Genomic DNA, 72,089 nt, shown 5'->3' with positions numbered 1-72,089 from the left:
ATACCTGCTCGGAAAGGTGCGCCAGCTCTGCGCACATTTCCGCAAATCCCACACGCACGCTGCCACCCTGCGGACACTGCAACATAGGTTTAATCTGCCAGTGCACCGACTGCTGTGCGACGTGCCCACACAGTGGAACTCTACGCTCCACATGTTGGCCAGACTCTATGAGCAGCGTAGAGCTATAGTGGAATACCAACTCCAACTTGCGCGGCGCAGTGGGAGTCAGCCTCCTCAATTATTTACAGAAGAGTGGCCCTGGTTGGCAGCCATCTGCCAGGTCCTTGGAAAATTTGAGGAGTCTACCCAGGTGGTGAGCGGCGATGCTGCAATCATTAGCGTCACCATTCCTCTGCTATGCATCTTGAGAAGTTCCCTGCAAAGCATAAAGGCAGACGCTTTGCGCTCGGAAACAGAGCCGGGGGAAGACAGTATGTCGCTGGATAGTCAGAGCACCCGCCTGTCTATATCTCAGCGCGTTGAGGAGGAGGAGGAGCATGAGGAGGATGAGGAGGAGGGGGAAGAGACAGCTTGGCCCACTGGTGAGGGTACACATGCTGCTTGCCTGTCATCCTTTCAGCGTGTATGGCCTGAGGAGGAGGAAGAGGAGGAGGAGGAGGATCCTGAAAGTGATCTTCCTAGTGAAGACAGCCATGTGTTGCGTACAGGTACCCTGGCACACATGGCTGACTTCATGTTAGGATGCCTTTCTCGTGACCCTCGCGTTACACGCATTCTGGCCACTACGGATTACTGGGTGTACACACTGCTCGATCCACGGTATAAGGAGAGCCTTTGCACTCTCATTCCCGAAGATGAAAGGGGTTCGAGAATGATGCTATACCACAGGGCGCTGGTGGACAAACTGATGGTAAACTTCCCATCCGACAGCGCTAGTGGCAGAAGGCGCAGTTCCGAGGGCCAGGTAGCAGGGGAGGCGCAGAGATCAGGCAGCATGTACAGCGCAGGCAGGGGAACATTCTCCAAGGCCTTTGCCAGCTTTATGGCTCCCCAGCAAGACTGTGTCACAGCTCCCCCATCAAGGCTGAGTCGGCGGGAGCACTGTAAAAGGATGGTGAGGGAGTACGTAGCCGATCGCACGACCGTCCTCCGTGACGCCTCTGCCACCTACAACTACTGGGTGTCGAAGCTGGACACGTGGCCTGAACTCGCACTGTATGCCCTGGAGGTGCTTGCTTGTACTGCGGCTAGCGTCTTGTCAGAGAGTGTGTTTAGTGTGGCTGGGGGAATCATCACGGATAAGCGTACCCACCTGTCAACCGACAGTGCCGACAGACTTACACTCATAAAGATGAACAAAGCCTGGATTTCCCCAGACTTCTCTTCTCCACCAGCGGACAGCAGAGATACGTAAGCAATACGTAGGCTGCACCCGCGGATGGAAGCTACCTTCTCTCTCACCATCCAAAACGGGGACATTTCTGCTTCATCAATCTGTGTCTAATATTCCTCCTCCTCCTCCTGCTCCTCCTCCTGAAACCTCACGTAATCACGCTGAACGGGAAATTTTTCTTAGGGCCACAAGGCTCACTCATATAATTTTTCTAAACAATTTTTATATGTTTCAATGCTCTTAATAGCGTTGAAACTTTAACTTGAACAAATTTTTCGTTAAACTGGGCTGCCTCCAGGCCTAGTTACCACTTAAGCCACATTAACCAAAGCGATTAATGGGTTTCACCTGCCCTCTTGGTTGGCCATGGCCAATTTTTGGGATGTACATTAGTACTGTTGATACAGCAATTTTTGTGGGCCCTCGCCTACAGTGTAATCAAATGAATTTTTAGCCCACCTGCATTAAGCACGACATTACTACCTCAGCTGTGTTGGGCAATGCAATGGGATATTTTTATGTACCGACGGTGGGTTCCAGGGAGCCACCCATGCTGTAGGTGCACACGGAGTTTAACCTACATCTGTCCACTTGTAAAGAACCCCAGTCTGACTGGGGCATGCAGTGTGGGCCGAAGCCCACCTGTATTAAGCACAACATTACTACCTCAGCTGTGTTGGGCAATGCAATGGGATATTTCTATGTACCGCCGGTGGCTTCCTGGCACCCACCCCTGCTGTGGGTCCACAGGGAATTATAAATGCATCTGTTTCCACTTGTAAAGAACCCCAGTCATACTGGGGCATGCAGTGTGGGCCGAAGCCCACCTGCATTAAGCACGACATTACTACCTCAGCTGTGTTGGGCAATGCAATGGGATATTTTTGTGTATCGCCGGTGGGTTCCAGGGAGCCACCCATGCTGTGGGTGCACACGGAGTTTAACCTACATCTGTCCACTTGTAAAGAACCCCAGTCTGACTGGGGCATGCAGTGTGGGCCGAAGCCCACCTGTATTAAGCACAACATTACTACCTCAGCTGTGTTGGGCAATGCAATGGGATATTTCTATGTACCGCCGGTGGCTTCCTGGCACCCACCCCTGCTGTGGGTCCACAGGGAATTATAAATGCATCTGTTTCCACTTGTAAAGAACCCGAGTCATACTGGGGCATGCAGTGTGGGCCGAAGCCCACCTGCATTAAGCACGACATTACTACCTCAGCTGTGTTGGGCAATGCAATGGGATATTTTTGTGTATCGCCGGTGGGTTCCAGGGAGCCACCCATGCTGTGGGTGCACACGGAGTTTAACCTACATCTGTCCACTTGTAAAGAACCCCAGTCTGACTGGGGCATGCAGTGTGGGCCGAAGCCCACCTGTATTAAGCACAACATTACTACCTCAGCTGTGTTGGGCAATGCAATGGGATATTTCTATGTACCGCCGGTGGCTTCCTGGCACCCACCCATGCTGTGGGTCCACAGGGAATAATAAATGCATCTGTTTCCACTTGTAAAGAACCCCAGTCTGACTGGGGCATGCAGTGTGGGCCGAAGCCCACCTGCATTAAACATGACATTACTACCTCAGCTGTGATGGGCACTGCAATGGGATATTTTTATGTACCGCCGGTGGGTTCCAGGGAGCCACCCATGCTGTCGGTCCACAGGGACTTCACAATAGGGAGTTGTACCTGCCTGTGTCTATGAATTAAAAACCGCGGTCTGACTGGGGCATGCAGACACCTTGACAGAATGAATAGTGTGTGGCACATAGGTTCCCCATTGCTATGCCCACGTGTGCAGCTCCTGATGGCGGTGGCACAGGATTCTATTTCTCATTGCTTCTGTACAGCATTGTGGGCTATCGCCCCGCCCCTTGTAAAGAGGGTCGCTGCCTAGCCGTGCCAACCCTCTGCAGTGTGTGCCTGCGGTTCCTCCTCATGGCAGACGCACTTCTAAATAGACATGAGTGTGGCGTGGCATGAGGGCAGCTGAAGGCTGCGCAGGGACACTTTGGTGTGCGCTGTGGGGGGGAGGGGGGGCGGTTGGGCAGCATGTAAGCCAGGAGAAGTGGCAGTGGAGTGTCATGCAGGCAGTGATTGTGCTTTGTTGGAGGTAGTGTGGTGCTTAGCTAAGGTATGCCATGCTAATGAGGGCTTTTCAGAAGTAAAAGTTGTTGGGAGGGGGGGGGGCACCCACTCTTGCCGCTATTGTGGCTTAATAGTGGGACCTGTGAACTTGAGATGCAGCCCAACATGTAGCCCCTCGCCTGCCCTATCCGTTGCTGTGTCGTTCCCATCACTTTCTTGAATTGCCCTGATTTTCACACATGAAAACCTTAGCGAGCATCGGCGAATTACAAAAATGCTCTGGTCGCCCATTGACTTCAATGGGGTTCGTTACTCGAAACGAACCCTCGAGCATCGAGATAATTTCGTCCCGAGTAACGAGCACCCGAGCATTTTGGTGCTCGCTCATCTCTAGTTATGAGGCTTTGGTGGCTGACCCTACTTCAACATTTAAGAGAGATTTGTTTTCTTTATTGGATGATGTATTACATCAAGGCATTATTGTTACGCCATTGAAAGATTTTCTGCTACCAAAGATGTCACGTCTCAGTCAGCACATAGTCATTTACCTGTCGGTACTAGTAAGTTGTATTCTGCATAGGTACGGCGGTTCCTTCCTGTCTTGCCACTAGGCAGCGTAGGGTCAGTGTTGGCAGCCTGGACCTTTCCACCTTTGGGGCTACCTCCAGGAAGGGACATTGGCGTGGGTGAGGGTCAGGGAGTTCCACGCCGTGCGTACCTGTGCGCACTACTAGTACTGTAACATAACCCGCGCCATGCGTACATGTGCACACGACTAGTACTGTAACAAAAGAGCCCTAATGTTCCAATTATTTACACTGTCCCTAAGATTCAGAAATACCAGATAGTTAGGAAGCACTGGCCTATTGTGGCTCAGGGACATCCAGAAATCCTAGAGTTTAGAGAACCACCTTTAATGGCCTACAGGAAAGTATGTAATTTGAAAGATAAGGTTGTGTTTTTCTCAAGGGGACCATTAGAACAACGGACACAGCAGTTGTCTAATCTGGGCAAGAAGGGGTACTTGTCATGTATGGGGTGTGCCTGTTGCCACAATATGTTGAAAGGCAACAAGTTTACACACCCTAGATTGAGGAAGGAATACCGGATCAAACAGAGGTACACGTGTCATTCATCATATGTAGTCTATTTGATCAGTTGCCCATGTGGATTATTATACGTGGGCAAGACCGAGGTTAAAGTAAGGATAACAAATCACAAGAGCACAATTCGGACTAGAAAATTAGAACTACTGGTGGCCACGCACTTCATGGAAGCGAGACATACCGTCAACCAGTTGCGTTATCGGGTGATCAATGGAGTCCCAGCGGATATAAGGGGCGGAGGCAGAGAAAGGAGGTTGGGCTTTCTAGAGCTAAAGTGGATATACGAGTTAGACATGTTGCCCCCTAGGGGTTTAAACCTGGAGTACAACGTTGTCCCTTTTTTAAATAAGATGACTAGCTGATATGCCCGGCTTCGCCCGAATTACTTTGGTACTGGTGTTTATGTGGTGTTCACACAGAAAATCTTATGACGTCGTGGTTACTTTAGAGATACCGAGAAAAAAATGTTTACCATTTTGCATTGTTCTTTGCGTTATCCAGGAAACACCATGTGGAGGTAACCATACGACGTTTCCTTTAAATAAAATGACATCAGGAAGTGAGAGAATTGGATTACGTACGTAAAATTTGGATGCTAATTCTTTTGCGCTTAGAATTGAATAATCGACTTGGGACTCATTAAATTTTCGTATTTATGACATAATCAATGCTCTTGCCAAATTTCTAATTTCTATGACATCGAGAAGTGAGAGAATTAGATCCCGTACGTAAAATTTGGACGCTAATTATTTTGCACTTAGAATTGAATAATCGAGTTGGGACCCATTAACTTTTCCTATTTATGACATAATCAATGCTCATGACAAATTTCATGTTTCTATGACACCAGGAAGTGAGAGAATTAGATTACGTACGTAAAATTTGGACGCTAATTCTTTTGCGCTTAGAATTGAATAATCAAGTTGGGACCCATTAACATTTCCTATTTATGACATAATCAATGCCCGTGCCAGATTTCAAATTTTTATGACATCAAGAAGTTGGAGAATTAGATTACGTAAGTAAAATTTGGACGCTAATTCTTTTGCGCTTAGAATTGAATAATCAAGTTGGGACCCATTAACATTTCCTATTTATGACATAATCAATGCCCGTGCCAGATTTCAAATTTTTATGACATCGAGAAGTTGGAGAATTAGATTACGTAAGTAAAATTTGGACGCTAATTCTTTTGCGCTTAGAATTGAATAATCAAGTTGGGACCCATTAGCGTTTCCTATTTAGGACATAATCAATGCTCATGCCAAATTTCAAGTTTAATGACATCGGGAAGTGAGAGAATTAAATTACGTAAGTAAAATTTGGACGCCAATTATTTTGCACTTAGAATTCAATAATCTTGTTGGAATCCATTCACTTTATCTATTTATGACATAATAATTAATGCTCGTGCCAAATTTCAAGGTTCTATGACATCGGGAAGTGAGAGAATTAGATTCCGTACATAAAATTTGGATGCTAATTCTTTTGCACTAGAATAGAATTATCGAGTGGGGAACCATTAACATTTCCTATTTATGACATAATCAATGCCCGTGCCTAATTTCAAATTTTTTATGAGATCGGGAAGTGAGAGAATTAGATTGCGTACGTAAAACTTGGACGCTAAATTGTTTGCACTTAGAATTGAATAATCGAGTTGGGACCCATTAAGTTTTCCTATTTATGAGATAATAATCAATGCTCGTGCCAAATTTCAAGTGAGAGAATTAGATTGCGTACGTAAAATTTGGACGCTAATTCTTCTGCGCTAGAATTGAATAATCGAGTTGGGACCCAGTAGCTTTTTCTATTTATGACACAATCAATGCTGGTGCCAAATTTCAAGTTTCTATGAAATCGGGAATTGAGAGAATTAGATTCTGTACATAAAATTTGGACGCTAATTCTTTTGCGCTTAGAATTCAATAATCGAGTTTGGAACTATTAACTTTTCCTATTTATGACATAATAATTAGAGATGAGCGAGCACCAAAATGCTCGGGTGCTCGTTACTCGGGACGAACTTTTCGCGATGCTCGAGGGTTCGTTTCGAGTAACGAACCCCATTGAAGTCAATGGGCGACCCGAGCATTTTTGTATTTCGCCGATGCTCGCTAAAGTTTCCTTGTGTGAAAATCTGGGCAATTCAAGAAAGTGATGGGAACGACACAGCAACGGATAGGGCAGGCGAGGGGCTACATGTTGGGCTGCATCTCAAGTTCACAGGTCCCACTATTAAGCCACAATAGCGGCAAGAGTGGGCCCCCCCTCCTCCCAAAAACTTTTACTTCTGAAAAGGCCTCATTAGCATGGCATACCTTTGCTAAGCACCACACTACCTCCAACAAAGCACAATCACTGCCTGCATGATACTCCACTGCCACTTCTCCTGGGTTACATGCTGCCCAACCGCCCCCCCTCCCCCCCACAGCGCACACCAAAGTGTCCCTGCGCAGCCTTCAGCTGCCCTCATGCCACACCACCCTCATGTCTATTTAGAAGTGCGTCTGCCATGACGAGGAACTGCAGGCACACACTGCAGAGGGTTGGCACGGCTAGGCAGCGACCCTCTTTAAAAGGGGCTGGGCGATAGCCCACAATGCTGTACAGAAGCAATGAGAAATAGAATCCTGTGCCACCGCCATCAGGAGCTGCACACGTGGGCATAGCAATGGGGAACCTATGTGCCACACACTATTCATTCTGTCAAGGTGTCTGCATGCCCCAGTCAGACCGCGTTTTTTAATTTATAGACACAGGCAGGTACAACTCCCTATTGTGAAGTCCCTGTGGACCGGCAGCATGGGTGGCTGCCTGGAACCCACCGGCGGTACATAAAAATATCCCATTGCATTGCCCAACACAGCTGAGGTAGTAATGTCGTGCTTAATGCAGGTGGGCTTCGGCCCACACTGCATGCCCCAGTATGACTCGGGTTCTTTACAAGTGGAAACAGATGCATTTATAATTCCCTGTGGACCCACAGCATGGGTGGGTGCCAGGAAGCCACCGGCGGTACATAGAAATATCCCATTGCATTGCCCAACACAGCTGAGGTAGTAATGTCGTGCTTAATGCAGGTGGGCTTCGGCCCACACTGCATGCCCCAGTCAGACTGGGGTTCTTTACAAGTGGACACATGTAGGTTAAACTCCGTGTGCACCTGCAGCATGGGTGGCTCCCTGGAACCCACCGGCGATACACAAAAATATCCCATTGCATTGCCCAACACAGCTGAGGTAGTAATGTCTTGCTTAATGCAGGTGGGCTTTGGCCCACACTGCATGCCCCAGTCTGACTGTGGTTCTTTACAAGTGGAAACAGATGCATTTATAATTCCCTGTGGACCCACAGCATGGGTGGGTGCCAGGAAGCCACCGGCGGTACATAGAAATATCCCATTGCATTGCCCAACACAGCTGAGGTAGTAATGTCATGCTTAATGCAGGTGGGCTCCGGCCAACACTGCATGCCCCAGTCAGACTGGTAATATGTACCTTAACAGTAACCGCGTTGGTGGGAAATGGCCTCGCCGCCATCATGTCTTTGGGAAGCCTCTGTTTCCACACCCCAGAGACATACCATTAGCAGCGGTATAGGCAGAGCCCAGAATTAGTAACATTTCAGCCGTAGCATTAGCGACAGGCCCCACTAACATATCACTAGCAGCATTATAGGGGGAGCACAGTCTTAGTTCCATTTAAGACATTGTAGCAGCCTACACAGGCCCCAGGAACAATTCCAAAGCAGCAGTATAGTGGGAGCGCAGTCTTAGTTCCATTTCAGTAGCTGCAGTATAGCCAAGGCCCAAGTTACATTTATGTAGCTAAAGTGTAGGCCAACCCCACACACACTTCTGTACCATGAGTGCAGGCGAAGAACATACAAATTGCTATGATTACACTGTAGGTGAGGGCCCCAAAACATTGGTGTACCAACAGTACTAATGTACCTCAGTAAAAATTGGCCATGCCCAACCAAGATGGCAGGTGAAACCCATTAATCGCTTTGGTTAATGTGGCTTAAGTGGTAACTAGGCCTGGAGGCAGCCCAGTTTAACTAAAAATTGGTTCAAGTTAAAGTTTCAACGCTTTTAAGAGCATTGAAACATATAAAAATTGTTTAGACAAATTAGATGAGTGAGCCTTGTGGCCCTAAGAAAAATTGCCCGTTCAGCGTGATTACATGAGGTTTCAGGAGGAGGAGCAGGAGGAGGAGGAGGAATATTAGACACATATTGATGAAGCAGAAATGTCCCCGTTTTGGATGGTGAGAGAGAACGTAGCTTCCATCCGCGGGTGCAGCCTACGTATTGCTTACGTATCGCTGCTGTCCGCTGGTGGAGAAGAGAAGTCTGGGGAAATCCACGCTTTGTTCATCTTGATGAGTGTTAGCCTGTCGGCACTATCGGTTGACAGGCGGATACGCTTATCTGTGATGATTCCCCCAGCCGCACTAACCACCCTTTCCGACAAGACGCTAGCCGCAGGACAAGCAAGCACCTCCAGGGCATACAGCGCTAGTTCAGGCCACGTGTCCAGCTTCGACACCCAGTAGTTGTAGGTGGCAGAGGCGTCACGGAGGACGGTCGTGCGATCAGCTACGTACTCCCTCACCATCCTTTTACAGTGCTCCCGCCGACTCAGCCTTGACTGGGGAGCGGTGACACAGTCTTGCTGGGGAGCCATAAAGCTGTCCAGGCCCTTAAAGACTGTTGCACTGCCTGGGCTGTACATGCTGCTCGATCTCCGCACCTCCCCTGCTACCTGGCCCACGGAACTGCGCCTTCTGCCACTAGCGCTGTCGGATGGGAATTTTACCATCAGCTTGTCCGCCAGGGTCCTGTGGTATAGCAACACTCTCGAACCCCTTTCCTCTTCGGAAATGAGAGTGGGAAGGTTCTCCTTATAGCGTGGGTCGAGCAGTGTGTACACCCAGTAATCCGTAGTGGCCAGAATGCGTGTAACGCGAGGGTCACGAGAAAGGCATCCTAACATGAAGTCAGCCATGTGTGCCAGGGTACCTGTACGCAACACATGGCTGTCCGCACCAGGAAGATCACTTTCAGGATCCTCCTCCTCCTCCTCCTCCTCCTCCGGCCATAAACGCTGAAATGATGACAGGCAAGCAGCATGGGTACTGTCAGCAGTGGGCCAAGCTGTCTCTTCCCCCTCCTCCTCATCCTCCTCATGCTCCTCCTCCTCCTCCTGAACGCGCTGAGATATAGACAGGAGGGTGCTCTGACTATCCAGCGACATACTGTCTTCCCCCGGCTCTGTTTCCGAGCGCAAAGCGGCTGCCTTTATGGTTTGCAGGGAACTTCTCAAGATGCATAGCAGAGGAATGGTGACGCTAATGATTGCAGCATCGCCGCTCACCACCTGGGTAGACTGCTCAGAGTTTCGAAGGACCTGGCAGATGTCTGCCAACCAGGCCCACTCTTCTGAAAATAATTGAGGAGGCTGACTCCCACTGCGCCGCCCATGTTGGAGTTGGTATTCCACTATAGCTCTACGCTGCTCATAGAGCCTAGCCAACATGTGGAGCGTAGAGTTCCACCGTGTGGGCACGTCGCACAGCAATCGGTGCACTGGCAGATTAAACCGATGTTGCAGGGTGCGCAGGGTGGCAGCGTCCGTGTGGGACTTGCAAAAATGTGCGCAGAGCCGGCGCACCTTTACGAGCAGGTCTGACAAGCGTGGGTAGCTTTTCAGAAAGCGCTGAACCACCAAATTAAAGACGTGGGCCAGGCATGGCACGTGCATGAGGCTGCCGAGCTGCAGAGCCGCCACCAGGTTACGGCCGTTGTCACACACGACCATGCCCGGTTGGAGGCTCAGCGGCGCAAGCCAACGGTCGGTCTGCTCTGTCAGACCCTGCAGCAGTTCGTGGGCCGTGTGCCTCCTATCTCCTAAGCTGAGTAGTTTCAGCACGGCCTGCTGACGTTTGCCCACCGCTGTGCTGCCACGCCGCGCGACACCGACTTCTGGCGACGTCCTGCTGCTGCTGACACATCTAGATTGCGAGACAGAGGTTGAGGAGGAGGAGGGTGCTTTAGTGGAGGAAGCATACACCGCCGCAGATACCACCACCGAGCTGGGGCCCGCAATTCTGGGGGTGGGTAGGACGTGAGTGGTCCCAGGCTCTGACTCTGTCCCAGCCTCCACTAAATTCACCCAATGTGCCGTCAGGGAGATGTAGTGGCCCTGCCCGCCTGTGCTTGTCCACGTGTCCGTAGTTAAGTGGACCTTGCCACTAACCGCATTGGTGAGGGAGCGTACAATGTTGCGGGAGCCGTGGTCGTGTAGGGCTGGGACGGCACATCGGGAAAAGTAGAGGCGACTGGGAACTGAGTAGCGCGGGGGCCGCCGCCGCCATCATAGCTTTGAAAGCCTCCGTTTCCACAACCCTATACGGCAGCATCTCAAGGCTGATAAATTTGGCTATGTTGACGGTTAACGATTGAGCGTGCGGGTGCGTGGCGGCGTCCTTGCGCTTGCGCTCCAACACTTGCGCTAGCGACGGCTGGACTGTGCGGTGCGAGACATTGGTGGATGGGGCCGAGGACAGCGGAGGTGAGGGTGTGGGTGCAGGCCAGGAGACGGTAGTGCCTGTGTCCTGAGAGGGGGGTTGGATCTCAGTGGCAGGTTGGGGCACAGGGGGAGAGGCAGCGGTGCAAACTGGAGGCGGTGAACGGCCTTCGTCCCACCTTGTGGGGTGCTTGGCCATCATATGTCTGCACATGCTGGTGGTGGTGAGGCTGTTGGTGGTGGCTCCCCGGCTGATCTTGGCGCGACAAAGGTTGCACACCACTGTTCGTCGGTCGTCAGGCGTCTCTGTGAAAAACTGCCAGACCTTAGAACACCTCGGCCTCTGCAGGGTGGCATGGCGCGAGGGTGCGCTTTCGGAAACAGTTGGTGGATTATTCGGTCTGGCCCTGCCTCTACCCCTGGACACCGCACTGCCTCTTGCAACCTGCCCTGCTGCTGCCCTTGCCTCCCCCTCTGAAGACCTGTCCTTAGTAGGCGTTGCACACCAGGTGGGGTCAGTCACCTCATCGTTCTGCTGCTCTTCCTCCGAATCCTCTGTGCGCTCCTCCCTCGCACTTACTGCCCTTACTACTACCTCACTGCAAGACAACTGTGTCTCATCGTCATCGTCCTCCTCACCCACTGAAAGGTCTTGAGACAGTTGCCGGAAGTCCCCAGCCTCATCCCCCGGACCCCGGGAACTTTCCAATGGTTGTGGATCAGTGACGATAAACTCCTCTGGTGGGAGAGGAACCACTGCTGCCCAATCTGAGCAGGGGCCCGAGAACAGTTCCTGGGAGTGTTCCCGCTCCTGAGCATGTGTCATTGTAGTGGAGTGAGGAGGCTGGGAGGAAGGAGGAGCAGCAGACAGAGGATTCGGATTTGCAGCACTGGACGGCGCAGAACTCTGGGTGGATGATAGCTTGCTCGAAGCACTTTCTGCCATCCACGACAGGACCTGCTCACACTGCTCATTTTCTAATAAAGGTCTCCCGCGTGGACCCATTAATTGGGTGATGAATGTGGGGACGCCAGAAACGTGCCTCTCTCCTAATCGCGCAGCAGTCGGCTGCGACACACCTGGATCAGGAGCTCGGCCTGTGCCCACACCCTCACTTGGGCCTACGCGTCCTCGGCCGCGTCCACGTCCTCTAGGCCTACCCCTACCCCTCAGCATGCTGTATTACCAGTGATTTCCAAGCCAGGAAAAAAATTGGCGCAAGCCTGCAGCCAAAATAGTATTTTTTCCCTTGTTTTTCAAAAGGACAAGCCACACTGCGTGTATTCAATGAATACTACTACGTTTAATAACTGTGTTGTGGCCCTGCAAATGTGTCAGAGAACTGCAGTGATGCAAAGATATTCGCTACAGAAGATCAGGGATTTCCCATGCAGCAAAAAAATTGGCGCAAGCCTGCAGCCAAAATAGTATTTTTTCCCTTGTTTTTCAAAAGGACAAGCCACACTGCGTGTATTCAATGAATACTACTACGTTTAATAACTGTGTTGTGGCCCTGCAAATGTGTCAGAGAACTGCAGTGATGCAAAGTTATTCGCTACAGAAGATCAGGGATTTCCCATGCAGCAAAAAAATTGGCGCAAGCCTGCAGCCAAAATAGTATTTTTTCCCTTGTTTTTCAAAAGGACAAGCCACACTGCGTGTATTCAATGAATACTACTACGTTTAATAACTGTGTTGTGGCCCTGCAAATGTGTCAGAGAACTGCAGTGATGCAAAGTTATTCGCTACAGAAGATCAGGGATTTCCCATGCAGCAAAAAAATTGGCGCAAGCCTGCAGCCAAAATAGAATTTTTTCACTTGTTTTTCAAAAGGACAAGCCACACTGCGTGTATTCAATGAATACTACTACGTTTAATAACTGTGTTGTGGCCCTGCAAATGTGTCAGAGAACTGCAGTGATGCAAAGTTATTCACTACAGAAGATCAGGGATTTCCCATGCAGCAAAAAAATTGGCGCAAGCCTGCAGCCAAAATAGTATTTTTTCCCTTGTTTTTCAAAAGGACAAGCCACACTGCGTGTATTCAATGAATACTACTACGTTTAATAACTGTGTTGTGGCCCTGCAAATGTGTCAGAGAAATGCAGTGATGCAAAGTTATTCACTACAGAAGATCAGGGATTTCCCATGCAGCAAAAAAATTGGCGCAAGCCTGCAGCCAAAATATAATTTTTTCCCTTGTTTTTCAAAAGGACAAGCCACACTGCGTGTATTCAATGAATACTACTACGTTTAATAACTGTGTTGTGGCCCTGCAAATGTGTCAGAGAACTGCAGTGATGCAAAGTTATTCGCTACAGAAGATCAGGGATTTCCCATGCAGCAAAAAAATTGGCGCAAGCCTGCAGTAAAACGTAGCTGGCTGCGTCTGATTATTTTTAACGTTCTGCACGCAGCACACACGTACCCAGAGCCCTGAGGACTGTCAGAGGCAGGCGAAATAGAATTTTTTCCCTTGTTTTTCAAAGGACAAGCCACACTGCGTCTATTCAATGAATAATGTATGTCTTCTGGCCCTGCCTACACAATTCTATCCCTGTAGTATTAATGCCGGGTGCAATGGTCTGCACAGCCGGTTTTGAGAAAAAAAAAAAAATGCAACACTGCTAACAGCAGCCTGGACAGTACTGCACACGGATAGATGTGGCCCTAGAAAGGACCGTTGGGGTTCTTGAAGCCTACACTCACTGCTAACACTCTCCCTGCCTAACCACCACTTCTGTCCCTATTGCAGGGCGCAATGCTCTGCAGATCCAATTTTGAAAAAAAATAAAAAATTACAGTGCTAACACAGTACTGCACACTATTAGATGCGGCCCTGAGAAGGACCGTTGGGGTTCTTGAAGCCTACACTCACTACTAACACTCTCCCTACAGCAGCTCCGGCACCAGCACTTTCCCTCAGCTAACTGAGTCACAAGGCATCTGAGCCGAGCCGCGGGAGGGGCCGATTTTTATACTCGGGTGACATCTGATCGCCCCAGCCACTCACAGCAGGGGGGTGGTATAGGGCTTGAACGTCGCAGGGGAAGTTGTAATGCTTTCCCTGTCTTTCAATTGGCCAGAAAAGCGCGCTAACGTCTCAGAGAGGAAACTGAAAGTAACCGGAACACCGCGTGGTACTCGTTACGAGTAACGAGCATCCCGAACACCCTGATATTCGCACGAATATCAAGCTCGGACGAGTACGTTCGCTCATCTCTAATAATAATCAATGTTCAAGCCAAATTTCAAGTAAGAGAATTAGATTCCGTAATTAAAATTTTGACGCTAATTCTTCTGCGCTAGAATTGAATAATCAAGTTGGGACCCATTAGCTTTTCCTATTTATGACATAATCAATGCCCATGCCAAATTTCGAATTTCTATGACATCGGGAAGTGAGAGAATTAGATTCTGTACGTAAAATTTGGACGTTAATTCTTTTGCGCTTAGAACTAAATAATCAAGTTGGAAACTATTAACTTTTCCTATTTATGACATAATCCATGCTCGTGCCAAATTTCAAGTAGGAGAATTAGATTCCGTACGTAAAATTTGAACGCTAATTCTTTTGCGCTAGAATTGAATAATTGAGTTGGGACCCATTAACTTTTCCTATTTATCACATAAACAATGCTCGTGCCATATTTCATGTTTCTACGACATCGGGAAGTGAGAGAATTAGATTCCCTACGTAAAATTTGGACGCTAATTCTTTAGCGCTTAGAATTGAATAATTGAGTTGGGACTAGAGATGAGCGAACGTACTCGTCCGAGCTTGATACTCGTTCGAGTATTAGCGTGTTCGAGATGCTCGTTACTCGTGACGAGTACCACGCGATGTTAGAGTTACTTTCACTTTCATCTCAGAGACGTTAGCGCGCTTTTCTGGGCAATAGAAAGACCGGGAAGGCATTACAACTTCCCCCTGCGACGTTCAAGCCCTATACCACCCCCCTGCAGTGAGTGGCTGGCGAGATCAGGTGTCACCCGAGTATAAAAATCGGCCCCTTCCGCGGCTCGCCACAGATTTGTTCTGACATAGAGGAGGGAAAGTGCTGTTGGTGCCGGGGCTGCTATAGGGAGAGTGTTAGGAGTATTTTAGGCTTCAAGAACCCCAACGGTCCTTCTTAGGGCCACATCTAACCGTGTGCAGTAGTGTGGAGGCTGCTTTTTGCAGTGTTGCACTTTTTTTTTTGTATATCGGCCGTGCAGAGCATTGCGCCCTGCAGTAATTATACATACTCCAGGGCCAGTAGTGGTGGTGAGGCAGGGACAGAAGACATATATTGTGAGGCAGGGACAGAAGACATATATTTATTGAATATAGGCAGTGGGCCTTTGCAAAAACATTTGGGGAAAAAAATCTATTTGGGCTGCCTGTGACTGTCCTCAGTGTTCTGGGTCTGTGCTGGGTGTAGTTGTCCTCCTAATTCATACGCAGACAGCTAAGTGTTACAGCAGGCTTGCGCAAAATTATTTCCTGGCTCTGTGTTGGCTGTTACATCACATTCCAGTCCACAGTGCAACAGTCTGCAGTTATTTTACATACTCCAGGGCCAGTAGTGGTGACGCAGGGACAGAAGACATATTTATTGAATATAGGCAGTGAGCCTTTGCAAAAACATTTGGGGAAAAAAAATCTATTTGGGCTGCCTGTGACTGTCCTCAGTGTTCTGGGTCTGTGCTGGGTGTAGTTGTCCTCCTAATTCATACACAGCCAGCTAAGTGTTACAGCAGGCTTGCGCAAAATTATTTCCGGGCGTTCCGTAAGCGAAGTCAGCCTCCAACCACAGGCCAATAAGCGGCACATTTAATTACAGCGTTCTGTTTCTGCACTACTGGTAATACACCATGCTGAGGGGTAGGGGTAGGCCTAGTAAACGTGGACGCGGGCGAGGATGCGGAGGCCCAATTCAGGGTGTGGGCACAGGCCGAGTCAGTGCGGTGGCCAGGGGTAGAGGCAGGGCCAGACCAAATAATCCACCAACTGTTTCCCAAAGCGCCCCCTTGCGCCATGCCACCCTGCAGAGGTCAAGGTGCTTTACGGTGAGGCCGTTCACTGCCTCCGGTTTGCACCACTGCCTCTCCCCCTGTGCCCCAACCTGCCACTGAGATCCAACCCCCCTGTGAGGACACAGGCACTACCGTCTCCTGGCCTGCACCCACACCCTCACCTCCGCTGTCCTCGGCCCCATCCAGCAATGTCTTTCAGCGCAGCGTCCAGACGTCGCTAGCGCCACTGTTTGAGCGCAAGCGCAAGTACGCCGCCACGCACCCGCACGCTCAAGCGTTAAACGTGCACATTGCCAAATTGATCAGCCTGGAGATGCTGCCGTATAGGCTTGTGGAAACGGAGGCTTTCAAAAGCATGATGGCGGCGGCGGCCCCGCGCTACTCGGTTCCCAGTTGCCACTACATTTCCCGATGTGCCGTCCCAGCCCTGCACGACCATGTCTCCTGCAACATAGTACGCGCCCTCACCAACGCGGTTACTGCCAAGGTCCACTTAACAACAGACACGTGGACAAGCACAGGCGGGCAGGGCCACTATATCTCCCTGACGGCACATTGGGTGAATTTAGTGGAGGCTGGGACAGAGTCAGAGCCTGGGACCGCTCACGTCCTACCCACCCCCAGAATTGCGGGCCCCAGCTCGGTGGTGGTATCTGCGGCGGTGTATGCTTCCTCCACTAAACCACCCTCCTCCTCCTCCTACGCAACCTCTGTCTCGCAATCAAGATTTGTCAGCAGCAGCAGCGCGTCGCCAGCAGTCGGTGTCGCGCGGCACGGCAGCACAGCGGTGGGCAAGCATCAGCAGGCCCTGCTGAAACTACTCAGCTTAGGAGAGAAGAGGCACACGGCCCACGAACTGCTGCCGGGTCTGACAGAGCAGACCGACCGCTGGCTTGCGCCGCTGAGCCTCCAACCGGGCATGGTCGTGTGTGACAACGGCCGTAACCTGGTGGCGGCTCTGTAGCTCGGCAGCCTCACGCACGTGCCATGCCTGGCCCATGTCTTTAATTTGGTGGTTCAGCGCTTTCTGAAAAGCTACCCACACTTGGCATACCTGCTCGGAAAGGTGCGCAGGGTCAGCGCACATTTCCGCAACTCCAAGACGGACGCTGCCACCCTGCGGGCCCTGCAACATCGGTTTAATCTGCCAGTGCACCGATTGCTGTGCGACGTGCCCACACGGTGGAACTCTACGCTCCACATGTTGGCCAGGCTCTATGAGCAGCGTAGAGCTATTGTGGAATACCAACTCCAACATGGGCGGCGTAGTAGGAGTTAGCCTCCTCAATTCTTTACAGAAGAGTGGGCCTGGTTGGCAGACATCTGCCAGGTCCTTGGAAAGTTTGAGGAGTCTACCCAGATGGTGAGCGGGGATGCTGCAATCATTAGCGTCACCATTCCTCGCTATGCCTCTTGAGAAGTTCCCTGCAAAGCATAAAGGCAGACGCTTTGCACTCGGAAACGGAGGCGTGGGAAGACAGTATGTCGCTGGATAGTCAGAGCACCCTCATGTCTATATCTCAGCGCGTTGAGGAGGAGGAGGAGGGGGAGGAGCATGAGGAGGAGGGGGAAGAGACAGCTTGGCCCACTGGTGAGGGTACACATGCTGCTTGCCTGTCATCCTTTCAGCGTGTATGGCCAGAGGAGGAGGAGGAGGAGGAGGAGGATCCTGAAAGGGATCCTCCTAGTGAGGACAGCCATGTGTTGCGTACAGGTACCCTGGCACACATGGCTGACTTCATGTTAGGATGCCTTTCTCGTGACCCTCGCGTTACACGCATTCTGGCCACTACGGATTACTGGGTGTACACACTGCTCGACCCACGGTATAAGGAGAACCTTTCCACTCTCATTCCCGAAGAGGAAAGGGGTTTGAGAATGATGCTATACCTAAGGGCGCTGGTGGACAAACTGATGGTTAACTTCCCATCCGACAGCGTTAGTGGCAGAAGGCGAAGTTCCGAGGGCCAGGTAGTAGGAGAGGCGCAGAGATCAGGCAGCATGTACAGCGCAGGCAGGGGACCATTCTCCAAGGCCTTTGCCAGCTTTATGGCTCCCCAGCAAGACTGTGTCACCGGTCCCCATCACGGCTGAGTTGGCGGGAGCACTGTAAAAGGATGGTGAGGGAGTACGTAGCCGATCGCACGACCGTCCTCGGTGACGCCTCTGCCCCCTACAACTACTGGGTGTCGAAGCTGGACACGTGGCCTGAACTCGCGCTGTATGCCCTGGAGGTGCTTGCTTGTCCTGCGGCTAGCATCTTGTCAGAGAGGGTGTTTAGTGCGGCTGGGGGAATCATCACGGATAAGCGTATCCGCCTGTCAACCGACAGTGCCGACAGGCTTACACTCATCAAGATGAACAAAGCGTGGATTTCCCCAGACTTCTCTTCTCCACCAGCGGACAGCAGCGATACCTAAGCAATACGTAGGCTGCACCCGCGGATGGAAGCATCGTTCTCTATCCCCATCAAAAACGGGGACCTTTTTGCTTCATCAATCTGTGTATAATATTCCTCCTCCTCCTCCTGCTCCTCCTCCTGAAACCTCACATAATCACGCCGAACGGGCAATTTTTCTTAGGCCCACAAGGCTCAGTCATATAATTTTTGTAAACAATTTTTATACGTTTCAATGCTCATTAAAGCGTTGAAACTTTCACCTGAACCAATTTTTATTTTAACTGGGCTGCCTCCAGGCCTAGTTACCAATTAAGCCACATTAACCAAAGCGATTAATGGGTTTCACCTGCCCTCTTGGTTGGGCATGGGCAATTTTTCTGAGGTACATTAGTACTGTTGGTACACGCATTTTTGGGGGCCCTCACCTACAGTGTAATCCAATTAATTTTTAGCCCACCTGCATTACAGCTGACGTTACATCAGCTGTGTTGGGCACTGCAATGGGATATATTTATGTACCGCCGGTGGGTTCCAGGGAGCCACCCATGCCGTGGGTCCACACGGAGTTGTAACTGCATGTGTCCACTTCTAAAGAACCCCAGTCTGACTGGGGCATGCAGTGTGGGCCAAAGCCCACTTGCATTAAACATGACATTACCTCAGCTGTGATGGGCACTGCAATGGGATACATTAATGTACAGCCGGTGGGTTCCAGGGAGCCACCTATGCTGTGGGTGCACACGGAATTCCCATTGCGGAGTTGTACCTGCCTGTGACTATTTATAAAAAAACACGGTCTGACTGGAGCATGCAGACGACTTGACAGAATGAATAGTGTGTGGCACATAGGTTCCCCATTGCTATGCCCACGTGTGCAGCTCCTGATGGCGGTGGCACAGGATTATATTTCTCATTGCTTCTGTACAGCATTGTGGGCTATCGCCCCGCCCCTTTTAAAGAGGGTCGCTGCCTAGCCGTGCCAACCCTCTGCAGTGTGTGCCTGCGGTTCCTCCTCATGGCAGACGCACTTATAAATAGACATGAGTGTGGCGTGGCATGAGGGCAGCTGAAGGCTGCTCAGGGACAATTTGGTGTGCGCTGTGGACACTGGGTCGTGCAGGGGGGGGGGTTGGGCAGCATGTAACCCAGGAGAAGTGGCAGCGGAGTGTCATGCAGGCAGTGATTGTGCTTTGTTGGAGGTAGTGTGGTGCTTAGCTAAGGTATGCATTGCTAATGAGGGCTTTTCAGAAGTAAAAGTTGTTGGGGGGGGGGGGCCACTCTTGCCGCTAATGTGGCTTAATAGTGGGACCTGGCAACTTGAGATGCAGCCCAACATGTAGCCCCTCGCCTGCCCTATCTGTTGCTGTGTCGTTCCCATCACTTTCTTGAATTGCCCAGATTTTCACAAATGGAAACCTTAGCGAGCATCGGCGATATCCAAAAATGCTCGGGTCGCCCATTGACTTCAATGGGGTTCGTTACTCGAAACGAACCCTCGAGTATCGCGAAAATTTCGTCCCGAGTAACGAGCACCCGAGCATTTTGGTGCTCGCTCATCTCTAGTTGGGACCCATTAACTTTTCCTATTTATGACATAATCAATGCTTGTGCCAAATTTTATGTTTCTACGACATCAGGAAGTGAAAGAATTAGATTACGTACGTAAAATTTGGACGCTAATTCTTTTGCACTTAGAATTGAATAATCGAGTTGGGACCTATTAAGTTTTCCTATTTATCACATAATCAATGCTTGTGCCAAATGTTATGTTTCTACGACATCGGGAAGTGAGAGAAATAGATTGCGTACGTAAAATTTGGATGCTAATTCTTTCGCACTAGAATGGAATAATTGAATTGAGACTCCTTTACTTTTCCTATTTTGGACATAATTTATGCTTGTGCCAAATTTCATGATTCTACGACATTGGGAAGTTGGAGAATTAGTGGCGAGTCAGTCAGTGAGTTAGTGAGGGCTTTTTGTCTTTATATATATAGATGACATTAGGAAGTGAGAGAATTTGAGAAGTAAGATTTGGACGCTAGTTCTTTTGCGCTTAGAATTGACTAATCGAGTTGGGACCCATTAGCTTTTTCTATTTATGACATAATCAATGCTCGTGCCAAATTTCAAATTTCTATGGCATCGGGAAGTGAGAGAAATAGATTGCATACGTAAAATTTGGATGCTAATTCTTTTGCGCTAGAATGGAATAATTGAATTGAGACTGCTTTACTTTTCCTATTTTGGACATAATTTATGCTTGTGCCAAATTTCATGTTTCTACAACATTGGGAAGTTGGAGAATTAGTGGCGAGTCAGTCAGTGAGTCAGTGAGGGCTTTTTGTCTTTATATATATAGATGACATTAGGAAGTGAGAGAATTTGAGAAGTAAGATTTAGACGCTAGTTCTTTTGCGCTTAGAATTGACTAATCGAGTTGGGACCCATTAGCTTTTTCTATTTATGACATAATCAATGCTCGTGCCAAATTTCAAATTTCTATGGCATCGGGAAGTGAGAGAATTAGATTCTGTACGTAAAATTTGGACGCTAAGTATTTTGCGCTAGAATAGAATAATCGAGTTGGAACCCCTTTACTTTTCCTATTTTGGACATAATCTATGCTTGTGCCAAATTTCATGTTTCTACAACATTGGGAAGATGGAGAATTAGTGGCGAGTAAGTCATTCAGTCAGTCAGTCAGTGAGGGCTTTCGTCTTTATATATATATATATATATATATATATATATATATATATATATATATATATATATATATATATATATATATATAAGGATAATAAGAACAGGGCAAGTGGTTTTAATAATTATAATATTTAAAAAAATCTCTACATTTATTTATTTATGTAAAGATTTTTTATGATGTTGTATGTGATTATGTATGGTAGTTTTTATTGACATTTGTTTTGTGTTATTTTTGTTTTTTTTTGATAGGATGAACAGAGTTGGACCTATAAGTGCGGACTCTTGGGAACCATGAATACGGATTAAGTTGAAGATTATTAACGTCTCTCTTTCTCTGGAAGCACGATGATTTGGATATGACGAAGTTTCTACATTCAGTGAACATATTTTTATTCTGCTACGCAAATTGTGCATTAGCTTCAATATAATGGTCTTTGCAGTATATCTGTGTTTGAGCATCTTTGTAAGAATAGGGGCAGTCTATTGCGACTGGAGCGGTGTGTTAATAGGTTTTTTTAATGTCTAGTGAAGTCATCAAGAGAGACTAGGAGGTCGATGTGTCTGACACAGAATAAGCTACAATGCTACTTTATATTAGTTAACTGTCCAATGGTGTCCATTAATGACAGTACCAAAAAGATCCTTTAATCTGTAGAAACATGACATTGTGGGTTGCTATAGCAGCTGAGGCAGATGGGGCACCTGCTAATGTTTGGTCCTTGAATGAGATGCCGGTGCACACGGTGCATGCACTGGGAACACAAGTGGACCAGGGCCCTGTGGACTCTGATTTGCTGGTGATGGCTATTTATTAGAACGTTGATGTAAGTTTGGTTGAGCCTGAAAATGGCCTGCGGTGAGCCGAAACGTCGCTTCATTTTAAATGGACACAATAAAGATGCATCTAGTGATGTGATTTTTAAACGTTGAAGATTCCCATGTGCTGCTTGCATAGTCTTTATATTGCCTACAATTACTTGGAATCCCTTTTGGAGTCAGGATTTAGATGGCAAGCTGTCACCCCAGAAGCTTCCCCGCGTGGTGAGGTAAATTGGTAGTGCTGCTGGAAACTTTTTTCTATTGTGGACAGTTGTTTGTATATTGTTAGCCCTTTGTATATTGTATTTAAAGACCTTCCCCGAAAATCACTGTGGGGGTTGCCAGCATCTCACTGCTTCCAATGGAGCTGGCTGTAGCGCCGGCCACATGGAATTCAATCAGATAGTATTGCAGTCCTCTACCACAGCTGTGGCAGAGGATAATGATCTTCTCTGTATGTTGTCAATGGGGCCGCCGCTGCTGCCCCCAGCCCCATTGACCACAAGGTGAAACCCCTGGATGTGACAGCATCCAGGGGTTTTACATCCAAGGAATCCTGATGCCGTTAGTTGTATTTTGCAATTAGCTGTCCTATTTTTTACCAGTGCAAATTTTTTGCATGAGTAAAAATCCGACATGTGACCACTGACATTGAAAAGCATTGGTTCTGATAGATGCAAAAAAAAAACATGCGCAGAAAAAAAACCGCACATCTGACTGAGCCCTAAGGACCCGTTCAGACGAGCGTATGCGTGTGCGCTAATGCGCGCACAAGCGCGTTTGAACATGCGCGCAAAAATGCGCGTGAATGAAGTACGTGCATTACATATGCGTGTTTGCAAATGTGATGTTGGCTGCATGGAGCACATGTAGATGCGCTTCATACCTTGAGCTGTATCAGCATCCCAGCCAATATACACGGCGCCAGTATTTTAAGTATTGATAGTTGTGAGACACACGTTTTTTCGCGCCCCAGCGAACTTTGGATTACTAAGTTTCTTCCTTTATATAACAGGCTGCACATCGTTTATTGGTGTTTACAACAAAACACATCCGGAACACAACATGGACTGCTTTATGCAAAGGGAAAGACACAAAACCATTTAGCTTTAGCATAAAAAAAAAAAAAAATTACATTGCTGTCTATTGGGTCGTTCACACGAACAGACTCGCGTGCAGCGTGTCCCATAGGAGCCAATGTTAAGAGCAGCGCAGTACGGAGAAAACTGGTATGCATGTCCTTTATTCGTTGCTGCGCGCGTTCGCACGCACTAAAAACACGCCCATGTGAACACTTCATAGGAACTCCATAGTTTTATATAGGAGCGCAGTTTTGTGCGCGCGTATATGCGAGCGAAAACACGCTCGTCTGAACGGGCCCTTAGGGAGCAAAACAGAATTTTAAAATTTAGACATCTCTAAAGTATTGGGGTGGGGAGTCAATGGGTCGTCTCAGGTATTATAAATTGCAGCATAATCATCTTCCATAATATTCATTATAGTTTGAGGACTGAATATTTTTTCATTTTGTGTTTTAGAAATATAAAATTTTTCAGAGTTAGCAGCTATAGATTTGAGACACAATGCAAATAATGCACTAGCTTTATTATTTTGACTATAATATCTGGCTTTAATTTTTTGCAGTGCTTTATTTATTTAAAGGCGTTGTCTCGAGGCAACAGTGATTTTTTTTTTATTGCCCAGTCCCCCTTCTTAAGCATACATTACTATACAGCAGTGTAAACGGCTTTTAAAGCCGGTTTCTACTCACAGTTCTGGTGTTTCATCAACTTATAAACCGGTTCCCAAAGATGGCCGCCGTTTTTTTTCCCAAGGCGCACCACGGTTTTCTCCCATGGTGCACCGCGCTTGCTGTAGCCCGACGTGCGCGCTCCCGAGACACTACCAGCTGTGTCTCCCTGACAACCAGACGCCTCGCAGCCGCCGACCAGACCCACCGCGGCCGCCGACCGGACCCCACAGCCACCGACCGGGCCTCGGGATTGAACGCGGCCGACCACGGCACACGCTCTTGGGCCACAGTCACCCACCACCAGGCAGCAGGTAACTGGCGCTAGGCCCCGGCTCCCCCGCGCTAGGCCCCTGGCCCCAGCGGTAGGCCCCGGGGCCCAGCGGCAGTCCCCTGACAACAGACAAAGGCTCCGGGGCCACAGCGGTAGGCTCCGGGGCCCAGCAGTAGGCCCCTGGCACCAGCAGTAGGCCCCGGGGCCCAGCGTTAGGACACCCGGAGTAAAGCAGGGGCCCACGCCAGTTAGTCAGGGACCTATACAGTCCCCCTTGCGCACACATCACCCCCGACCCCTCACTTACATGGGCGGCTGGGCGGCTTCACGGATGGGCGGCTTCACGGCAGGGCTGGGCGACTTCACGGCAGGGCTGCTCGGCTGGGCTGCTGGGCTGGGCTGCTCAAGTTTCTGCACCTTTCTCTAAGAGAGGTTGGTAGCAGTATGGCCGCTCCAGCGCGCTCCCGAGAAGTTACAGCTCATTTGCGCATGCGCAGAAGAGCTGTAGCGGCGAGCACGCTGAAGCGGCTCGTGCTCAGAGCAGAAGACCGGACTGAGCAAGCGCGTCTAAAAAAGCAAGAAGCCAGCGAAGTTAGACGGAGCCATGGAGACGTGGACGCTAGCAATGGAGCAGGTAAGTGAATAACTTCTGTATGGCTCATATTTAATGCACGATGTATATTACAAAGTGTATTGATATGGCCATACAGAAGTGTATAACCCCACTTGGTTTCGCGGGACAACCCCTTTAAGTCAAATTGATGTAACTGATCTTGATGTAACTGGGCTGTATTTAGCTTTGTTATTTGACTTGAATATTATTTGAAAATAATCTTAACTGGTTTTTCTCTCTTTTACCTGCAGCTGTTTAGCTTATAAAATGTCCCCTAGTACAAACTATATGAGCACACCATATTGTGGATGACTGTATCTCAGGCGTACAGTTGTTATGAAAAAAATTTGTAATGTGAACGTTTTGGTCAAGTATTTAGAAGAATGTAAAAAGTAATTGTTCAGTTTCCAAGGAATTGTAGAGGGGTTATTACATGTTTCAGAAATATTTTTTAGAGAGTGGTGCGTTATCGGACCAAGTGGCTATACCAACTTTAGAAGTTACTACTAGTGATGAGCGAGAACACTCGTCCGAGCTTGATGCTCGTTCGAGTATTAGGGTGCTCGAGATGCTCGTTACTCGAGACGAACTCCATGCGGTACTCGAGTCAATTGCATTTCCTTTCCCGCATGTTTAGCGCCATTTTCTAGCCAATAAACATGCACGGAAGGCATTTCCACTTCCTCCTGTGACGTGCCAACCCTCTGTCCGCCAACAGCAGTGAGTGGCTGGGCCGAACAGGTGACTGCTGAGTACTTAAATTGGTCCCGCCCGTGGCTCACCTCAGACGCATGCTGGCAGTGGCTAGGAAAAGTGCTGATGCTTATACAGGGATATTTTTAGCGTAGGATCCTGTCTTCAAGAACCCCAATGGTCCTTCTTAGGGCTACTCCTCATCATGTCCATTATAGTTGTGGCTGGCTTGGAGCAGTAGTGCACCAATTTTTTTCTTTTAAGTATCTAGGGCTATGCAGGCCATTTCAGCTATAGTGTTCTCAGTCTGCAGTGGATTAGGCAGAGTTTAGGGACAGAGCTGTCTATATAGGGAAAGTTTTACAGTCGTGATCTGCTGTACAAGAACCCCAATGGTCCTTTTTAGGGCTACTTCTCACCGTGTGCATTATAGTTGTGGCTGACTGGGAGCAGTAGTGTATCAATTTTTTAATTACGCATCTAGGCCTGTTCCCAGCCTTTCACTTATAGCGATCTCAGTCTGCAGTGCATAATACCGAGGTCTCACCGTGAAACAGAAATCTAATATTTCCTAGGCTACTGCAAAGTATAGCGTTCTTAGTCTGCAGTGCATTAGACAGAGTTTAGGGACAGAGCTGCCTATATAGGAAAAGTTTTACAGTCGTGATCTTCTGTACAAGAACCCCAATGGTCTTTTTTAGGGCTACTTCTTTTTTTTTTTTTTTTTTTAAATCAAGTTTTATTGAAGTTTTTCATAGTAAGTAATACATAACAGTCTTGCATCTCAAAACAAGAATAAACTGTACAGCGAGGGGTATGCAGTTGTTCACTGTAGGTCTGATGAGGGTTAAGAGAGGGGGGTTTTGGAATTATTTCCCATGCCCCCCAGGCCGCTGTGGGTTGCAAACAGGATGGCCCCAAGCTCCTTACATGTGAGAGTTGCAAGCAAAGTAAATGTGAGGGTGGGGGGGGGGAGGAGGTAGAGGGGAGGAGTGTGGGGAGAGGGTAGGGCATAGAGGAAATGGAGTCCAGGTGAGACGGTGTGCCTAAGTAAAACATAGAGAGGTGTTACCTGACTGTTCCATCGAAGGGTCCGAGGGACAGAGAGACAAAGCCGCTTCGTGCAATGCCTCTCTGTAATGTAGCCCGGGTTTTAGGGCAACTTCTCACCGTGTGCATTATAGTTGTGGCTGGCTGGGAGCAGTAGTGCACCCTTCTTTTTTTAATGCATCTAGGCCTATACAGATTATTACAGTTATACCGTTCTCAGTCTGCAGTGCATTAGACCGAGGTCTCACAGCGAAACAGTACTCTAATATTTACTAGGCCACTGCAAAGTATTTCAGTTATACCTGTTACGTTTGCTGCTGAGACATGTTGTACTACTGTCCTTCCAGCAGCACAGGACCTCTCAGGGTTAATGATTGAGCTGGCTGGGTGTGGTACTTCCTGCTAGCCAATCTCCTGGGTCTGTGCTCACATATAAACCCAGCTCCTGGTCAGTCTTTGTATGGCCCCTAAGGTGAGCAGTCATGAATCCTTGTCTGTTCAAGTTTGCTGTGTGATCTGCTATCTGTGTTTTGTTGCAGCTCGCTGTGTGATCTGTGCCTTGCCGTTCATGTCCGTTTGTACGTTTATTTTGTGTCAGTTTGGTCTGCTGAGTTTGTTTGCTATGTCTGTGCTAGGTTGGCCTCTAGGGCCCTCTAGTAGATGTGTCTTGATAATGTAGGGACTGCAAGATACGAGGGGCATTGCTGGGGCTTGCAGCTTAAGTTCATTGGCCAATGTACGAACTAACACCTCGCATTTATATTCAGCTTATCTGCTATTAGTGTTTGCATTGGGCCTGCTGTATGCTGTGTATTCTGGCTCTGTGTGTCCTGTTGTTCAGTCCCTGTCATGTGGCATGTGAATGCGTCCTGTTCTGGTGCGTGGCTCCTAAGATCAGCTAGGGCCCAGATCCGAAAGCCACTGGGATGCCCTTATTGGGGCAATGTCCCCGCTTAGGTAGGGCACTGTGATCTCCCTTGTAGCACAGGGTCAGTTGCTTTAATACCATGTGCAACCTATGTGTGTACCCAGTCCCCTTTGGTCACGATCGTGTGGGCCCTGTGCTTAGTCTGCCCACACTATTGTAACAATACCGTTCTCAGTCTGCAATTCATTACGCAGAAGTCTTACCTTGACACAGTACTCTAATATTTTCTAGGCCACTGCAAAGTATTTCAGCTCTGCCACTGTGCAGAGCATCTCACAATACCCTTTCCTTGAGGGGGGTTGAGATAGCCGCAGTTACTAGCACTATCCACTGGCTTTAGGGTCTTCTCCCACTCCATACAGCCTCTCTTATCTACAAGTCTCTCTGAGCGTTAAATTACCCCTATCAGCACAAGACAGCGGGTTAATTTTTCCAATCACAGCATAGAGCCTCCGCTATCTACAAGTCTGTGTGCGGTGAATTAGCCACAGTTGTCAGCGCTGTCCAGTGGGGTAATTTATTTGGGCCCTTCTCTATCCTTAATGCGCCATGATAAGGAGTAGGGGTAAGGGTCGAGGACGTGGACACAGATGCGGGCGTTCAAGTGAGGGTGTGGGCACAGGCCGAAATCCTGGGCGGGGTGAATCACAGACAGCTGCTGAGGGATTAGGAAAGAGGCAAGTTTCTGGGCTCCCCAGCCTCATATCACAATTTGCGGGGCTGTGTGGTTGACCTTTATTACAAACAGAGCAGTGTGAGCAGGTCATGTCATGGATGGCAGAAAACACATCCAGCAATGTATCGACCACCCAGTCTTCTATGCAGTCCACTACTCCCCGCCTAGGGACTGCAACTCTGAATCCTCTGGCTGCTCCTCCTTCCTCCCAGCCTCCTCACTCTTTGAAAATGACATATTCTGAGCAGGCAGACTTCCAGGAACTGTTCTCGGGTCCCTGACATGAGTGGGAAAAAAATGGTTCCTCTCTCACCTGAGGAGTTTGTCGTGATCGATGCCCAATCCTTGGAAAGATCCCGGAGTCCGGGTGATGAGGCTAGGGACTTCCGGCAACTGTCTCAAAAGCTTTTTGTGGATGAGGATGATGAGACACAGTTGTCTGTCAGTGAGGTAGTAGTAAGGGCAGTAAGTCCGAGGGAGGAGCGCACAGAGGATTCGGAGGAAGAGCTGCTGGACGATGAGGTGACTGACCCCACCTTGCTTGCTAAGCCTACTGAGGACAGGGCTTCAGAGGGGGAGGCAAGTGCAGCAGCAGAACAGGTTGCAAGAGGCAGTGGAGTGGCCAGGGATAGAGGCAGGACCAGAGCGAAGAATCCCCCAACTGTTTCCCAAAGCACCCGCTCGCGGAAAGCCTCCATTCAGAGGGCTAGGTGTTCAAAGGTGTGGATGTTTTTTAGTGAGAGCGCGGACAACCGACGAACAGTGGTGTGCAACCTGTGTTGCACCAAGATCAGCCGGGGAGCCACCACTACCAGCCTCACCACCACCAGCATGCGCAGGCATATGATGGCCAAGCACTCCACAAGGTGGGACGAAGGCCATTCACCACCTCCGGGTCACACCACTGCGTCTTCCCCTGTGCCACAACCTGCCACACAGAACAAATCCCCCTCCCAGGACGCAGGCACGAGTAACTCCCGGCCTGCACCCACACCCTCACCTCCACCGTCCTCCACTCCATCCAGCAATGTCTCTTAGTGCAGCGTTCAGCTGTCACTAACACAAGCGTTGGAGCAAAAGCGCAAGTACTCCGACACCTACCCACATGTACAAGCTTTAAACGTGCATATTACCAAATTAATCAGCCTGGAGATGCAGCCGTACAGGCTTGTGGAAATGTAGGCTTTCAAAAACATGATGGCGACGACAGTCCTGTGCTATTCGGTCCCTAGTCGCCACTATTTTTCCCGGTGTGCCATCCCCACCTTACACCAGCACGTCTCCCGCAACATAAATCGTGCCCTCACCAACGCAGTTACAGGGAAGGTCCACTTAACCACGGACACGTGGGCAAGTACTGGCGGGCAGGGCCACTATATGTACCTGACGGCACATTGGGTGGATGCTGGGACCGAGTCAGAGCCTGGGACCGCTCACATCCTACCCACACCCAGAATAGCAGGTCCTACCTCGGTGCTGGTATCTGCGGCGTTTTATGCCATCTCCTCCAACCCCCCCTCCTCCCTCTCCGCCACCTCTACCTCTCAATTAAGAAGTGTGAGCAGCACGTCGCCAGCAGTCGGTAGCACGCGGTTGCGGCAGCACAGTGGTGGGTAAGCGTCAGCAAGCCGTGCTGAAACTAATCAGCTTAGGTGACAAAAGGAGCACGGTCCCTGAACTGTTGCAGGGTCTGACAGAGCAGACCGACCTCTGGCTTTCGCCACTGAGCCTCCAACCGGGCATGGTCGTGTGTGACAATGGCTGTAACCTGGTGGCGGCTCTGCAGCTCGGCAGCCTCACACACGTGCCATGCCTGGCCCATGTCTTCAATCTGGTGGTTCAGCGGTTTCTGAAAAACTACCCCCACTTGAATGACCTGCTCGGTAAGGTGCTCCGTGTCTGCGCACATTTCTGCAAGTCCACCACAGACGCTGCCACGCTGAGGACCCCTGTAATGTTGGTTTCAGCTGCCAGAGCACCGACTGCTGTGCGACGTGCCCACACGGTGGAATTCTACGCTGCACATATTGGCCAGGCTGTACGGGCAGCGTAGAGCAATAGTGGAATAACAGCTGCAACATGGGCGGTGGAGTGGTAGTCAGCCTCCGCAATTCTTTACTGGGAGGTGGGCCTTGATGGCAGACATCTGCCAGGTCCTTTGAAACTTTAAGGAGTCTACCCAAATGGTGAGCGGCGATGCGGCCATCATTAGCGTTACCATCCCGCTGCTTTGCCTGCTGAGAAGTTCGCTGCTAAGCATAAAGGCCGACACTTTGCGGTTGGAACAGGAGACAGGGGATGACAGTATGTCGCTTGATAGCCAGAGCACCCTTGTGTCTATTTCTCAGCGCGTTTTGGAGGGGGAGGAGGAGGGGGAAGAGACTGCTGGACACACTACAGAGGGTACCCATGCTGCTTGCCTCTCATCTGTTCAGTGTGTATGGGCTGAAGAGGATCCTGAAAGTCATCATCCTAGTGAGGACAGCGATGTGTTGCGTACTGGGACCCTGGCACACATGGCTGACTTTATGTTAGGCTGCTTTTTCCGTGACCCTCTCGTTAGATGCATTCTGGCCAACACGGATTACTGGGTGTACACTCTTCTTGACCAACAGTATAAGGAGAACCGTTCCACTCTCATTCCTGAAGAGGAAACGGGTACGGAAGTGATGCAATAGCACAGGGCCCTGGTGGAAAAAGTGATACTAAAGTTCCCATCTGACAGCGCTAGTGGCAAAAGATGCAGTTCAGAGGGTCAAGTAGCAGGGGGGGCTCGAGGATCAGGCAGCATGTCCAGCGCAGGCAGGGGGACACTCTCCAAGGTCTTTGCCAGTTTTATGGCTCCCCAGCAAGACTGTGTCACCACTCCCCAGTCAAGGCCGAGTCGGAGGGAGCACTGTAAAAATATGTTGAGGGAGTACATAGCCGATCATACCACCGTCCTCTGTGATGCCTCTGCTCCATACAACTATTGGGTGTCAAAGCTGGACACATGACACAAACTTGCACTGTACGCCCTGGCGGTGGTGGACTGCCCTGACGCTAGTGTCTTGTCAGAGAGGGTGTTTAGTGCTGCTGGTGGAATCATCGCGAATAAGGGTACCCACCTGTCAACTGACAGCCGACATGCTTATCCTCATAAAGATTAACAAAGGCTGGGTTTCCCCAGACTTCTCCTCTCCACCGGTGGAAAGCAGCAGATCCTAAAGAATCTTTTCGCTGCAACAGGAGAAAAATGCATCCTCTATCACCCCACAAAAGGGGAGAATTAGCTTTGTGTATCCCTCTCAGATATTATTACTCCTCCTCCTCCTAAAACAGCATGTCATCACGCTGAACTGCCAATTTCTTTGCAGCCCAAAAGGCTCTGTTTAAAAGTTTGAAAAGTTAAACTTAAACCATGGTTTGTGGAGGACTGCCTCCAGGCTCAGTTACAAATTAACCAATAACGAGCTGTATCTTTAAAAAATGTTTATGGGTTTCACCTGCCCTCGGCGTTCAGCAATTTTTCACAGATACACTTGTACTCTTGGTAAACAAATTTTTACAGGTGTTCGCCTATACTATTGGTACACCAATGTTTCAGGGGTTCGCCTATACTCTTGCTACAGAAATGTTACAGGGGTCCGCCTATACAGTTGCTACTGAAAGGTTTGAGGGGTTCGCCTATACTCTTGCTACTGAAATGTTACAAGGGTCCACCTATACTCTTGCTACAGAAATGTTACTGGGGTCTGCCTATACTGTTGCTACAGAAATGTTACAGAGGTCCGCCTATACTTATGTTACAGAAATGTTACTTGGGTCCGCCTATACTTTTGCTACAGAAATGTTACTGGGGTCCGCCTATGCTGTGAGTGCACAAAGACTTCCCATCGCAGTGTTTTACCTGTCTGGCACAAATACACTGACTGACAAGGGCAGAAATATGGGCCGAGGCCGAGGTCCTTGGTGGGGTGAAACTCTGCCATGTTTGGGCACTCTGATTTCTTCCTGTGTAATACCATCTTTGTGCACCCACAGCATAGGCGAGCCCAAGGAACTCAAAGACTTTCCATTGCGTTGTTGAGTTATCTGACACCTACACAGAATGAGTTGTGTGGGGACACATGGATTTCCCATTGCTATGTAACTCACGGCACCTTGGGTCACACAAGGCGGAAGCTGGGACTGAGCCTGACCCTGGGCCCGCCCACGTGCTTCCCACACAGAGTATTGCTGCATAGTGGAGATGTGTAGAAGTGCTGGCAACTGAGTCCCCTTTATGCCCACTTTTGCGGCTCCTGGAAATTTTGTGACAGAGGTGGTGCGGTGGTGCTTCCCACACAGAGTATTGCTGCATTGTGGAGATGTGTAGAAGTGCTGGCACCTGAGTCCCCTTTATGCCCACTTTTGCGGCTCCTGGAAATTTTGTGACAGAGGTGGTGCGGAATTGGAATGATGATCGATCGTCAATTTATCATCAATTCTCAACAAGATTGTGAGCTATCAGCCACACTTTTAAAGAGGGTCGCTGCCTGGCCCTGCCAACCCTCTGCAGTGTGTGTCTCCGGTTCCTCCTCATCGCAGATGCACTTATAAATCGACATGAGGGTGGTATGGCTACGAAGCGAGCATGTGGCATGAGGGCAGCTGAACGCTGCGCAGTGAAAATTTTGTGTGCACTGTGGATGCAGGGTCATGCGGGGGGTTGGACAGCAATGCCAGCATGTAACCCAGAAGAAGAGGCAGCGGTGTCACCCGCAGGCAGTGATTGTCTTTGGTTGCAGGTAGTGTGGTGCTTAGCTAAGATGTGCCAGCACGTGTGCCTTGCTAATGAGGGTTTGTCCCAAGTAAATTGTTATGGGGGTGACCTCCAAGCTCTTGCCTCCATTTTGGCTTAATAGTGGGACCTGGGAGCCTCAGATGCAGCCATGCATGCTGCCCCTGCCATTCCCTATCCGTTTCTGTGGTGTTTTCGCGACTTTCTGATGTTTTCTGGTGTTTCACAAGTCATCACCTATGCGGAGCATCAGTCCCATACAAATATGCTTGAGTCCCCCATTGACTTCAATGGGGTTCGTACTCGAAACGAGCTCTCTAGCATTACGAAAAGTTCGACTCGAGTACCAAGCACCCGAGCATTTTGGTGCTCGCTCATCTCTAGTTACTACACGTTTAAACAACAGATTATCAGTGAAGAACATGTCTTTGCGACTGTAGGTTTTGTGTGAATGTTAAAAAGGCATAATCTTTTTCAGTAAGGTATTGCAAGCTCCATGCATGAAGAAATTTTTATTTTTGTGTCAATCAATATGAATTGGTGCGTTTATCTGTCAAACTTGAAGCAGATGAGTCTAGAGATAGCCACATAACTATTAAAATCTCCTGCAATCAGGAAAAATCTATTCTTATAATGGTTGATGTTCTTGAAAAAAGAACAATTTATTGTCTTTTTTTGGAGGGGGGAATAAATGCCTCCTTCAGTATAAGTCATATTATTTATTGTGCAAACCAAGATAATATACTGTATCTTTCCATTTGGTCAATAAAGATCTGAATTGGAGAAAAAGCCAAAGTATTTTATCCCGCAATGACTGATCTACCTTTTTTGTTAATTGTTGGAGCAGCGAGAACATATGTAAAATGTTTGTATCTTAACCAGAAAATGTCTGCTTGATTAAGGTGTGGTACTTGTATGCACAACATACTTGCATTCAAGCTTGTAGCGTCTTTCCAAAGTAGAGACCTTTTAAAAGGACTATAAACTCTTTTTACATTGAGCAAGATCATGTAGAAGACCATTTCTACAGTTTTTAACAGTGCAGTGAAACATCTTGTGACCAGCTAACAATATGTGGGTATATAATCTTCTCTAGAAGCATAGTAAATTGCAAGCACAATTCAAAAACTGATAGTAACATGAATTTACATCAAACAATACAACCATATGATTTGAGTGTGCAAATTCTGTGAAGCAGTGGTGAAGCAGCAACTCTGAAATGCCCACCTAGACTTCTCCTGGTAAAGCTCATGGCTAATTTTGCCCATGATCTTCCTGAAATGAAATGGACACCAAAGAAATAAGGTACTTATGGTAAAGACCAAGCTTTTCCATGCATGCTTAGCTATACATTTTCAACTTGACATCTATTCTTGCAGACTGACAAAAGAATTGACATTTGAATAATGTATGTGCTTATCACTACAGATTTTGGATTGACACATAATATGCAGTTTACATTTCTAAAAAGCACTATAAGCATTGAAACGGTTTTGACAAGTCAACATGAAACTGACATTGATCACCTGGAAGCATTAGAGAAATATAAGAATTGGACTGCTGGGGATATTAGATTTTCTATGCATCAGAGCATTAATCAGGCATTTATGGTTGCTCAAATGAATAATAAAATTGAGACTGATTTGTACAGAAAGCCATCTGACAGGAACAATTTTCATCATGTTAAGAGCTATCATGCTATCCCATTCTTGAAAAGTTTACGATTTTCTATGTCTTAAGAGCAAGAAAAATGATTACAGATTTTGCTTTTGCAGAATTTCTTTTAGCAAATGCACATTAAAATAAAATGCTCTGCTACAAATTTTTTAAGAGGATACGCATTAGCAGGAAAGAGGTTAGAAACTAGGAATAATTGATTATTCATGATGTGGCTAATGTGGTAAACCTATGTAAGGTAAAAACATATATGCACATTTATTATTGGCATTGGGCCAAAACTCTGGTATAAATTCTGTCTACTTTGTTGCAAAACAGTTTAAATACATTTATTATTGATTTGTGCCAAAAAGAACAGATCTGAAGCCTCTCATTCCACTTTTCAAGTTTTTTGACAGATTTAAAGGGGTTGTCCCGCGCAAGCAAGCGGTGTTAAGCACTTCTGTATGGCCATATTAATGCACTTTGTAATATACATCGTGCATTAAATATTGGCCATACAGAAGTTATACATTTACCCCCTCCGGTGTTGGCGTCCCCGTCTCCATGGCGCCGACCGAAGCCTTCTTCTCCCTCGATTAGACGCGCTTGCGCAGTCTTCTCTTCTGCGCAGAAGACCTGTGTGGCGCGAGCACGCTGGAGCGCCCCATTCAACAGAACAGAAGAGAAGACTGCGCAAGCGCGTCTAATCGAGGGAGAAGAAGGCTTCGGTCGGCGCCATGGAGACGGGGACGCCAACACCGGAGGGGGTAAGTGTATAACTTCTGTATGGCCAATATTTAATGCACGATGTATATTACAAAGTGCATTAATATGGCCATACAGAAGTGCTTAACACCGCTTGCTTGCGCGGGACAACCCCTTTAAGAATTGCAACTTTTGAAAAAGTCTCACAAGTTGTTAAAATCTCACACAAGTAGTTGAATATAATACAAAGTGACTCTACAACTCTACACTATTTAAATATGCGACAAAGGTATCAACATTGTGTAATATTTGATAACATTGTTGCATTTTAAATTAGATAAGGTAAAAATGCAAGTAAACTTAGCATCAAAAATTCCTGATGAATTTCCCCCACAGTACAAATATATCAGAAAGTATGCTGCCTAAAATGTGCAATGCACATTGTGATACACATATATATCAAAAAGGTTTGCAATATTTTTTTCCTGTATCACTGGCATACACAGGGGCAGACATAACACATGTGCAGTCAGTTGGGCTGGACAAGGCCCAGGGGAAGCAATAAGTCCCACGCTGCAAACTCCAGCACAGCATTTGGGCCCCCTAAGTTAAATTATTTTTAATCTAGTTGGGGAAGTAAATTTAGCAAAATAAAAAAAACTTCCTATACTCACTTGTATTACTCCCACAGCTTGTGCAATCTGAGTGATTGTGCAATCTTGTGCAAACCTAGAAAGAGTAGGTAAAGGTTAAATTTGAACTCAAGACTCCTGTGTTGCAAGGTAACCATGCTAACAATTGCGTGATCATGCTTATTCTTTTTTCTTCCTTTTCTAGTGTGGGAGATATCCTATATGTTCACCATTCTGTATGTATTTTCTGTATTTTTGTCAACTGTGAATATACTGTATTTTGTCTATAATGGTTTAAACCTCTAAGGGAAGAAACATCACCCCCCCCCCCTCCACAAGAATTTAAGGAGCAGTGCCTATTGTCCCAAATACTGGTTAAACCAGTTCTAACTGGCCAAACCTTTTTAGGAGTGCTTTGTCTTGGACAGCAGAGAGGAGAGACAGGATGTTCTTCTCAGGAGGACATATTCAAGAATGAACTGAGCGTGCTCACTGAAGTTCCTCCCAGATGGATGACATCACAAGCTACCTCACAAATACCTCCCTCTGAGAAATGGCCTATAAGCTCACTGTAACTGCTAAATTGCCTGACTTCCTGTGTTGAAACTTTATTTAAGGTTTTACGCGCGCATAATAAAGACGGACTCTTTTGGGAACACATGATGTAGGCCGTGTGGTCTTTGAAAGGCTCTCCAGGCCTGTACACATATTATCTTAATTTGGAAACGCACAGTATATCGAGATAGCGAATTTGCGCTAACAAATTTGGAGGCACCGCTGAGATAATGAAGATACAGAGATATGAAGATATTTCATCGTTATCCGGACACAAGGGGACTTCGAAGCAGAGACGGACAGATAATGAGCTCAAACAAGGTAATAAGTTATTCTTGTACCTGTCCCATCTCTCCCTCTCTGCTATGATCCGCCCCAGGCCGGGTGAGTTGAAATATGATAAGTCTGTATCTAAAGAACTATGAAATAGATATACTGTGTTGTTTTAATGTTGTCTGTGAAGTAATGTCCTGAGTATTGAATGGTGTGAGCAGACTGTGCAGGTTAATAAGGAACAAAGAAAGTGCAGTATAACTTGTTAAAAGAAAGCAAAAAGGAAAGTTCATATAAGCAAAGTTAGCTCAAGGGTTAAAAACAGTAGAGTGTCCATGCGGTCAGAGTTTCCATTGTGCAACATGTGGCTGAAGAGGTCTCCCTTTGTTATGTGGGGGGAGGGGTGCACATGGAATGCTTGCATTTGCCATGTCTGCATACATCAACTCAAGGGAATTTGGGCTTGGAGTAGAGATGTGGGCTAGCCAGAGGTTCTGCTCCGATTATGGCAGGCCAAACGGACTGTTGAGGTTCCACAATGTGGTGCCAAAAGTGCAGATCTGTGCCATGAGGTGCAGGAGTAGAGAATCTCAATTAATTAAGGATTTTTCCAATTACGACAAGATGGGCAGGGGTGAAATTGTAAGTGCTTATTAGTGGTAAGCCAGACCTGTGTCGTGAGTTGTGGGAAAAAAATCGAAGTATGACTCGCAAGCAAATTCAGTGAGATGATGTTTGTAAACATAACTGGACACACAAAAATGGGAAAGGAAAAAGCAAGTCAATGAGTTAAGGAAAAGTAGAAGATTTAACAATGAACGGTGATAATGGTTGCTATCTGGAGTGGTGAATATAAGTATGTGGGTGGAAATGGGCATAAGTTGTATTATGTTTGTCATTGGATAGCCTATTCTGAACAAAATATGTAAAAACCGCGGTACATAAGAGTTTTTCTTATATATATACTTTGTTCAATATGGGAAGTTCTATGTACAGTAAATACAATCCCAGTTTCTACTTCACATAAGATACTTATCAGTCTGTGTACGAGTGAAAACCCCAGTGAGTGTGAATTTGTGTGTATAAATGAAGGGCCCGTATGTGAGTTAGATTGTGTTATATGGTATATACTGTTCGGAGGCTAGAAATGAAATGAGGCAAGAAAGACCAAACGCTGAGCCAGACCACAGGGGGTGGAGCTAGGTGATGTAAGCAGATGGGAGGGAAGAACAATAGGAAGAGGTCTTGCTCCACCCTCAACACAGACCAGCCTAGGAGAGAAGTGTGTCTCCATTTAAGTGGATGTTGGTATATATATATGTATATTGTGGTAATGTATAGAGGGAAGGTCACTCTTAGACTCCATGTTAAGTCTCTCACTTGAACAAATGTAGGTGGCCAAAGGAGGGGCATCTAATTTATTTCTGAGGGTAGTTGTGTGAGAAAATAGTCCAGGATTACCACAGTATATATATCTATATATAGGTTCTTTGAGTATGTGGAGAATTTAAAAATATTGAGTCGTGTTATTTTGAATATTATTGAATTAAGATACTAAAATGAGGTAATTGTGTACTTGAAACACCTGATCAAATTAATAACAAAAGTTCTATTTTAGAGAGTATCTCATTTTCAATTAACAACAGTATTTTACATGAAAATAGTTACATTTGAAAAATAAGAAAATTTTGAATGACAGAATTTGAGTATATCCCAAATGGTATCAGGGATACGAGTCCCTTAGTAAACCAGTAGTTTACCATCATTGGTGCAGTTGTTATGGTTGCAGATTGTAATAACAATACTTCCTCTCCTGTTTGCTGTACGTTTTCCTGCAGGTACCAGAGATGGTGTGGGGCCCCTTAATATCATGCTTCCTCAAGGGGTCATAAAATACTGTATAGAGTGCAAATTAAACATCTTTCAGCTTCCAGACTATCTATGTATGAGACTGCCCTGCTAGCACCCTCACATATCGCAATCAAGTGGGGTAGAGTTCCAAATGCCGTTTCATGTCTTTTACTGAATTCAGAAGGTTGAGAGGAGGGGCAGCAGGTGCAGACCATGACATTAAATAGCAGGCACATGATAATGATTGTCGGAAGATTAATGAAAACAGAAAACTGGGTGTCCTAACAATAATGTTGTAACTGCCATGATTAATGTAAATCTTGAGTTTTACCCATAGATGGTTCCAAATATCGGTGAAATGGACAAGCAAAACAGGCTATGCAATGGTAACCGACAGAAAGAGGTAATTGTACAAAAACCACTCTTTCCCTCCTGAGACACTCAGTTACTCAGGAAATAGAGGTGATGGCGCTCACTGAAATATGTAAGCTGGCTGCAGGTAAGACTGTTTATGTCTGCACCGACTTAAGGTACACCTTTGGAATCGTACACGATTTCACATCTTATGGGGCACAGTGGAAGTTTCATGGGGTCCTTGAGTAAGCCAATCCAGAATGCAGAAGCAGTGTCTTTGTTCTACAAGGTTTTAGCTCTTTCCGCACAGGTGACTTATCATCAGAGTCCAGGCTTATGCCACAGAGACAACCACTGAGGCTGGAAAGGAACCAGAGAGCAGGCACCGCAGCAGCCTGACTTCCCTTGAATGAGGTAACGGCTGGTAACCTGCTTGCACCTGAAACAGGTGTAGATATTTCTCTGTTGCTTGAATTACAGGAACAGGCCTCAAAAGAAGAAAAAGGAGGAGTGGAAAAGCGAGCGGAATGCTACTGGGGTCTGGCAGAAAGGTAAATGCCTGTGCCTCCCCTGCACGCTGTACTCCATGATGTCACACCTGATCCCTGAGCTAACCCATTCATCTAAGGAGGTAATGTGTGGTATGGTGTCTTCTGCTTGGCTTACCCCAGGGTTCAACACTGCTGCAATAGGGTTTGTACAGGGATGCATAATATGCGCCCGTTACAATCCAGGCCAATTGGTCAAGGTACCTTCTCAGTGCGAGCCAGACTATATCTGTATCAGTGACTGCAGAATGATAGCATACAGCTACCACAGGTAGGTGTTTGGAGTTGTTGGTTTGCATAGACCTCTTTTCATGTTATTTGGAGGCGTGGCTTGAGAAATAAAAATAAATAAAATAAAAATAATTTTTAACACGCCAAAAATATGACCTAAGAATATGTTTTATGAAAGTAATTTTGAATATTTAGGTACACCAGAAGTCATAGTAAATAATAAAGGCAAAACATTTAATTAGTCATCTACTTGGTTAGAACCACGCCTAAATATAAGACTAAGTTGAGGCCCTATGAAGGTTTTGTTTGGTAATGCTGCTGTAATAGGCCTATGCCTATTCCAGGCCAAAAAGGAGGGCCTTACCTCCCATGTGAGTGCCTAACATCAGGAGTTATATCATCTGTCACTCATAAATGTGTATTCTCCGTGTTTCCAGATCAAAATGCAAAGAATCCTTTCAAGTGCTGTTAACCACTACAACCTCAGTGAAACTTGAAGAAAGCTAATTTGGTTCATGTCAGACATTGAATAAAGATTATCAAGGGAGGAGACAAATGTGGCCCATAATCCTTTGTTATATGTAGGACCCCTGCGGTCATTGGGCTGTCATTTCTCTTCTTCCTCATAAGGGATGTGGTAAATACATAACTACTGATGAAGAGGATTATGACAAATCTAGGAATGTTGCGTTATAAAATTTGCTTAACTTGGTCCGCAGTGTTTGATAACGTGAAAAATAAGTAACTGTGCTGATGATGATTTTGATAAATCTAAGATTATTCTATTGTAAACTTGATTGATTTGCAATGTTTGATATTATGTTTGTTTAAATAGTAATAATTAATTGATTAGTTTATGTATACAGTATACAGAAGTTATTTGTGCTTTACTGAAGATAGATTAGGAATATTCATTTGCTACAGCAGAAAACTCATCAGGTCCCTCTGAGCAGAGATTGTTTTATTGATAAATTTGACCTACAGATTTTTGTTTCATCTATTTTTATGAAGGGGTGAAGAAAAGCACACAAGACCCCAGATTGTGATTTTGTTTTGTTTGATTTGCCATGGACTGATTTATTCTGCATCAAATTTATTTGGGACTGAGAAAATTTATGAACTGAGTTATTTCCACCAGGACTTTTGGACTTTTTCAATTGTGATTTGAAATTTCATCTTCTCCAAGTACCTGCTGCATCTGTCCATACGCTATGACTATTCAACTGAGCCTGAAGAACTGACAAGTGTGCCCGACTGCTGCTAAATTGTCACTGGGGTGATCCTCATACTCTGCATAATAACCGCCAGCAGATGACGTCAAAGGAGGGCAAAGCATCACCGCTCCTCCCTGAAGGCCTTGGGCAACAAAATGCTGTACAGAGGCAGCTGCTACATTGGAATAAAGGGGCTCTATAGTCAGCTGTGGATACTTCTGGATATGGAGAATGGAGAAGATTGTTTGATACCAATGTAATGGGCGGGGACAGATTCCTACTTAGGGTCTGTTCTTTGGCTAACCAGGGAAAACAGTGAGGGCACAATAATCCCCCTGCTTCCCTGCATCGGAGATCCTATAGGTTTAGGATCTAAAGAAGATCAAGAGAAGAAGAAACAATTTTACAGGAAGAGACATTTGTATTCAACATCTAACGTTTTTTTGAATTTTTTATTATTTTTCATTATTTTCTCGAGCCCAGATTTGATAAGATTGGTTTTATGTTGCTAGCAAATGAAAATATAGGGAACAGATATTTGGTTGTTTATGTAATATATTTCAGAAGTTGATTAATAGAACTTGAAGATCAAACCATGATATGTCAAAGTACATATTCCAACCCTAAATTGTATGCTAATTTTATGTATCTTGATGAAATATTTGTAGCCCTCTATTTTGTCCTTCATCCTCCATTTTGTATTTTCCTTTATCCTCCATTTTGTATTTTACATGCGAATAGCTATGAACATTCAAGTGGACTTAAAACCTGTTTGGTGTAGGAAGCTTTGATGTAACTGTGAAATGTGACAGAACAATGCTAACTGCATTAACTACAGTTCCATTTGTATAGGTTTGTTTGAACTCTGTCCATATACATTGTATGGCCAGGAATCTATTGTCTTGTTAATCCTGTGATACCATCATCATTGTCTAGGAAATTGAGTTGCTGATTCTGAACCTTTGAGCAATGAAACTGGCTCCTTCAGATGGTGGGGGGTCTCAGACTGATAACATCTTGGTTTACAAAGCTTGGGTATGACTAAGCAAGTTTTAGTGTATAAAATAGGACAAAAAAAAATGTCAATAGATACAATAAGGTAGCGGTAAGTGTACCAATGTTTCAGCCATATTGTGTAATCAGACCAATGTTAACATGTAACAAACAATATAACCTGAGAACACACTTGGAAAGCCAGTCACATTCAACATGTTGTATGTCATCTAAGCTATGAACAAGGTGGCTTATGCAGAAAACGTGAAATAAAGATCAATCTTTCAGGAGCCATCTACCTAGAATACCGTTGGGAAACTGTAACGTGTTGTGAGGTATTTTCCTTATCCTGGATATCACCCAGCAGTAGGCAGGGATAAGGAAGGTGACAGCTAGGGTCCCCTGTAGGCGGTAGGGAAAGGCCCAAGAACACAAATAGGAAGGAAAAACCATCCAGGAGAATGAAAATACGCACAACAAAGGAGGGAATTGTGGGAGATATCCTATATGTTCACCATTCTGTATGTATTTTCTGTATTTTTGTCAACTGTGAATATACTGTATTTTGTCTATAATGGTTTAAACCTCTAAGGGAAGAAACATCACCCCCCCCCCCCCTTCCACAAGAATTTAAGGAGCAGTGCCTATTGTCCCAAATACTGGTTAAACCAGTTCTAACTGGCCAAACCTTTTTAGGAGTGCTTTGTCTTGGACAGCAGAGAGGAGAGACAGGATGTTCTTCTCACGAGGACATATTCAAGAATGAACTGAGCGTGCTCACTGAAGTTCCTCCCAGATGGATGACATCACAAGCTACCTTACAAATACCTCCCTCTGAGAAATGGCCTATAAGCTCACTGTAACTGCTAAATTGCCTGACTTCCTGTGTTGAAACTTTATTTAAGGTTTTACGCGCGCATAATAAAGACGGACTCTTTTGGGAACACATGATGTAGGCCGTGTGGTCTTTGAAAGGCTCTCCAGGCCTGTACACATATTATCTTAATTTGGAAACGCACAGTATATCGAGATAGCGAATTTGCGCTAACACTAGTATACACCTTACTGTGCAAAGAGAAACCTCAGTGTCTGCTGCTACCAAGTCTTCCAGAAGGTCTTTTACAGTCTCTTGAAGGTTTTTTAACAACTGCCTCCTTAATAATCTAGTAGCAGAAAGTGATAACTTCCTCTTTCTGCCACATTCACGTAGTGCAGCCAGTGTTTCTTTAACTTCGACCTTGTGAGCTACACTTACAACTGCATCTCTAGGGTCATTGTGTCGGATATATTTTTATATCCTTTTACTTGTTTGTGTATGGCAATGATCTCTTCGCTTAACTTTATGGATCACTTCTTTGATTTAACCACATTTCTAACATGCAATCAAATGTCACAATTAGCAATGCCTAGCTCTTCCTGGCATTTGATGTGTTTTATCTCAAGCACAACTGATACACATAACGAGGCCTTGAGACAACGCCTGATTTGCAAATGTGTGCTCCTATGAGGGATACTATTCAAGGGGTTAAATGATTCTGAGACTGCAGTAGTCATTAAAAGTGGCATTTTGTGTTTAATTTGGAGGAACCATTTGTTAAATTGGTTGTATTGAGCAACTTCAGTTGTTCTTGTTTGAGTGCTTTTTTTGTAAGCAGCTGAAAGTTTGCAAATTTGGCAAACAAACCTAATTTGCAATAGGGGTTGAATAATTTTGATTGCAACTGTACAGTTCTCTATGGAGGAAAAAATCATTACAGGAATTTTAAAATTAACTTATTTTAATTAGTTAATATGGTAGGGAATACCCATACTTTTTTTTTCAGTAATAGCTTGCTAACTAGACTTTGCTTTGGACTGTTTCTTTCCTGAGGGCCCTTTCAGTATCATATTATCTTGCTTTTGCCTTGGACTGAGGGTTCTTTTCATACAGGTCAAAGCACATTTACGCACGCATTTGTGCTGTGTTTGTGTGTACTTGGCATTGCATATTTGGCTGCTTATTTAGAAGTCTGCTAGCATGGCCAAAAGATGTCAGAACTTTCCCTACCCACAGTAAACACCCATAAATAGGTCACATGAGCAGCTAGGCACCATTATGTGATGCTTCTTGTGCTTTCTGGGTTTGTAAAAGAGTTGCCAAGCTTGGAGACATGTCTTCTGATGTTGTTTTTGCCTGTTTGCTATTTTTCCAATTTGGAGAGTCAATTGAGATGCTGAAGAAGGGACTTAGAAGGGAAAGGTTCTGGGTTCACCATCTTGTGTCACAGGGTGTTCTCAAGTAGAATTTCTATGATCTTTGTGCTGACTTGAGATGCTGACTGGAGAAGTTCATCCCCTTCTGTCATTTGTCTTTCCAGCTATCTAATAAGCTTCTGGAGAAGGTGTGAGCTGGACTACAGCAACATCAACATGCTTCAGTGTATTATTCCTGAAGAAAGACTCCTGGTTATCTTGAGGTAAGTACATGGTCTGTTGTATTTTTTAATCTCTCTGTTATATAAATGGCATTTACAGTATTGTTGTTTAGTGTAGTGTGCATATTAAAACTTACTGTCAAACGTGTCTTTCAAATGAGAATCATTATTACAATAGTATATTGCTATTTTTGCTAAAGTAATTTCTTTTGGCTTTTCTGTGCAGGTTCTTGGCCACCATAAATTTGCTTGCTTTGCTGCATTTTGAGTTTTTGCTGGAAAATCAATGATTTCTGATATCATTAGGAAGACCTGTGATGTGTTTTGGCAGTATCTGATGAGTTTGGTGATGGCTTTGCCCTCTCGTAAAGACTGTATGAACATTGTCAGGGAATTCCAGGCTGCCACGCAGTTTCCTAATTGCACTGGGTTGATCAGAGAAATGCAGTACATATATGTATCTGGATTTTAGCAATCTGCATTTGACAAAGTATGTCCTCTACCTTGCTTATTGAAAAAAATGCCAAATATGGAGTTGACAAGGCAGCTGTTAGGTGGATTCACAACTGGCTTAGTAATTGTACTCCAAGATTGGTCATAAATGGCTATAGATCCAATTGGAAGAATGTCTCAAATAAGGTACCAAAACGTTCTGTCCTGGGCCCAGTGTTGTTTAACATTTTTATAACTGTTCTAGAGGAGGGAATTGAGGGAAACTAATAAAATGTGCATAATAGTTTACATTAGAGAACAAAAAGGGAGGTTTCAAAAGGATCTAGACAAGCTTGAACAGCGGACCATAACTAGCAGAATGGTATTTAATAATGAAATGCAAAGTTCTACATCTTATCAAGAAGAATGGAGAAAACACATGCAGAATGGGAGGAATTAGGCTAATCAACAATATATTAAGAAAAACATACAGTCTAGATCGTGTGAAGTGATTATCTGTCTCTACTCTTCTTTGGTCAGACCTCATTGTGTCCAATTCTAGCACCCCAATTTAAAAAAGACATTGACAAACTGGACAACTTAAGAGAACATCTACTGGCTTGGTGAAGAATCTGAAAACCATGTCCCATGAGGAATAGTTATAGGATTTTGGGGGTGTTTAGCTTGCAAAGAAAGAGGTTGAAAGGGGACTGAATAACTATCTACAAATATCCAAAGGGCTAACATAGTACAATGGTATCAGCCCTATTATAATTTGCACAAGGAAAGACTTGAAACAAATTAGATAATAGGAAAAATCTTTTTGACAGTGATAATAATAAAGCTAATAATGAATTGAGGCTTGCATCAGAGGCCAAAAGCAATAAAAAAGGATTTTGGGGGTATGTCAAAAGCCAAAAAAAAGTCAAAGATGCTATTGCATGCTTACAAGATGAAAATGGTGAATTGGTTAAGAATGATGTTGAGAAGGCCGAATTTTTAAATTCCTATCTTGTGTCTGTTTTCTCAAAGAAAGTAGATGGAACATCAACTGATCTTCCCTGTGCTATTGGGGGAATAAAAGAATGCATGCTATCTATAAGCAGAGAGATGGTGAGGGAACACTTAACTAACCTAAATGAATTCAAGTCTCAAGGTCTAGATGAATTACATCCTAGGATACAAAAGGAAGCAGTGGAGGTAATTGCTGAATCACCCGCCATTTATTGGAGAAAATGTCTGGAGAACAGGAGTAGTCCCAGAAGATTGGAAAAGGGCAAATATTGCTCCTATCTTCAAAAACGGGAAGAAGGTGGATTCAGGAAATTACAGGCCTGTGAGCCTGACTTCTATACCGGGAAAGATCTTTGAACAAATTCTTAAACAGCATGTATGCAAGTACTTGGATAAAAATGTAGTAATTAACCAGAGATAGTATGGGTTTGTAACAAACAAGTCATGCCAGATGAATCTAATTTCCTTCTATGATAGAATCACCGACTGGGTTGATCAGGAAAATGCGGTGGATATAGTATATCTTGACTTTAGTAAAGCATTTGACAAAGTATCTTATACTATACTTATTGAAAAAATGACCAACTATGCAAGGCAAATGTTAGGTAGATTTGCAACTGGCTGAGTCTTCGTACTCAAAGAGTGCTTATAAATGGCTGCACATCCAAGTAGAAGAATGTATCAAGTGGGTACCACAAGGCTCTCTCCTAGGCCCAGTGTTGTTCAATTTTTTATAAATGATCTGGAGGAGGGACTTGATGGGAAACTGATCAAATTTGCCAACGACACAAATCTAGGAGGAATAGCTAACAGTAGGGAAGCGAGAGAAAGGATTCAAAAAGGTCTAGAAAAGCTTGAACAGTGGGCAGCAACTAACAGAATGGTATGCAACAAGGAGAAATGCAAAGTCCTACATCTGGGCAAGAAAAATGAAAATAGCACATACAGAATGGGAGGAATTGGGCTAAACAGTAGCACATGGGAAAAAGACTTGGGTATACTAATAGATCATAGACTGAATATGAATCAACAATGTGATGCAGCAGCCAAAAAGGCAAACACAATTCTTGCATGTATTAAGAGAAGCATAGAGTCTAGATCACGTGAGGTAATTATCCCCTCTACTCTTCCTTTGTCAGACCTCATCTAGAATACTGAGTCCAGTTCTGGGCACCCCACTTTAAAAAGACATAGACAAACTAGAGCAAGTTCAGAGAAGAGTAAACAAGATGGTGAGCAGTCTGCAAATCATGTCCTATGAGGAATGGTTAAAGGATCTGGGAATGTTTAGCTTGCAAAAAAGGAGGCTGAGAGTAGACTTAAAAGCTGCCTACAAATAACTGAAGGGCTGTCACAGTGCAGAGGGATCAGCCCTATAGTCATTTGCACAAGGAAAGACTAGAAGCAATGGGATGAAACAAAGGGAGGAGACAAAAATTAGATATTAGAAAAAACTTTCTGACAGTGAGGGTGATCAATGCGTGGAACAGGTTACCATGGAAGGTGGTATTTAAACAAAGGCTGGACAAATACCATTCTATAATTCTATGTGATAGTGATCAATGAGTGGAACAGGTTGCCTCAGGAGGTGCTTAGTTTTCCTTCAATGGAAGACTTCAAAAAGAGGCTGGACAGACATATATCTGGGACGATTTAGTAAATCCTGCATTGAACAGGGGGTTGGACTCAATGACCCTAGAAATCCCTTCCAACTCTACAATTCTATAATTCTACTCGGAATTCCAGTGTATATGCTGACACCATAGTGGCTCCTTTTGTTGAATCCCTGCCTCCCTACTTAAGAGATACCAAAGACACAAATGTCACATTGCAGAACATCACTGTTTCTTATTCCATAATTTTATAAGTATGGATGTTGAATCACTTTTTAGCAACATTAGACATGACCTAGGCCTTAATGCAGTTGAGTACTTACCTTCCACTAGAAGTATATACTTTGTCAACCACACCAAACTTGTTATTTCTCTACTCAAATTTTTCTTGAAACACCATTGTTTTTTTTGTTGATGTCACCCTTTTTCACTGGACTTGTGATACTGCTATGGGCATGTCATGTGCCTTTCCTTATGCAAATCTTTTTTTTTAAGATAGTACAAGACTATTTCTGTTTTGTCTTTTGAACTTGAAATTCATACTAATCATGTATAATTTGGGGATGTTTTAATGACGATAATCAAATTTTTGAGGAATTCATATTTATACTTAATGATAATAACATAGACATAGACAAAAGATTCACCTATAGCATTCAGTCTAGTAAATCAAGTTTCTAGATTTTAAAATTGCTGTTGATTCTAAAGGCCACATTCAAACCGACACTTTTTGCTAGCCAACATTTACTAACAATCTTCTTCACTTGAACGACTAACATCCTGTATCTTTAAAGAACTGTATCCCAATAACATAATATCTAAGCACAAGAAGCAATTGATTTAACCCCTTAATGACGGCCCAATAGGGTTTTTACATCCTGCTGTTGCAGGACGTGTATGGAGGGAGATAGCACTGCTACCTCCCTCCATACAGTGCGGACGTCAGCTGTTTATTACAGCTGACACCCGAGGGCAATAGCCGCGATCGTCCATATGGTGGCTATTAACCCTTTAAATGCTCTGAACGATATTCGAGGGGCCCGTACAGCCCCCCCGCGGTGAGATTGGGGGAGCCATGCAGGTGACATGGCAGCCGGGGGCCTTCTGAAAAGCCCCAGGGCTGCCTTAGCAGACTGCCTATCAAGCCATCCCCGTGGGGTGGCTTGATAGACTGCCTGCTAAAAAGCAGTATGACGTAATGCTATAGCATTACGTCATACTGCAGGAGCGATCAAAGCATCGCTGATTGTAGTCCTCTAGGAGGACTAAAAGAAAGTGTAAAAATAAGATCAATAAAGTTTTAGTAATTATTAAGAAAAAAAGTAATAAAAGTTCAAAAAACACCTCCTTTTGCCTCATTTGCAATAAAAAAAATCAAAATAATAAACCAAAAATACGTGTTTGGTATCGCTGCATCCGTAAAAGTCCAATCTATCAAAGTAATGTATTATTTTCCCCACACGGTGAACGTGGTCCAAAAAAAAGATAAAGAATGCCCCAAATGCACTTTTTTGGTCACCCTATCTCCGAGAAAAAATGTAATAAAAAGCGATCAAAAAGTCAATTGTATGCAAAAATGGTACCAACGGAAATGACAGGACACACCGCACAAAATGAGCCCTCACATAACTATGTCGACAGAAAAATAAAAAAGTTATTGTGCACAGAAAATAGACACAGAAAATAATTTTAAAAAATTAAATATCTTAAAAAAAAAATACAAGTAGTACAGCAAACAAAAAACTATATAAGTTTGGTATCGTAGTAATTATACTGACCCATAGAATAAAGTTATTGGGGCATTTTTGTTGCAGTTTGTGCGCCGTAGAAACAGAACGCACCGAAAGATGATGGAATGTTGTTTTTTTCCCATTTCCAAAGTTTTTGAGTACATTATATGGTACAATAAATAGTACCATTGAAAAATACAACTCATCCCGCAAAAAAAAAAAAGCCCTCATACAGAGACATCGATGGATAAATAAAGGAGCTACGATTTTTTAAAAGGGAGGAGGAAAAAACGAAAATGGAAAAAAGCAAAAAAGCTCCGTCACTAAGGGGTTAATGAATCCACTATGCGCAATGAATGTGATCACCAATATCTTAAGGAAAGCCTTTTATAGATCCAAATCGTTTCATCCTCCTAGACTACAAGCCTTATAATAGCATAGATAATATGATTAGCAGGTGTATTTGTACTGATGGCAGGTTCATTACTCAGGTTATAGAGATCACGAGCAAAGATTATCCTACCCTCAAAGTTGATCCATACCAAAAATCTGTCTTGACCAATAAACTAAGTGTTACATACAGAAAGGTCCCTGACTTAAAAAAAACAAAACATATTAGTTTATAGTCATTTCCAACAACCTAACCAGAGTGGCAAAAATTCGTTCAGAATGAATGCACACTTAAGTTTTCCTTGCAGTTTTCCTTCTGCAATGTGCTTTCTCTCCATATATTGTAAAATCTAAAGCCTTTTGTAACCAACAAAATAAAAGAATAGACAAAATCCTGCAGTTCTTTAACTGTTGCTGTACTCCTATTATGTATATAAAACAGTGTACTTGACCTATGATATACGTAGGTAAAACCATACAAGACTTTCGGAGAAGAATCAGAAGAATCTAGAAACATCTGAGCTGCATTAGGACACAAACTGACACTTCATTATTTTTTCATTTCTGCACAACTAACATTGGGATTACCGATTTACTCACATTTTGGGGTCTAAGTCAATTATGTCTTGGTCCACTGTGTGGTAGCTGAGACAAGACAATCATTGCCTGCGGGTGACACCGCTGCCTCTTTTCCTGGGTTACATGCTGTCCAACCCCCCGCACGACCCTGCGTCCACAGCGCACACAAAAGTTTCCCTGCGCAGCCTTTAGCTGCCCTCATGCCACACGCTCGCTTCATAGCCATACCACCCTCATGTCTATTTATAAGTGCGTACTGGATGAGGAGGAACCGGAGGCACACACTGCAGAGAGTTGGCTGGGCCAGGCAGCGACCCTCTTTGAAAGTGTGGGCGATAGCCCACAATGCTGTTGAGAATTGATGATAAATTGACGTACGATCATCATTCCAATCCCGTGCCACCTCCGTCACAAAATTGTCAGGAGCTGCAAATGTGGGCATAAAGGGGACTCAGGTGCCAGCACTTCTACAGTTTTCCACAATGCCGCTATACTCTGTGTGGGAAGCACGTGAGAGGGCCCAGGGTCAGGCTCGGTCCCAGCCTCCATCTTGTGTGACACAAGGTGCTGCGGGTTGCATTGCAATGGGAAATCCATGTGTCCCCACATAATTCATTCTGTGTAGGTGTTAGATAGCTTAACACCGCAATGGAAAGTCTTTGAGTTCCTTGGGCTCGCCTATGCTGTTGGTGCACAAAGATGGTATTACACAAGAAGAAATCAGAGCGCCCAAACATGGCAGACTTTCACCCCGCCAAGGACCTCGGCCCACATTTCTACCCTAGTCAGTCAGTGTATTTGTGTCAGACAGGTAAAACACCACTCTGGGAAGTCTTTGTGCACTCACAGCATAGGCGAGCCAAAGGAACCCAAGGAAAGTATTAAGCATGAAGCAATTACAGTGCCCAAACATGGCAGACTTTCACCCTGCTAAGGGCCTTGGCCTACATTTCTGCCCTAGTCAGTCAGTGGGTTTGTGTCAGACAGGTAAAACACTGCAATGGGAAGTCTTTGTGCACCCACAGCCTAGGCGAGTCCAAGGAGCCCAAAGACAGTATTAAACCTGAAGAAATCACAGTGCCCAAACATGGCAGACTTTCACTGCGCCTCTGCCCACACCCTCAGCAATCGCGGGCATAGAGCGGACTCCGATGCTAGTACAGCTGTGAACGTCTCATTAATGCAGTAACGCTTCTCTTGTTTTGGCCCAAAGCAGTGCCGCGGATAACTGTGGTAACACAAGAGAAAATACATGTTGCCCAGTGCTGATCCCATGATCCCAATCAGGAGGAAGAGGTGGCAATACAAGGCCAAGAAACCATGACCAGGACCCCCTATAGTCTGTGTGGGAAGTACGTGAGCGGGCCCAGGGTCAGGCTCGGTTCCAGCAAATACCTTGTGTGACCCAAGGTGCCCTGAGTGACATAGCAATGGGAAATCCATGTGTCAACACACAGATAGCTCAACACTGCAAGGGGAAGTCTTTGAGTTCCTTGGGCTCGCCTATGCTGTCAGTGCACAAAGATGGTATTACACAGGAAGAAATCAGAGTGCCCAACCATGGAAGAGTTTCACCCCACCAACGAACTTGGCCTCGGCCCACAATTCATGCCCTAGTCAGTCAGTGTATTTGTGCCAGATAGGTAAAACACCGCAATGGGAAGACTTAGTGCACCCATAGTATAGACAGACCCCTGTAAATTCCTGTAGCAAAGGTATAAACAGACCCCAGTAACATTTCTTTAGTAAAAGTATAGTCGGACCCCAGTAACATTTCTGTAGCAGTAGTATAGGCAAACAATCACCAGTAACATTTCAGTAGCAAACGTATAGGCGGACCCCAGTAACATTTCTGTAGCAAAGGTATAGGCAGACCCCAGTAACATTTCTGTAGTAAAAGTATAGACAAACCCCAGTAACATTTCTGTAGTAAAAGTATAGACAAACCCCAGTAACATTTCTGTAGCAGAAGTATAGGCAGACCCCAGTAACCTTTCTGTAGCAAGAGTATAGGCGAACCCCTGAAACATTGGTGTACCATGAGTGTAGGCGAAGGCCGGAAAAATTAATTAGATAACAGTGTAGGCGAGGGCCAGAAAAATTAGTGTACCAAGAGTACAAGTGTACCCCTGAAAAATTGCTTAACCAAGAGGACAGGTGAAACCCATAAATATTTTTTAAAGATACAGCTCGCTGTTGCTTAATTTGTAACAGAGCCTGGACGCAGCCCTGTTAAAAAACTTGGTTTATGTTAAAGTATCAATACTTTTGAAACTTTGAAAAATTGTAAAAACATTTTAAGCAGAGCCTTTTGGGCCGCAGAAAAATTGGCAGTTCAGCGTGATGACATGATGTTTCAGGAGGAGGAGTAGGAGGAGGAGGACTAATATCTAAGAGAGATTGACAAAGCTAATTCCCCCTTTTTTTCCGGTGTTAGAGAATGCTTTTTTCTCCGGTTGCAGCGAAAAGAATCTTTAGGTTCCGCTGCCCTCCGCCGGTGGAGAAGAGAAGTCTGGGGAATTACAGGCTTTGTTCATCTTTATGAGTGTAAGCATGTTGGCACTGGCAGTTGGCAGGCGGGTATGCTTATCCGTGATCATTCCCCCAGCTGCACTAAACACCCTCTCTGACAAGACGCTAGCCGCAGGGCAAGCAAGCACCTCCAGTGCGTACATCGCAAGTTCGTGCCACATGTCCAGCTTTGACACCCAATAGTTGTATGGAGCAGAGGCATCATGGAGGACGGTTGTACGATCGGCTATGTACTCCCTCACCATCTTTTTACAGTGCTCCCTCCGACTCAGCCTTGACTGGGGAGTGGTGACACAGTCTTGCTGGGGAGCCATAAAGCTGGCAAAGGCCTTGGAGAGTGTTCCCCTGCCTGCACTGGACATGCTGCCTGATCTCCGCACCTCCCCTGCTACTTGGCCCTCGGAACTGGTGCCTTCTGCCACTAGCACTGTCAAATGGGAAGTTTACCATCACTTTTTCCACAGGGGCCCTGTGGTATTGCATCACTCTCATACCCGTTTCCTCTTTGGGAATGAGAGTGGAAAGGTTCTCCTTATACCGTGGGTCGAGAAGGGTGTACACCCAGTAATCCATGTAGTCCAGAATGCGTCTAACGCGGGGGGTCACGAGAAAGGCAGCCTAACATGAAGTCAGCCATGTGTGTCAGGATACCAGTACGCAACACATCGCTGTCCTCAGTAGGACGATGACTTTCAGGATCCTCCTCCTCTTCAGCCCATACAAGCTGAACAGATGAGAGGCAAGCAGCATGGGTACCCTATGCAGTGTGCCCAGCAGTCTCTTCCCCCTCCTCCTCCTGCTCCTCCCTCTCCTCCTCCTCCAAAACACGCTGAGATATAGACATAGGGGTGGTCTGGCTATCAAGCAACATACTCTTATCCCCCATCTCCTGTTCCAACCGCAAAGCGTCGGCCTTTATGCTTTGCAGCGAACTTCTCAGCAGGCATAGCAGCGGGATGGTAACGCTAATGATTGCAGCATCGCCGCTCACCATCTGGGTAGACTCCTCAAATGTTTCCGAGGACCTGGCAGATATCTGCCATCCAGGCCCACTCCTCGGTAAAGAATTGGGGAGGCTGACTACCACTACGCCGCCCATGTTGGAGTTGGTATTCCACTATTGCTCTACGCTGCTCATAGAGCCTGGCCAACATGTGCAGTGTAGAATTCCACCATGTGGGCACGTCGCACAGCAGTCGGTGCTCTGGCAAATTAAACCGATGTTGCAGGGTCCTCAGGGTGGCAGCGTCCGTGGTGGACTTGCGGAAATGTGCGCAGACGCGGCGCACCTTGCCGAGGAGGTCAGACAACTGAGGGTAGTTTTTCAGAAACCGCTGAACCACCAGATTGAAGACGTGGGTCAGGCATGGCACGTGTGTGAGGCTGCCGAGCTGCAGAGCCGCCACCAGGTTACGGCCGTTGTCACACACGACCATGCCTGGTTTGAGGCTCAGCGGCGAAAGCCAGAGGTCGGTCTACTGTCAGACCCTGCAACAGTTCGGGGGCCGTGTGCCTCTTGTCACCTAAGCTGATTAGTTTCAGCACGGCCTGCTGACGCTTGCCCACCGCTGTGCTGCCGCACCGCGCTATACCGACTGCTGGCGATGTGCTGCTCGCACTTCCTAATTGAGAGGTAGAGGTTGCGTAGGAGGAGGAGGAGGGGGAGGGTTTAGAGGAGGTGGCATAAAACACCGCAGATACCAGCACCGAGGTAGGACCCGCTTTTCTGGGTGTGGGTAGGACATGAGCGGTCCCAGGCTCTGACTCGGTCCCAGCCTCCACCAAATTCTCCCAATGTGCCGTCATGGAGATATAGTGGCCCTGCCCGCCAGTACTTGTCCACGTGTTTAAGTGTACCTTCCCAGTAACCGTGTTGGTGAGGGCACAATTAATGTTGTGGGAGACATGCTGGTGTAGGGCTGGGATGGCACACCGGGAAAAATAGTGGCGACTGGGGACCGAGTAGCGCGGGACTGCCGCCGCCATCGTTTTTGAAGGCCTCCGTTTCCACAAGACTGTACGGCAGCATCTCCAGGCTGATTAATTTGGCAATGTGCTCATTTAAAGCTTGTGCATGCGGGTGTGTGGTGGCGTATTTGCGCTTTCGCTCCAACGCTTGTGTTAGCGACAGCTGAACGCTGCACTGGATGGGGTGGAGGACAGTTGAGGTGAGGGTGTGGCTGCAGGCTGGGAGGTGCTCGTGCCTGTGTCCTGAGAGGGGAATGGGATCTGTGTGGCAGGTTGGGGCACAGGGGAATAGGCAGTGGTGTGACCCGGAGGCGGTGAACGGCCTTCGTCCCACCTTGTGGGGTGCTTGGCCATCATATGCCTGTGCATGCTGGTGGTGGTGAGGCTGGTAGTGGTGGCTCCCCGACTGACCTTGGTGCGACACAGGTTGCACAGCACTGTTCGTCGGTCATCTGCGCTCTCACTGAAAAACATCCACACCTTTGAACACCTAGCCATCTGCACGGAGGCTTGGCACGAGGGGGTGCTTTGGGAAACAGTTGGGGGATTATTCGCTCTGGCCCTGCCTCTACCCCTGGCCACTCCACTGCCTCTTCCAACCTGTCCTGCTGCTGCACTTGCCTCCCCCCCCTCTGAAGCCCTGTCCTCAGTAGGCTTAGCAAATCAGGTGGGGTCAGTCATCTCATCGTCCAGCTGCTCTTCCTCCGAATCCTCTGTGCGCTCCTCCCTCAGACTTACTGCCCTTACTACTACCTCACTGACAGACAATTGTGTCTCATCATCATCATCCTCCCCACCCACTGAAAGCTCTTTAGACAGTTGCCAGAAGTCCACAGCCTCATCACCCGGACTCCGGGAACTTTCCAAAGGTTGGGCATCGGTCACGACAAACTCCTCAGGTGAGAGAGGAACCATTTTTTCCCACTCATGGCAGGGACCCGAGAACAGTTCCTCTGAGTCTGCCTGCTCGTCAGAATATGTCATTTTATATGGAGTGAGGAGGCTGGGAGGAAGGAGGAGCCGTAGCCAGAGGATTCAGAGTTGCAGTCCCTAAGCCGGGAGTAGTGGACTGCGTTGAAGACTGGGTGGTCGATACATTGCTGGATGCATTTTCTGCCATCAACGGCAGGACCTGCTCACACTGCTCTGTTTGTAATAAAGGTCTACCACGCGGACCCATAAATTGTGATATGAAGCTGGGAACCCCAGAAAATTGCCTCTCTCCTAAACCCAGAGCAGCCGGCTGTGATTCACCAGGACCAGGAACTCGGCCTGTGCCCACACCCTCGCTTGGACGTCCGCGTCCACGTCCTCGACCCTTACCCCTACTCCTCATCATGGCGGATTAAGAATAGAGCAGGGCCTAAATAAATTACCCCACTGTACAGCACTGACAACTGAGCCTTAATTCACCGCACACAAAGACTTGTAGATAGCGGAGGCTCTATGCTGTGACTTGAAAAAAGGAACCCGCTGTCTTGCGCTGATACCTAAGGGTAATTTACTGCTCGCAGAGACTTGTAGATAATAGAAGCTGTGTGGAGTGGGAGAAGACTCTAAAGCCAGTGGATAGTGCTGGTAACGGCGGCTATCTCAACCCCACCAACGGAGATGGTATTGTGACACTCTCTGCACGGCGGCAGAGCTGAAATACTTGCAGTGGCCCCGGTAATATTACAGTACTGTTTAGCGGTGAGACCGCTGTCTTGCACAGAGTATACGGATTGTATAGTGTATATAAAGTGTAAAAAATATTACGAAAGGCTGCTGCAAACAGGCCTAGCTGCGTAATACAAAAATGGAAGCACTACAACTCCCAGCAGGCACCAAGTAAAATGCACATGGTGAGATGTAGCCCAACGAAGGAGCTTTTGGTTTTTTGCACAGAGGATACGGACTGTATAGTATATATAACTTTCCCTCTAGAAGTGGCTGTGGCCCTAACACTTTGCGTGTAATTCACTGCAAAACACAGAACGGTATAAACGGAGTAGTTCGCAGCAGGCTAGGAATTATTTGCGTGCACTTTCAAGTGAGAGCGGTATTGTACAGCACTGCAGCCAGAAAAAAGTTTAACTGAAAGGCTGCAAACAGGCCCAGCTGCGTAATACAAAAATGGAAGCACTACTATTCCCAGCAGGCCCCAAGTAAAATGCACACGATAAAATGTAGCCCAACGAAGGAGCTTTTGGTTTTTTGCACAGAGGATACGGACTGTATAGTGTATATAACTTTCCCTCTAGAAGTGGCTTTGGCCCAACGCGCTTCGTATAATTCACTGCAGACACAGAATGGTATAAATTAGTTTGTTCGCAGCAGGCTAGGAATTATTTGCGTGCACTTTCACGGTGAGAGCGGTATTGTACTGCACTCCAGCCAGTAAAAAATATTACGAAAGGCTGCTGCAAAAAGGACTTTTCTACAATATTGTGATGCAAGAAACAAAATAAAGTGGACTATGTACCAATTTATTATTCCAAATAATGAAAATTAAACCATAAATGAAACAGACATTAGTTTAGGAAACTTCTTTTATGGGACATTTGTGAATGAACTTTGGTAGGAGAGTCTCTTTGCAAATTCGAGCGGTAATCAGCCATCATATGTTTATCCCATCATCCCTGATAATGATTTTCCATGGTTCTAATGTTTTGGTGAACTTTTTCTCCAAGGAGCCTATTATTCATTAGTTTAATAGGTTTCCTTTACTACGGAGCGCTGGATCTTTTTTGTTTTTTTGGTTGTTCCAAGTGGCTGTGAAGGTAGTGAACCTTAATGCTCATATTATATCCAAGATCTCTGTAATTATTAAGCATATTGTTTACTAATTCAACATAATTTGGTGCTTTGTGGTTGCCCAAAAAGTTTTTAACAACCTGAACGAATGACATACCTGCACTGTGCTGAACATTACTCATGGAGTCCACAAAGCCACTATCCTTTATAAATTGTCTGATTTGTGGACCAACGAAAATGCCAGCTTTTAATTTTCTGTACTTAAGCCAGGCATTTTCCGACATATATATTGAAAGCATCGTCCATCATAGTCAAGAGCCTACACAAACTGCTTTATCAGGCCTAGCTTTATGTGAAGTGGGGGCAGGACTATTTTGTCTCTTCCAACCAATGGTTCTCGAATCAAATACCTTTTACCAACAACCATGTTCTCCCTCACAAGCTACTGTTGTCTCACCCAGTGGTCTTGTTTGGCCCTAGAGTCCCAGAGAAACATAAAACATGGATATTTTGTGTACCCGCTTTGTTGGCCTAATAAGAAATTGACCATTTTTATATCAACACATATATCCCATTGTTGTTTATGATAGTGTATCTTCTCCAAAACCAAAGCTATAGTTTCATATTCTTCTTTCATTTTGGTGGTGTGGGCAATTGGTATTGACCCATATATGTTTCTATTGTTCAAAAGAACACATTTCAAACTGCGCTTTGAACTGTCAATAAATAGATGCCAATCGTCAGGAACATATTAAGGATGTCTCATGTTTATCATAGAGTCTTTTAATATCTTTACAAAATACAAGATAGTTTTCTTCATGAAAAATGGTAGCAAATCTTTTTCCCTTGTACAGTAGAATGTTATTTTTGTTTCACGTTCAAATACATTCTTGTCATTAAATTGAAAAGCAAGTAATTCAGCAGCTTCTTTTGAAAGGCTAAGGTTCCTGATTAAGTCACTCAACTCACTTTGATTAAAACGTTGGGGACATGCCGAAAGTTCGACATAGTCACTGTCACTGCCATATTCTGTATCGTAATGAACATCTGAAGTAGTCAGTTCATCCTCTAAAAGATCTGGTAACTCATGAAAAGTAGGAATTGGTACGTCATCTGAGTGTGGGAGAGGGTGTCTTGAAGAGGGTAAATCAGGATATGTCCACTTTCTACAATTCCTTCGATTCAGTCCAGTAACACTCACTTTACAAAAATAACAGTCATCAATGTGGTTTGTTTGTTCCCTTCACACTATCGGCACACCGAATTTTAAGCTTCTTCTTTTCCTATGACTTCACTGTCTTAAGTGTTCAAAACACAGTTTGCATACAACCAAAGTATGCATGGTAAACCTGTTTAATGAAGTCTCATATAGGTTGTCTATTTTCTTGTAGGGTATATTCTCCACAGATGTAGCAAAATACATTTGGGTGATTTAACCCCTTAGTGACACAGCATTTTTGCTTTTTTCCATTTTCGTTTTTTCCTCCTCCCTTTTAAAAAATTGTAGCTCCTTTATTTATCCATCGACGTCGCTGTATGAGGGCTTGTTTTTTGCGGGACGAGATGTATTTTTCAATGGTGCTATTTATTGTACCATATAATGTACTGAAAAACTTTTAAAAAATTCTAAGTGGAGAGAAATAGAAAAAAAACCGACAATCCACCATCTTTTGGTGCGTCTTGTTTCTACGGCCCACAAAGTGCAACAAAAAAGACAACTTCACTCTATGGGTCAGTATGATTACAAAGATACCAAACTTATATAGTTTTTTTTGCTGTACTACTTGTATTTTTTTTAAGATATTTAATTTTTTAAAATTATTTTCTGTGTCCATTTTCTGCTCACAATAACTTTTTTATTTTTCTGTCGACATAGTTATGTGAGGGCTCATTTTGTGCGGTGTGTCCTGTCATTTCCGTTGGTACCATTTTTGCATACAATTGACTTTTTGATCACTTTTCATTACATTTTTTCTCGGCGATAAGGTGACCAAAAAAGTGCATTTCTGGCGTTCTTTTTTTTTTTTTTGGACCACGTTCATCGTGCGGGTTAAATAATGCATTACTTTGATAGATCGGACTTTTATGGACGCAGCGATACCAAACACGTCTTTTTGGTGTATTATTTTTATTTTTTATTTTTATTGCAAATGAGGCAAAAGGGCTTTTTTTTTGAAGTTTTATAACTTTTTTTTTTAAATAATTAGTTTCTTTTAGTCTTCCTAGACGACCAAAGCCAGCAATGCTTTGATCGCTCCTGCAGTATGACGTAATGCTATAGGCAGTCTATCAAGCCATATCAGTCTATCAAGCTGTTGCCCGCGGGTGTCAGCTGTAATAAACAGCTGACGCCCGCACTGTATGGAGGGCGATAGCAGTACTATCTCCCTCCATATACTTTCTGCAACAGCAGGACATAAAAAGACTATTGGGCCGTCACTAAGGGGTTAAATAACTTCTCTGACTGGAGGAGGCCATCCTGTGTATAAACGTTCAAACAACACAACCACAGACGTTCCGCGAGGGGGAGCAGGGGTCACAATTCCTACCCGGACCTTGCAGTCAGGGGGCCCAGCGGCCCCTGCGACATAGAGATTGCACGCTGAGTGCTTGGCTAGCTGGTCACCAGCAGTGTGTAGTTGTTGTAGGAGAGGAGGAAGGGATGCCGGCAGAAGAATACCCCAGTCATCCTGGAGAGGAGAGGACAGCCACTGCTATCACTCACCTCACAGCCGTCTCACACAGACCCCCACTGGCAGAGCCGACAGCAGCTTCCAGGACCTGTGATGATGTCACCAGTGTGGGAGGAGTCAGCAATCACATAGTACCCTAGAGTGTGTGTACTCTAGTACTCTAGTGTGTGTGTGAGAGTGGTCCAAGAGGCTACAAACAAATTTCCATGCAGTGCAGGAAATGCATCATATTTGGAAAGATTACACCAAGGGCCTAGATCATGTATGGAATTTTGTTTTACAGCTGTATGCAGCACGATTTAGGAAGGTGCGGGGGCCCAAGCTGAACTTTTGCACCTGGGCCCAAGAGCCTTTAGGTATGCCCCTGAACACAGCAATTGTATAGCTACAACACCCCACAATACCACGGGCAACAAATGTACACAACCCTTCCTCACTACCAGTTGGGACAAAATAAATGTACGAATAAGATTGGTGATGTGACGTGGTGTGGCTGGCTATGCGCATGCGCCTAAACTATCGCTGATAGAGAGAAACTGTTTGCATATTCGTAAATAATAGGCCAAATATATACTAAATCAGTAACATTCCCGGCACCAAAAAATGTTTTCAATTTTGTTGGCCAGTGTTATTATATACATAAACCCTCTGATGTTTTATGTTTTTCAACCACAGTGAGAGACATCATTATTTACATAATCATATTCATGACTCTCCCCATAATTATATGGTTTCATTTTTTTCTCACAATTATGACAGTTGATATATAGCGTTTTTACCTTACATATATTCCTAACCCATACAATGATATCTATTACTATAATTGTATTCATGGGATGTGCAGGCCTCATATACATGATTGGCTAATTATACTGTTTTTTTTTTTTGTTTTTTTTTCTGTTTTCCATGCCTGTCAAGTTGAATGAATTCACATCAGTTACATACTTTCCTATTGGCTTGTAATTCATCTTTGAAAGTTTTATAAACCTCCCTCAGTGTTTCTTCTTGTCATTTGACCCCAAGCCTCTGATAACGCTTGTTTGACTAATAAAACATGTCAGGGGGCTAAAGTCTATTTAAATTTGCTAGTAAGAACAGTGCTGCAATAAGTATTTGTCTAGGTAGCAAATACCCTAGACCTACAAAGAATATACCAGCTCAGCTAATAGATTTTCTATTAGATGGAACTTTTTAACATTTTTTATACTTATTGCTACGCTGCCACCTAGCAGTTTTATCGACTCCAGTTAGCTCTTTTTTTGTTAATAGGACTTTTTATTTTAATAATCAATTAAAAGTTACGTTTTACTGTGAATATAGCATTATAGAAGGTAAGTTTTGCTGTCTTAGGGCAATTTTTTTAATGATAAACTGATTATCTAGGTCAGAATTGTAGACACAATTTAACTAAACTAATAGCAAACAAACAGTTGTACTGTTTGTGTCTTTTATTGAGCCATTGGGACTATTTACTCTAGAAAAAAGAAGGTTAAGAGGCGACCAAATAACCATGTATAAGTACATGAGGGGACAACACATGGATCTCTCCCGCGATCTGTTTACACCCAGGACCACGACGGTAACAAGAGGACATCCGCTACGATTAGAGGAAAGTAGGTTTCATCACCAACACAGAAAGGGGTTCTTTACTGTAAGAGCAGTTAGACTGTGGAACTCTCTACCGGAGGAAGTGGTGATGGCAAAATCCATAGAGGAGTTTAAAAGGGGACTTGATGTCTTTCTGGAGAAGAAGGATATTACAGGATATAAATATTAGGTTAAGTGTCAATCCTGGTATATAGGCAGGTAGGAACTATTAGGGGTTGATCCAGGGAACAGTCTGATTGCCATTAGGGAGTCGGGAAGGAATTTTCCCCCCAAAAGGGCTAATTGGCTTCTGGCCTTGGGGTTTTTTGCCTTCCTCTGGATCAACACAGTAGGATAGACAGGCTGGACTAGATGGACAATGTCTTCATTCGGCCCTACATACTATGTTACTATGTATTAAACAGTATGTGAAACCTTGAATCTTGTAGCTCCATTTTAACAGTGATCACTTCATCAAATGTTTCCTGTATTTGCAAATAAGGTTTGCACAATGTTGAGAGAACTTTTAGACCATTTCACGCAGTATTTCAGTTCGTCAATATTGCTGGGATGCCTTACATGCACAGTCTTCTTCAAGTCTAACACAGCATCTGGATAGAGTTGATATCAGGATTCTGATTTGATCATTCGAAAACATTTTCTTTTTCAATAATATTTTAATTGATTTATTTTTTGTACTTGGTTCTCGGTCAGACAAGCTTTTTTTGCGCACCAATATTGGTGCGCAAAAAGAGCGCTTCTAAAAGAACCAATGGTTTCCTATAGGAGAACTCAAATGAGAGAATGTTAGGTGCGCAAAAGGCATCTGATCTATGTTTGGTGTGCTGCGCAGGAGTTTCCATTAATGCAGGGAATAGATTCCCCACTGGTAACAGCAGGACATATAAAATATGCTGTTCAAAATCACATTTTAAAAGCCCTGCTGTAAACTCCTGTTAGTCTCTGTGGGGATGAGGGGAATCCCCGAGTGTTCTGTTAATCGCTGTGGGGGCTAACAGGAACTTACAATGGGACATTTAATAAGTGTTTCTTGGCAGCACCTTTTAAATGCACTGCTGTAAGTAGTAGGGTATTCCTCCTGCCCTCCTTTTGGGCAATTCCTCAGCGGTGTGGGGCAGTAGGGGACTCCCTCCCCCTCTCTCCCCAAGGGATTTCTGTATTGTGGGGAGAGAGGGGGATGGGGTTAGAGGGCCTTCCCTGAAAGCTTCCCCAAGAGCATGGGAGGAGGGGGTGGTGCTAAAGCGATCCAACCTCTAGCCCTGCCCTGTAGCTCTGCACCCTCTATTTTTGCTATAGGGATGCTCTGTGAGAAGCCTTATTGCCTCGCCCACTCTCTAGCCCTGACAACTCTCTCTGCCCTATGGGGATATTCCTCAGTAATCCCCATAGCAGGGAGAGAGCGGAGCTATGGGGGATTAACTCATAGCCCCACTCCGTTTCACCCTGCTATGGGGAAATCCCCCATAGCTCCACTCTCTCTTCCTGCTATGGGGAAATCCCGAAGCCCTGCAGGGCTTCTTCGCTCTCTCCTCCTGGAGCAGCTGCGCTTTTTAAAGTGTAGCTGCTCCAGTGAATTGACGATTTTTTATGCGCATGAAGCTCGCATCTTCTGCACATGAAACATTGCCCATTCACGCAATTTAGACACATGTGAGCTGCAGTTTTTTTTTTCGTGCCTATTTGTGAGCAAAAAAAAAAAACACTTGTCTGACCGAAACCTTAGAGTCATTATTTTGTTGCATCACCCAATATTTCCTGAGCTTGTGGTCATGGACTGTTGTCCTTATAGTGCCCTGTAAAATGCTTGAAACACTTTATAATTCATTGTTCCCTCAATAAATCGTTTTTTAGGTCATCAGGAAGGAAAGCAGCTCCAAACTGTGAAGCTTCATCCACCATGCTTTCACAGTTAGAATATGGTTTGCATTTGAGTATTTGTTCCACTTTTGTCTTTCATTCCTTCCAGCTCTTTCTCACCTCATCTCAGTAGGACGCCTTTTCCTGGAGAGATTAGCAACAGTTTTGCATTTGTAGATAATTTGGCTATTTCTGGATTAATGTACATTCACATCTTTAGCAATGCTTGTGTAACCTTTTCAAACTTCACATGTCTCTATTGAAAGTCTTCTGAGGTATTCTGATAGTTGTTTGTATCCAGGCAAGGATCACACTAACCAATCTTTGTGTACCTTTATTTAATGGGAAACCACTTGTTATTTTACTCTCATCTCATTAAATGGAATCTGTCACGACCTCTATGCTGCCCTCCTATGAGGTAGTGACAGGTATGCCGACAAGAGTGATATATCTGTCTTATATAAGTGTGAATAGTTTGTCAGTAATTTACATTTTTGCCAATTACCTGTTGAAGTCATTAACACAGAAGTTCACTTACCTTTTTGCCCTTCACTGTACTGTTTATTCAATATGCTCAATAAAAGATATGAATAGTACAACTGTTTGTGCCTTATAATTTTAGCTAGATTGTGTTTGTCCATAACTATGCATTAGATAACAATCAGACCACATTTTATTCGTAATCAATGCAGAAATCTGTGTTGCTTCAAATTGTTCACTTATGTTTTATTGCAACTGTACTCTGGTCAATGAATAGTTAAAGAAAGTAAATTTATGTGCAGAAAAATGAAAATTTTTAGGCACTTCTTTAATTGACTTTTCACAAATGTGCACACAATTATTCATGTTTTGAAAATTCAAGCACTAGAAGCAGAAATACTAGTTAATACATAAATAATTGAACATATTTTATTTAAGTTAAATCACTATCACAGAAAAAAATAAAATAAAAATGTTTTCCTTATTTGTAAACTGGAATATTGCTATTGCATGGAAATGATTGCTTATTTTAAGCAATGTTACATTCCATTCTTTTGGAGTAGATATAATGCTTTCTGGAATATCCCAGCCATAAGGCTATGTCTTGCATGGCAATACGCAGCAAGTCTTTCAGCAAGTAATGGACTTGGCATTCCAAGCTCTGTTTAGTCATACATCAGTCATTTTCTATTCTGTTAATGTCAGATGTTTGTAGGATGATGAATGGCTACTTCTGACATCAGAACTTAACAACAACCAAAGGCACACATTCAGTCATTTATAATCATGCCTTGTTGCAAATGCAGCTTTCAAGAAAATGCCCTGCATTAGTTTCTCTAGTTTAATATACATCTATTACATTTAGTACTTTTAAATGATATACAAAGTAAGCTTGAAGCTAAAAAGCAGCCAAAGTATGTGCAAAGAAATGCAAAGGAGAAGTTTTTGCTTTCATACTCAATAAATAAGGAAATAAATTATTACATGGGTATGAAATCTTTCTTTCATTCCTAATATAACATGGTAACATATAGGATCGGAACAAAAGTATGCAGCTACCTATAGTGCCATTATTCAGTGCTTGTAATGACAATAAATAGAGAGTAGTTTAAAACGTACAGAGCTCATTTTAGGTCCTCAAGAGTCCTGGGTCTTCTTTTACAGATTTTTTGTTTCATAATGCACCAAATATTTAGTGAAAGGTCTGGAATGCAGGCAGTTCAGCACCTGGATTGTTCTTATGCAAAGCCATGCTGTTGTTGGATGCAGTATGTGGTTTAGCATTATCTTGGAGAAATGTGCAATGCCTTCCCTGAAATGCATGTTGTCTGGATGGATCATATGTTGTTCTAAAACCTCTACATACCTTGTGAAAGATCAGTCTGGGTTCCAGGATCCTGAGTTGCATAATGGCCCTCTACTATGACCCAATGGCGTTAGATCGAGTGAAGGGAGTTCTCTTCTCACCCTTAAAAATTAGAAATGGCACAAGACAGAGCTGCCCTCTTTTATCTTTTTTGTATGTCCAGGTAATGGTATTCTTGGCAAACGCCCTCGGAAAAAAATCAGATATTCAAGGATTTTCACAAATTTACAGTGCTTGTGGATGATCTTTTAATCTAGAGTTAGTAACTTTAAGGTCAGTGTCTATAAATTTGAAATCCTTAATATAAACATTGCAGCAACTGATGTTTCAAATCTTAAAACTTCTGTAAAGATGACCATATCAGGTACCTGTGGGTTCTCCTGACAGCCAACTCAGACCAATTATGTGACTTAAAATACAAACCCATGGGGGCGTGGCCTGACTTCAGCCGGGATGGCAGCAAAACCTTAAGCTCCGTCAGCAACCACCTAAAAAAGCGACAATAAAGGTGTCCCAGAGGTTAAGAAAAGCACTTATCGCAAGAAGAACCTCCAATGCTGAGAGCTATGACAAAAAGGAAGCCTCCGAAGCCACAACCGCAGCGGGTGAAGGACTTCTTCTCGGCGCGCGGCACCGACAGGGAGCATGCTAGTGCAAGCCGCGGGTCTCCCTCTCCTACAGCCCTGCATGACAGGACTCCGGAGCGTCCCGACTCCCCTCACCTCTTAGAGAGAGCCGCAAACACCGCCGACGGCACAGAGGACATGCACAGCCAAGCATCCCTCCGGGAAGGGGTAAGTCACTTCAGTGCAGAAGCGCGCCCCAGCTCCGACACTCCTAACAAAATGGCGCCGACCCCTAATCACCCTCTCTCAACCACTACGACTCCCTCTGCAAGCCCAGCCAAACAGAAACTAAGGATGTTGCCTGAGTCCCCAACTACTAAGCAGGCACAAGTAAAGCTACCCCAGCATACATTAACAGAAGAAGACCCCATCCTAAGTGTCCCTACTTCTAAGCAACCTGCTTCAAAAGAATTTATAAAAAATATGATTCTTGCCTTGAGGGGGTCATTACACAGTGATATATCTACCATGTCTGCAACATTCAACTCCTCACTACAAGAACTAGGAGATCGTACTGACCACATGGAAAATAAAATGAAAGAGCTGACGGCATCACATAATTCCCTGATAGATGCACACTACTCTCTGACAGAGGAAGTTGCGACTATGAAAAACAAGATGGCTGACCTAGAAGACAGGAGCAGGCGTAACAACATAAAAATGAGAGGAGTCCCTGAAAGCGTTACCCAAAGTGAACTAAAAGAATTCCTGTCGAAATTTATTTCTGTCTTGCTCCCGAGCATTCCTCAACAAGAACTTATAATTGACAGAATCCATAGACTCCCCAAACCTAGCCACATCTCAGAAAAGGTACCAAGAGATATTATTGCGAGAATCCACTTCTTCCATGTGAAAGAGGCCTTGATGCATGCTTCACGCAAAACGAACCCGCTACCTTCGCCCTATTCAAACATTCATCTCTTTGCAGACCTATCCCCTGCAACTATACAGGCAAGAAGAGCCTTGCTACCCATCACGCTTTCCATGCGTGCAGCAAAAATTCTTTATAAATGGGGATTTCCTACAAAGCTCTTGATACATAGAGATGGCATCCTACATGTAATAACCTCACTTGAAGATGGTAAAAAACTCACAACAAAATGGGGATTACCAATCGTCAACAACCAGAATCCTGCGCCTCCACAGAGATCAAAGAGGATTAACAACGACTGGTCTTAATCTAATCCCATACGAAAGAGATTACATCTAACCTCGCTGATATGTGTTAGACAAATTACCAACCCTAAATATTTGGGACACATAAGATGAGAACACCTACTTAAAAAGGTGGACGTTGTCAGGTGGACTATTATTATCGCCTTCCAAGAAATGCAGGCAATAATTCCTGCTTTAACATTTGTTGTGTTGAATTGTTTCTTTTTTCAGTTCGCCGTCCAGAGTCATTGCAAGATGTTGAAGACACTACTCATCGACGGCGGATCTGCTATTTCTATTGACAACCTTGTAGAGTTAAACCGACAGACCACCACCAGGACTGACATGCTGCCGGTTTTTTTCATTTCTTTCATTTCTTCATTTATTTTCTTTCAGTTATCATAGGCTCTATTCTGAAGATCTTACTATTAAGCATCCTCATAGGTAGCATAGGTCCATGCAACTAACTACCTTTATATTCTTGCTCTTCAATCATATTCTGATTGATGTAGCACATTAGGGAGCTTATTGAACAGCGCTAATTCGTAACTGAAATAATATACTGTTCCAGTTAAACTCTATCTGGGAGAATAGAATTGTTCCAAACTCCACACCATTTCCAATCATTGGTTGATGTGGAAATTGGAATTTGGAATAGCCTCAATCGGAATATATATCTTTGTGACCATAAGCTGCTAGCTTGGTCGCACCTGTTTATCTAAAACAGATGTGTCTGTGATTCCGTGTATCCTAAGTCTTTCCATTGTTAAGGTTACTCTGGATACTGAGAGGCAAAATAAATAATTATTTATCTTAACCAAGCCACTACCCAGTTTATTTCTGGGAATTGATGTATCTGTACCCCTGAAGAACCCACGGTTGTGGGGGAAACGCGTTGGGTGACATAATATACTCAGTTTTCGCACTTGTCAAAGCTATATCATCAAGATGACATTTGCGTAACCAATCGTGTCATATTTCAGATCAATTAGTCATTTATGTTGACCAATGATACGTAATAGCTAAATATACCACCTCTATTCAGTGCACTTGGTCTCCATTTTTTGAATTAAGTGGCATCGATTCAGTTTAATATATGTGTGTTTGTTCTTCCTCTTTTTTAATCAATTGTAATAAAAGGTATTTTTTAAGATTATTAGTTGAAGGGGTCCACGTAGTAAATTCCTGTCTATTAATCTGGGTGAAAATCAAGGAAATGCTAAAATATGGAGAAATAACGTTGCACTTCTTAAACTCCCTCATAATACATCTGCAATTAACAACCATTTGAAAGAATATTTTGAACTAAACACAAACTCAGAAGCTAGCGTTTTTTCAATTTGGAACGCACATAAGGCCTTTATTAGAGGAATCTTAATAAAAATGAGTGCCCAACATAAAAAATACAAACAGTCACAAATAAATAACCTTCTGACCCAAATACAAAACCAAGAAAAAATACTACAAAACCAACTGACAGTTGATGGTCAGAGAACTCTAATGTCCCTGAAGAGGAGGTTAAAGACCACCCTACTTGCAGAACACAACAAAAACACAGACTTCATGCGGGCAAATTATTATTCCTCACTTGACAAACCCTCTAAACTGATGGCCAATCTAGCAAAGAAGAGACAAATCAAATCCAAAATTCCATACGTAATAAAAGCTGAAGATCACAAAACAAAACTATCCCACCCACAATATATTGCAGAAGAATTTGCCAGATTCTACACCAAACTCTATAATCTGAAGGATGACACATCTATATCCCAACCAAACTCGGCGGTAATCGATAAATTCCTAAACAAAATGAACCTCCCCAAAATAGACAACCATACATTAAATGAACCTATCTCCATAGAGGAAATCCAAAAAGTTACAAAAACTCTAAAAAACTTCAAATTGCCCGGCCCTGACGGTTTCTCTAATGAATATTATAAATTATTTTTACCCACATTATCCCCACACCTAGCAATGACATTTAATGAAGCCATTTCCAAAAAAGAATTCCCAAAAGAGATGCTACAAGCAACCATAGTTGCCATTCCTAAACCCGGAAAATCAACAGACTCTACGGCAAACTTTAGGCCAATTTCACTATTGAATACAGACATAAAAATCTACACCAAAATCTTAGCCACAAGACTTTCTCGTGTCCTGCCTGACAGTGTACACAGTGATCAGGTGGGATTTGTCGGAGGTAGACAAGCAGCGGACGGCACTAGAAGAGCGCTGAACTTGATTGCGGAAATGGGGACGAGTCGGACGCCTTCTCTCCTCCTTGCCCTGGATGCGGAGAAGGCGTTCGACAGACTTCATTGGGAGTACTCATTTAATGCTCTCAGAAAGTTTGGAATTAACAAGGAATTCCTCGGTGCAGTCAAGGCGCTGTATTCTGCCCCCTCTGCCAGAGTCTTGGTCGATGGTGCCCTGTTGACTTCCTTCAACATTACAAACGGGACCAGGCAATTCTCCCCCTTGTCCCCCGTACTATTTATACTAACAATGGAACCCATGGCTGAATTAATTAGAACATCTCCTGAAATCAGAGGAATTCCCTTGGGTAACAGATCCCACAAAATAGGTCTTTTTGCAGATGATGTCCTTTTGACTCTGTCAAACCCCTTGGGATCCCTGAGAGAAGTGTCAAAAATCATTGAAACGTTTGGAAACGCTTCACTCTACAGCCCCAACATAAGTAAATCTCAAATATTAGGGATAAATATTAAAGGGGTTGTCCCGCGGCAGCAAGTGGGTCTATACACTTCTGTATGGCCATATTAATGCACTTTGTAATGTACATTGTGCATTAATTATGAGCCATACAGAAGTTATAAGAAGTTTTTCACTTACCTGCTCCGTTGCTAGCGTCCTCGTTTCCATGGAGCCCGTCTAATTTTCGGCGTCTAATGGCCAAATTAGACGCGCTTGCGCAGTCCGGGTCTTCTTCTTTTCTCAATGGGGCCGCTCGTGCAGGATGCCGGCTCCGTGTAGCTCCGCCCCGTCACGTGCCGATTTCAGCCAATCAGGAGGCTGGAAACGGCAATGGACCGCACAGAAGCCCTGCGGTCCACCGAGGGAGAAGATCCCGGCGGCCATCTTTAGCAGGTAAGTAAGAAGTCACCGGAGCGCGGGGATTCAGGTAAGCGCTGTGCGGTGTTCTTTTTTAACCCCTGCATCGGGGTTGTCTCGCGCCGAACAGGGGGGGGGGGGGGGTTTGAAAAAAAAAAAACCCCGTTTCGGCGCGGGACAACCCCTTTAACTCGAGCCTAAAAACGGACATACAAAAATAATTTTCCTATCAGTGGCCCCCTTCGATACCCTACCTAGGCATAAAAATATGCTACCCATTAAAAGACATCATCCCCTTAAACTTTGATCCTCTCCATTCTTCCGTTCACGCAGACTTGGATTTGTTAAAAAAGAAAGATCCATCTTGGTTTGGCAAAATTATATGGTACAAAATGCTCATATTACCAAAAATACTGTACTTGTTCCGAACCCTATCATATCCAATCCCATATAAAACCATAGACAGCTTCCAAAAACAATTACTAAATTTTATTTGGGGAGAAAGACGACCAAGAGTAGCAGCCAATATCCTATATCTCAATCGCAGACAGGGCGGCCTGGGGGTACCAAATCTATGGTCCTACTACCAAGCAATCAGCATAAAACATTCGACCCAATGGCTCGAAGATACCCAGAAGCTGCCTTGGCCTATCATGGAAAAAAATATTAACCGAAACAAATCTCTGGCAACCCTTCTACAAGCTACAATTCTAAGTGTTAGCAACCCAAACCTCCATCTGTCCCTAGACGTGCAGTCGTACTCTCCTCCTATGTTGTCATCTTTACAGGCCTGGAACTTATATACCTACAAACTTATAAAATCTCCGAAAGGGATGTTCACCAAAACCCCATTAGATATACTCACCTACTTTATCCCTGACATCTCTATCAAGGGGTGGTCGGCTAGAGGTATTCAGTTTGTTTCGGACCTTATGGAAGATCAAACAATACCACCATTCCAAACACTCAAAGAAAGACATAACCTCTCAACTAATGACATCTACACGTACTTCCAGATACGATCATTTATAGATAAAAAACATTTGGAAAGATGCAGGGTTCCGTCCGAACTGTCCTCAATTTTCTCCAAACCCCTACCTACCCAGAAGAAGGCTACAAGGAAATGGTACAATACTCTTTCAGGTGATATGGGTGGTACGAAAGAAGTCCATTTGCTCAATTGGGAAAGAGACATAAAAGAAAGCTTCACAATACCACAATGGCTGCTGTCCTTCGAGTGGGCAAATAAAGCCACTCTAAACGCAAACGTTATCCAGGTACACTATAAATTACTCACAAGGTGGTACTACACCCCATCTAAGCTAGCCAGAAGAATTCCTGGAATAAGCAACCAATGCTGGAGGGATTGCGGAGAAGAGGGAACCGTATTTCACATTTTTTGGGAGTGCCCCCTGATCCAACCCTATTGGAAGGAGGTTTTCCTAATGATCCAAGAAGTAACTGGTATCAAGATCCCTCTTAACCCAAGTTTGGGACTTTTATTACTGAATTGTAACCTTATTCCCTACGAACATAGAAAATGGGTGTGCCACTGTTTACTTACAGCCAAATTAATAATAACTAGAAAGTGGAAGTCTACTAGCCCTCCTAGCTCTACTGAAATAATTGAAACTATCAACAACCACTATATATACGAGAAAATTTTTGCAAACAACAACAACGATAGACACAATTTTGACTCCAGATGGAAGTTGTGGATGCGCTTTTCGACAAAACGACAATTGTTGTAGTTTATTTGTTTAAATGTTTTGTAATGCTTTAAATACAAAAAAATTCCATATTTGCAAGTTTCATGAGATAACTAGTAATTTTATAATCTGCATGATAATGGCATTGTAATACCTCAGCATACATTGATTGCTTAATGTCACATACTTGTAACTGTGGAATTAAACTAATTAAAAAAATTATTTGGAAAAAAAAAAATACAAACCCATGCTGTCCTCACTTGAAACAGATTGCAACCCCTTACTCTCTCGTGGTTTGGCAGAATTAATGTCCTGAAA

Source organism: Eleutherodactylus coqui, chromosome 1, assembly GCF_035609145.1.
Source record: "Eleutherodactylus coqui strain aEleCoq1 chromosome 1, aEleCoq1.hap1, whole genome shotgun sequence".
Lineage (NCBI taxonomy): Eukaryota > Metazoa > Chordata > Amphibia > Anura > Eleutherodactylidae > Eleutherodactylus > Eleutherodactylus coqui.
The sequence above is the reverse complement of the archived record's forward strand: the minus strand, read 5'-3'. Positions refer to the sequence as shown.